The sequence below is a fragment of the Hemiscyllium ocellatum genome, chromosome 23 (genome assembly GCF_020745735.1).
Source record: "Hemiscyllium ocellatum isolate sHemOce1 chromosome 23, sHemOce1.pat.X.cur, whole genome shotgun sequence".
NCBI lineage: Eukaryota > Metazoa > Chordata > Chondrichthyes > Orectolobiformes > Hemiscylliidae > Hemiscyllium > Hemiscyllium ocellatum.
The window spans coordinates 51081117-51153205 of NC_083423.1; the positions used below are offsets into that span (position 1 = coordinate 51081117).

General features: G+C 42.4%; 1 protein-coding gene across 2 annotated transcripts; it reads right to left on the bottom strand.

Annotated features, from left to right (window-relative positions):
• Positions 1-17147: 17147 nt before the first annotated feature.
• On the bottom strand, positions 17148-37763 carry ldhba (lactate dehydrogenase Ba). 2 transcript variants are annotated; one of them, XM_060842981.1, is made up of 8 exons: positions 37572-37763; positions 30555-30692; positions 29249-29366; positions 28079-28252; positions 25126-25299; positions 23497-23614; positions 21087-21210; positions 17148-17490 (listed from the first exon to the last, which is right to left on the bottom strand). In XM_060842981.1, the coding sequence occupies exons 1-8, from the start codon at positions 37680-37682 to the stop codon at positions 17323-17325; spliced, it is 1125 nt and encodes a 374-aa protein (XP_060698964.1). In that variant the 5' UTR covers positions 37683-37763; the 3' UTR covers positions 17148-17322. The 2 variants fall into 2 exon arrangements, with proteins under 2 accessions (XP_060698964.1, XP_060698965.1); XM_060842982.1 differs by lacking the exon at positions 37572-37763 and adding an exon at positions 35997-36120.
• Positions 37764-72089: the final 34326 nt, after the last annotated feature.

Genomic DNA, 72089 nt, shown 5'->3' on the forward strand with positions numbered 1-72089 from the left:
TGTGAGAGAACTGAAATTATTGCAGCCTCAGGCAGAAATTGGCCTTATAGTGGTTATTTATTGACCACACAAAGTCCTCATAGAATCCCAGTGTGGAAGTAGGCCATTCAGCCCATCAAGTCCACATTGACCCTCTGAACAGCATTCCACCCAGACACAAGTTGTGGCAACCCTATATTTCCCATGGCTTAGCCACCTAGTCTGCACATCTCTGTACACTATGGGCAACTTAGCATAGTCAATCCACCTAACCTGCACATCTTTGGAATGTGGAAGGGAACCAGACCACCCAGAGGAAACCCACACAGACATGGGGAGAATGTACAACTCCACGCAGACAGTCACCCGAGGGTGGAATCGAACCTGGGTCCCTGACACTATCTGGTAGCAGTGTTACCCACTGAGCCATCATGCTGCCTTCAATTGCACTAGGATGAGAAAGTGGAGATTGAGCCTTCCTGACCAGAATTGTGGGTGGAGATGGAAAGGTGACAGGACTCCAGGATATCATTAAGTTACCCTCTTGCCTGCATGGAGCAGATATCTGGCCCAGGGGAAGAGAAAACATTAACAGTTGCAATGTGTTCCTCAGTTACCTCTGTTGTGAAAATGAGCAGCTCAGCTCAGATCTCAGCCCTAGTGCATTGTCTAAATGAGACCGTCTTCCAGCCACCACCAGCAGGGAGAAAGATAACCCTCAGAAAAATACCATCAGAAAGTGAACAGGTTTCAAAACAGGAAGAAAACAACCTTTCTGTTCATAGTGTAGCTGCATAGAGAAGTGCTAAATGACAATAATTTACTCTTCTCTTGATTTAATTGTATATATTCCTCAATCTTACTATCTTACTAACAGTGAAATCCTAGAACACAAAGTTTTTAAATGTCCTGTTTATCCATGATGCAGTGCTAAACACTCTACTGATAGGCACAAACATTTATGTAAGCATTTCTGTTATTGATTTCCCAATGATTCAATAGTTTCTTGTTTCAGTTCTTTACTCCTAAGTTTCCAAATCTTTGTTGTAATGTTGCAGGAATAGCTGAACTTGTTTGAGTTTATGAACCTGACATCCAGCTGCACATTGATTTTTGTGTGTGGTTAGTTTTGACTTGGCTAATGCACTTCACAGTCTTCTTTCCAGTCTGTTCTTGCCAGGATATCAGATATAAGAGGGGGAGTTTAATGTGCTTTCTCAAAGAAAGAACTTTCAACAACATTCTGTAACCTCATGTGCAAATTAGATGTAGTTAGATCAGCCTACATTTTGCATCATTGGATGCCTTGTCAGTGATTGAACTTCTCTCTGTGTGAAGAGCACTAAACCCAAAAACAAACAGAAAATCACAAGGAACTGCGGGTTCTAGAAATCTGGAATAACAACAGAAATGCTGAAGAAACATAAGATGTCAGGCAGCATCTATGAAGAGCCCAATGATCTCCCAGTCATCGCACATTTCAATTCCCCCAACCACTCCCTTTCCGAAATGACCATCCTTGGCCTCCTCCCCTGCCAAAACAAACCACAGCTCCTATTGGAGGAATAGCACTTTATCTTCTGCCTGGGCACCCTACAGCCCAGAGGACTCAAAATTGAGTTCCCCAATTTCAAATAGCCTTCCCCTATCCCCCGACTCCCCTCCCAGTCCCTCACCCTCCCTTCCACTGCTCCCTGCCAACAACCAGGTGATACCCTCCCATTGATCAACCAGGTCGTACCCCCTACCTGTCTTCACCTATCCTCACTTCACCACCTTGCCCCTGCCTCCCCCTTTATCTTCAGCGCCCCTGACACCCACCCCTAGTCCTCAAGAAGGGTAACACCCAAAACATTGACTTATGCACCTCCTGATACTGCCTGGCTTGTTGTGTTCTTCCAGCCTCCTCTCTGCCGACAGTGATTTGAAGAGTCAGTTTCTCTCTCCACAGATGCTGCCAGATCTGTTGAATTTCTCCAGAAAATTGCATAAATTGAATTGTTCCTATAGGGGTGAAATGACAGGATAACAAACCTGCAGTTGGACATTTGGATAAAGGGATTGATTATGCAGGGAATTACAGGCTTTTGTGGATGATGTGACAGTGATTAGATTTTTGAATTTTTCAGCTCAGAAACAGGAAGCTAGGCTTTCGCTCCTATTCAGAACAGGCTAAGAACAATTTTAAAAGTTTGCTGCAATTCTTGTTTGGATCAGTGCATCAAGTACAATCCAGTGAAATGGCATTTACTAAACCTGTATAACTCAACAGCACAACAGCCTGGCATTTTATTCACAGAACAATCAGATGATTGCAGATCTACATACATGATGGTTCTAATAGAATAAATGATATCACTATGTGGTTCGAGCCACAATCTCAAGCAGTGGAAGCATATCAGAAAATTACAGTTACATTGTAAGATTAGAATTTAAGAGTCCAGACTACTCAAAAAAGAGGGGCTAGCTCACATGTGGTTCAAAAGTAATTTATTAAGAAACAACCGCTTAAATAAGTCCATAACTAAATAGAGTAAGCATACAACCAGAGTGAATAATATACTATTTCCAGAGGATGAATGATAGGTGGTGTAGAGCAATTGTTGGTCTTCATAGTCAATGTTGGTGACAGCAGCTCCCTACTGCTTAACCCATCTGTAGATAGGTCTTCTTTGGGCTTGTTTTGTCTGACGAAGATTGGTGCTATGTCCCCTTCTTGGCCCAAATTGTCCATGCTAACCAAGTTTCCCAAACGAAACTAGTCCCACTTGCCTGCATTTGACCATATCCTTCTAAACCTTTCCTATTCATGTAATTGTCCAAATTTATTTTAAACTTTGTAACAGTACTTGCTTCTACCACTTCCACATGAACTGCTTTGTGTGACAAAATTGCCCCCCGTTCCCTCTTAAATCTTAACTCTCACATTAAAGTATGCCCTCTAGTTTTGCACTCCCCCACCCCAGGGAAAAGACCTTTGCTATTCACCTTACCCATGCCTCTCATGATTTTATAACCCTCATTCAGGTCACCCTTCAACATCCTATGCCCCATTGAAAAAAGTCCCAGCCTATCCTTATAACTCAAATCCTTTAGTCTTGGCAACATCCTGGTAAATCTTTTCTGAGCCCTCTCCAATTTAATAATATCCTTCTGGAAAGGGTGAAAATAGATAAGTCCCCTGGGCCTGAGGGCATTTATCCTAGGATTCTCTGGGAAGCAAGGGAGGAGATTGCAGAGGCATTGGCCTTGATTTTTATGTCCTCGTTGTCTACAAGAATAGTGCCAGAAGACTGGAGGATAGCAAATGTGGTTCCCTTGTTCAAGAAGGGGAGTAGGGATAACCCTAGTAACTATAGGCCGGTGAGTCTCACTTTTGTTGTGGGCAAAGTCTTAGAGAGAATTGTAAGGGATAGGATTTATGAACATCTGGATAGGAATAATGTGATCAAGGATAGTCAGCATGGTTTTGTGAAGGGCAGGTCGTGCCTCACAAACCTTATTGAATTCTTTGAGAAGGTGACTAAGGAGGTGGACGAGGGTAAAGCGGTAGATGTGGTGTATATGGATTTTAGTAAAGCATTTGATAAGGTTCCCCATGGTAGGCTACTGCAAAAAATACGGAGGTAAGGCATTGAGGGTGCATTAGAGGTTTGGATTAGCAATTGGCTGGCTGGAAGAAGACAGAGAGTAAAGTTTCATCTTGGAGTGCAGTTACGAGCAGTGTTCCGCAAGGATCTGTTTTTGGACCATTGCTGTTTGTCATTTTTATAAATAACCTGGAGGAGGGGCTAGAAGGTTGGGTGAGCAAGTTTGCGGATGATACGAAAGTCGGTGGAGTTGTTGACAGTGAGGAAGGATGTGGCAAGTTATAATGGGATATAGATAAGCTGCAGAGCTGGGCAGAAAGGTGACAAATGGAGTTCAATGTAGGTAAGTGTGAAGTGATTCACTTTGGTAAGAATAACAAGAAGATGGAGTACTGGGCTAATGGTCGGATACTTGGTAGTGTGGATGAGCAGAGGGATCTTGGTGTCCATGTACACAGATCTCTGAAAGTTGCCACCCAGCTCAATAGTGCTGTGAAGAAGGCATATGGTGTACTGGCTTTTATTGGTAGAGGAATTGAGTTCTGGAGTCCTGAGGTCATGTTGCAGTTGTATAAGACTCTGGTGCGGCCGCATCTGGAGTATTGTGTGCCGTTTTGGTCGCCATACTATAGGAAGGATGTGGAGGCACTGGAACGGGTGCAGAGGAGGTTTACCAGGATGTTGCCTGGTATGGTAGGAAGATCGTATGAGGAAAGGCTGAGGCACTTGGGGCTGTTTTCATTGGAGAAAAGAAGGTTTAGGGGTGACTTGATAGAGGCATACAAGATGATTAGGGGTTTAGATAGGGTTGACAATGAGAACCTTTTTCCACGTATGGAGTCAGCTATTACGAGGGGGCATAGCTTTAAATTAAGGGGTGGTAGGTATAGGACAGGTGTTAAGGGTGGATTCTTTACTCAGCAGGTCGTGAGTTCATGGAATGCTCTGCCAGTAACAGTGGTGGACTCTCCCTCTTTATGGGCATTTAAACGGGCATTGGATAGGCATATGGAGGATAGTGGGCTAGTGTAGGTTAGGTGGGCTTGGGTAGGCGCAACATCGAGGGCCAAAGGGCCTGTACTGCGCTGTATTTTTCTATGCATTCTATGTTTCCTATAGCAGGACAACCAGAAGTGTACACTGTATGCCAAAATCCTGTACAACCTCAACATGACATTTCAACTGTTATACTCAACGGTCTGAGAAATGAAGGCATGCATGCTAAATCTCTTCTTAACCACTCTGTCTACCTATGATGCAACTTTCAAAGTACCATGCAACTTTCAGGTACCATGTACCTGAACCCCTGGGTCTCTCTGTTTGGCAACATTCCCCAGGGCCCTACCACCAATTGTACAAGTCCTACCCTTGTTTGTTTTTACCAAAATGCAATACCTCCTATTAATCCAAATTAAATTCCATCTGCCACTACTCAGCTCATTGGTCCAATGGATCAAGATCCAATTGAAATCTTAGATAACCAACTTCACTGTCACCTATGCCACCAGTTTTGGTGTCACCCGCAACTTACTAACCATGCCTCCTAAATTCATCCAAATAATTTGTATAAATTACAAACAAAAGTGGACCCAGCACCAATTCCTGTGGAACACCACTGGTCACAGGCTTCCAGTCTGGAAAACAACCGTCCATCACCACCCTCTGTCTCCCACCGTCAAACCAATTTTGTATCCAACTGGCAAGCTCTCCCTGAATCCCATGTGGTCTAACTTTACTAATTAGTCTACTATGCGGAACCATATCAAAGGCTTCACTTATGTCGGTGTAAGTAACGTCTACCACTCTGGCCTCATCAATCCTTTTGGTTACGTCCTCAAAAAACTCAACTAAGTTTGTGATACACGATTTCCCATGGACAAAGCCATGCTGACTATCCCTGAACAATCCATGCCTTTCCAAATGCATGTCAATCCTATCTCTCAGAATCCCCTCTAACAACTTAGCCACCACTGATCTCAAATTCACAGGTCTATAGTTCCCAGGCTTTTCCTTATGGCCCTTCTTAAATAAAGGCACAACATTAACCATCCTCCAGAACTCTGGCACCTAACCTGTGGCTGTACAATATCTCTCCTGGAGGCCCTGCAATTTCTTCCCAAACTTCCCACAAAGTGCTGACATACAATGGATCAGATCCTGGAGATTTATCCACCTTTTTTAAGATCCTCCAGCATTTCCTCTTCTATAATGAAAACTGTTGTCAATACATCTTCATTTATTTCCTAAGTTCCCTAGCCTTCATTTCTTTCTCCACAGTAAAAACTGACATGAAATATTTGTTCAGTACCTCTCCCATTTCCTGAGGTACCACACACAGATTAACTTGTTGATCTTTCAGGGGCCTTATTCACTCTCAAGTTGCTCTTTTGCTGTTAGTGTACTTTTAAAATCTCTAGAATATCCTGAACCTCATCAGGCAAGGCTATCTCATATCCCATTTTTGCCCTCCAGATTTCCCTCTTAAGAAAGCCCCTACACTCCTTATAATCTTCAAGACATTCACTCAATCCCAGTTTTCTATACCTAATATAACTCCTTATTCTTGACCAGAGCTTCAATATCTTCACTCATCCATTGTTCCCTACTCTTATATTGAACTGTCAATCCAGTCCCTCCTTCAGCCATATTTCTGTATTAGCTACGATGTCCCAGTCCCATGTTCCCATACATGTCCTGAGTCCATTTGCTTTATCTGTAAGACCCCTTGCATTGAAATAAACACAGTTTAATTCATTACAGTAACCTTGTTCTCTGACTTGCTCGTGCCTACCTTTTCTGATTAACTTGCTCTTTTTAAATTCAGACCCATGCTCATTTGTCTTTCTATTCTCAGTACTACTTAGGATTCCCCCAAACCTCCTCCCAACCACCTCCCAGTTTAAAGGCTCCCAAATAGCATTAGCAAATCTCCCTGCCAGGATATTGGTCCCCTTTCACTTCAGGTGAAACCCATCCCTTTTGAACAGGTCTTTTCTGTCCCAGAAGAGATCCCAATGACCTACAAATCTGACCCTTGCCATTATTTCAAGGGACTGGTTGTCTATCCAATGTTAACCATGTTTTCAGTCCCATCTAACCAATTACGTCCCTCTGCCCATCACTCTTCCTTGAGGTCATGTTTCAGCTTATCCCATGCTGGGTATCACTTTTCACTTTCTGCCGGGTACTTGTACAGATAGGAGGATATAGGAGTCCCTTCTAACTAGTTAGGAATACCTACAGTGTCCACATGTTCCCATTTGGAAACATCATTCTCTATAGGTATTATCCTTATTTACCTTAGTCCTTGGTGGCTGAGAACTATTTTCCTGATTTTTACTCAGATAAAGAAAAACACATGACCTTCTGTTGGGTGATGATAGCACTGTACCTATTCATTATATTTGTAAAGATACCATTTATCACAATGCTATGCTTGACATTCATCTGTGAGAAATAGGGGGGCTGTGTGTATTCAAGGACATGTGATGGAACATTTGTCAGGATATGTGCTAGGGCACGTATTCCGACCTCACATATGTGATAAAGTTTTGGACATGTTCCTTCCAATCTGCAAAACCTCTCTCTGACAGATGCCAGCAGGGCTGTGTAAATCAAGTGAACAGCAGCGGAAAAGAGAAGGCTATGTTATTAAACCAGAGAAGGTTCAGAAGAGACTGACCAGAATGCTGCCAGGTATGCAGGGTTTGAGTTATAATGGCTGGATAAGCTGGGGTCTTTCTCACTGGAACATAGGAGGTTGAGAGGTGACCTTATAGAAATTTATAAAATCATGAGAGGTATAGAAATAGTTAATGGCAGGTGTCTTTTCCCTAGGATGGGAATTTCCCAAGACGAGGGGGCACATTTTTAAAGTGAGAGGAGGGAGATTTCAAAAAAGACATGAGGGGTAGATTTTTACGCAGAGGGTGGTTCACATGTGCAATGAACATCCTAAGGAAGTGGTAGATATGGACACAATTATAATGTTTAAAAGACATTTGGGTAAGTCCAAAAATAGGAAACGTTTGGAGGGTTTGGGTCAGGAGCAAGGTTGGTGGGACTAGTTTAGTTTGGGATTATGTTCGGCACAGACTGGTTGGACTGAAGGATCTGTTTCCATGATGATGACTCCATGACTCTATAATCCATAGCCAGAGGAATAACAAGAGCTATTCACGCATCAAGCTTGGTCTGCCATTCAATTAGATTTTGTCAGTTCAATTCCATCAGCTGTCCTTGTCTTCACATCAGTTGAAAGCTTAACTGAGCAAAATATTTTTGTCTTTGCCCTGAACAACTTCAATTAATCATTTAGGATTTAGTTGAAGCAATTTTTTTCACTCTAAGAATTTGAAATTCTCGACCCCAGAAATTTATGGATGCTCAGTTGATCAGTAAATTTAAAACTGATAGCAACCAATGAAGCCATCAAGGATAAGAGGTAGAGTGAGAAAGAGAGGGTGAATATGGAGGTTTAGCCATTACCTTATTGAATCATGAGGCAGTTGTGGGAATTCATATGACCTACTGCTGCACCTATTTCCTCTACTCTAACAGGATCATTATCTTTCAATGGTATGGCAGGATCTGTGTGAATGTGATATTGGAAAGCTATCTGGAACATTTGTTGCCAAGAAACTGCACATGCAATTGATACAAAATATGCCTCAGAGTCAGTGTTCCCTTGTTATGAATTTCCTTTGCTAAAGACTATTCACATAATGTACCTGTGACAGGAAAATTGCAGGCAATTTATATCAGATGCACTATTACTCGGCTTTGTGCTGAGATCCAACATTACACAATAATACCTAATTCTGGACTGTATTACTTAGACTACATAATGATCATGTGATAAAACAGATTCTGCTCCTTGGATTGAAGAACTCTTCATTGTTATTTTGAGTTTTGGAATAACATTTATGGAAAATACCAGCTTTACTTGAGTACTGATGGCAACTTCACATGATAGAACAGTGCCCAACATTAAAGGAAAGGAACTACAGGCAAATATGGTCTCCTATCTTGAACCCACATTTCAGAAAGCGCTTTTGCAGAATATCATTTCTAACTAATGACCAGACAATGCACAGTCTGTAAGGGCTGATCTAAGACGGAAAAAATAATGAGCGCAACAGGAATAGCTGAATAAATCTTACAGAAAAATAGTTTAGACAGTCTGTAGAGAGAAATCAGTGCAATCTGACAAGTGCATTCAACCTGCTTCAACCCTGCTTCAAAATAGTTTAGCTGGTCAATAATGTAACCACTGTTAATGGGACTTTGCTGTTTGCTAATATTTGACTGTGTATTTCTACTAATTTCTACCAACTGTAAACTTCAAAAGTACTCAATTGACTGTGAGACATTTAGGGACATTCGGAGTTTATGAAGGGCAGTGTATTAGAATAATTTATTTTCTTTTCAATGGGATAGTTGCACTCTCATCCTTAAGCTAAAAGATTGTGAGGTCACGTTCTACATCAGGATATGAGCAGAATAGAAACATAGAAAACAGGTGCAGGAGTAGGCCAATTGGGCCTTTAAGTCTGCTTCACCATTCAATATGATCATGGCTGATCATGCAATCTCAGTATCCCATCCTGTTTTCTCCCCATACCCCTTGATCCCTTTAGCTGCAAGGGCCACTTCCAGCTCCCTCTTGAATATGTCTAATGAATTGGCCCCAACAGCTTCTTGTGGGGGTGAATTCCACAGGTTCACAACTCTCTGAGTGAAGAAATTCTTCCTCATCTCAGTCCTGAATAGCTTACCCCTTATTCTTCGGTTCTTCGACTGTGACCCCTAGTTCTGGACTTCCCCAACATTGGAAACATTCTTCCCGCATCTAGCCTGTCAAGTGCCATCAGAATTTTACATGCTTCTACAAGGTGCCCCCTTATTCTTCTAAATTCCAATGAGTACAAGGCCAGTCAGTCCAATCTTTCTTCACATGTCAGTACTGCCATCCTGGGAATCAGTCTTGTGAATCTTTGCTGGATTCCCTCATTAACAAGAATGTCCTTCCACAGACTAAGAGACTAAAACTGCACATGATACTCAAGGTGTGGCCTCACCAAGGGCCTGTATAACTACAGCAAGACATCTCTACTCCTATATTAAAGTCCTCTTGCTATGAAAGCTAACATGCCATTAACCATTAGTCTAACAATCTAGTGCAGTGCAGAGAGGGTGTGGCTTTGTTAGAGGTGCTGTCTTTCACGGAAGACTTTAAACCAAATTTCCCCTCTCGATTGGATGTGAATGACCTTAGTGAATAATTTTGAAGATGACTAGCCAAGTTATATCCAATGTCCTGGTCAATATATATATTCCTCAATTAACATCACAAAAACAGATTGTGATAGAGAGGCATGAGCAAATTAATGGCTGCTTTCCAACAAAATGACCGTTTGACACCATCACTTTCACAAGAGTAACTGAGATGACCAAAACAAATCTTGACCTTGCAGCATTGTGCATATCTGGGAACTGAAAATTAATGCATTTGTTCAATGAAAATGCAGCATAATAGAGTTTATGGTGAAGTTCAGGTATTTCATTAAAATGATCAATATTCTTCTCTACTTTCTTGTTTAGCTGTGTTCAGAAAACATAATGATTTTGTCCTGCTGTCAGATGATCCTCAGTTGAATCAACATGTTTCTATTCTTCAGTACTCAACACTCAAAGAAAGGACTCAGAAAGGGGATTCGAAGGAGGATGTTTAATTATGTTTCCTGAAGGATTAGTCAGCAGCCATGAAGATTAAGATTACAATAATTTAATATTTCACATCATTGGAAGTAAATATTTCCAGATAAGCATCAGAAGTAATTTGACTTCAAATCTTTGTGGTAAAAACAATGACTGCAGATGCTGGAAACCAGATTCTGGATCAATGGTGCTGGAAGAGCACAGCAGTTCAGGCAGCAAGTGCCAATGGCACTCGGCCACTCCGTGTTATCAAATGTATTTTTCACCATAAGTACTCTCAGCTGGCATTGAACTCACTTCCTTCTTGATTGTTACACTGCCAAGTTAACAGAGCTCTTCCCTCCATTTGCAGCTCACCGGCTCCAACTGAATGTCTGCCTTACAACCCGTAATCAACTCCAGCTCAATACATTGCAGTTAGCTAAGCATTTTTCTATCTCTAACATTCCACTCATGCATTTCTTCTGCAGTTTTGCCATCTTTTTGCTACTGTTTCTTCCTCTGCATAAGTCAGGGGTAAATGTAGAGTAATAGGATAGGGGAATCGGTCTGGGTGGGATATTCTTTGAAGGGTCAGTGTTGACTTGTTGGGCCAAATGGTCCATTTCCACACTGTAGGGATTCTATAATAACAGTGAACATTTGTTCAATGCATTGCTTATTTCTATAGAGAACAGAGGAGGTGCCCCTCTTAGAGTCATAGAGTTGTACAATGTGGAAACAGACTATACAGTCCAACTTGTCCATGCCAACCAGACATCCTAAATTAATCTGGTCCCTTTTGTCAGCATTTGGTCCATATCTCTCTAAACCCTTCCTATCATGTACCCATCTAGATGCCTTTCAAATGTTGTACTTGTACCAGCCTCCACCACTTCCTCTGGCAGCATATTCCATACACGTACCACCCTCTGCATGAAAAGGTTGCCCCTTAGATCCCTTTTAAATCTTTCCCTTCTCACCTTAAATCTATGCCCTCTAGTTTTGAACTCCCTTATACTGGGAAAAGGACATTGGCAATTCATCCTATCTATGCCCCTCATAACTTTATAAACCTCTATAAGGTCACCCCTCAAGCTCCAGCGCTTCAGGGAAAATAGCCCTAGCCTAGTCAGCCTGTCCCTAAAGCTCAGACCCTCCAACCATGGCAACATCCCTGTAAGTCCTTTCTGCACCCTTTCAAGTTTAACATCTTTCCAACAACAGGGATACCAGAACTGAATAGAGTATTCCAAAGGTGGCCTAACAAATGTCCTGTACAGCCATAACATGACTTCCCAAAGGAGTTTTGCCTTTTAGCCACAGTTTCCAAATGTTGGAACAGCCCCAGTTTACAACTGCCAATGGCTTTCCTAGTCATGTACTGATTTCCATTGAATTCTCTGACAGTCATTACCATGAGTCAATGAAAGAGCCCTCCATCTTTAAATGACTCTGCCTTCAGATGATCATTGGTCTTTATGGCTTTGACCTATTTTTCTAATCAATCTGTTCAGAGATGTTATTACATACCTCTGGAACAGGTGAGACTTGAACCCGGGTCTGATATTCATGGTGGAGAAAGTGAGGACTGCAGATGCTGGAGATCAGATCTGAAAAATGTGTTGCTGGAAAAGCACAGCAGATCAGGCAGCATCCAAGGAGCTTATGCCCGAAACGTCGATTCTCCTGCTCCTTGGATGCTGCCTGACCTGCTGCGCTTTTCCAGCAACACATTTTTCAGCTCTGATATTCATGGTGCTCATTAAAAATTGTGTTACTAACTTTTGTTTTTGTCCTCTGCTCAGTTGTCCAATAGGTTCACTGGTGCAATCATAGGAAAAGCAAAAACCAAGCCCTAGATTTTCTACTCAAATTATGTTGGCCTCTTGTGTAACTTGAGTGGATGTTGATTCTTCAGAATATGGAAAATCCCCAACATTTTCCACCAGAGGTGATGTTGAATATGTATCTTGTCAAATACAAACTGCCATGTTATAGGTACAGTCTAAATGAGAGAAATGTATTCAAGGATAAATTTTTCCATTATTTTCCCTGGGCAATGCAGGACATAAAGTAAGACTGTTTACCATTGCATGAAGCACTGACAGGAAGGACAGGGGAAAAATTTAAATTTCTTGGCCTGGGTTTTCATTTTCCAATGGAGATGCAAAGTGGATTACCAAATTCCGAACTTTGATTTTGCTCTGGTTGGAAAAGTACGTTATTTCACTGCTTTCCTGACTTTATTATTTTTGTGCTACCTTTTTGTAGGTTGGGAACACATTCCGCACAAAATCCACAAAAACACTTCTTCCATGGTTGAGGTGTCAATGGTGTATCACAGGAAAATTGCATTTCCTCCTGCACACAAAGTGTATGTGCTGGTGTGCGTTCTTGATGACCACCAAGACACCATAAAATACAGGACCAGAATTAGGCTATTCAACCCATTAGAGTCTGTTGTGCCGCGATTGACTTAAGTCTCAACCTCATTTTTCCTGTCTTCTCCCCATGACCCTTGACCCCCTAACTAGTCAAAAAACACTGCGAGGATTCAGGAACATTCTTAAAGGTGAAGTGTAAAATGTTTTGATATCTTTAAATATCATTGTTAGATGATGTTTTTAAGGTAAATGTGTTTTTGATGCGGTGATTCATCACAGGAATGTGTCCTGCAAAGCTAATTTGACCTTGAGATTGACTCCTATTGTCTAAGTGTTGACATACAGTGCAGTGATTTAAAAGGGAGAAAAATTGCATAAGTGCTTTCAAAATGCTTTTTTTCCTAATGTTCTGACAGCCTGTGCTGTCATGTTTGCTAATTTAAATCAACTGATGGCTATGGCTGTTCAGAAAGTCAACTGTTTTTTAAGAGTTGAAAATCCCTGCATCTGCTCCTTGATTGACAGGAATGCTGCTTGGAAATGTATGGTGGATGTCCTGTCAGTTTCAGACAACACAACTGGACGGCTTTTGTAAGACAGCAATGTTTGGCTGAGTTTCAAAAGCTATCAATAGTTTCAGCTCAGCGGCTGGTCTATTAATCAACAAACGCAGACTGATCCATTGATTCTTTTAGGAGGTTGTAATAACAGAATATGAATTTGGTTTATTTTCTTGTTTGGTTAAGTATCTGAGAGCCACCTCATCAGAGGATTAGAGTTTTTTTTCCCTCTCATTGGAATAGGTCTCTTGTCCCTTCACCTCTTCTGGGTTTGAGTTTATATTTTTATTCAATTCTTAAATAGATAATTGTAACCACCCCCCCCCCCCCCCCCCCCCCCAAACACACACACACACAGTGATTTTAAATAATTCCCATTACTAGTCATGCCTCCATAGATTATAACAGAGATACTGGATTAGTGACTATGGTGGGTGAGAGGCATGGGCAAGTGCGTGTGCTGGAGGGGGTGAAGGACAATGTTGGAAAAATGTAAAACTTTACCCTAGGAAATGAGGGAGATCATGCCTTACAAATCAGTTAGAATTCATTGAGGAGGTAACAGGCAAGTTAGATGAAGGAAAGGTAATGGACATGATCTATTTAGATTTTCAGAGGCCTTTGACAAGGTGTCACAGAGGAGGCTGCGGTGTTAGGGGCATGGATAGAGGATTAGAGGATCGGTCGACTGGCAGAAGGCATAGAGTGGAGGGTAAAGGGGTCTTTTTAAGGATGACAGCAGGTGACTAGTGGAGTTCCACAGGGGTCATTTTTGGAATCACAACTATTTTGCTGTATAGCTTAATGATCTGGATGAAGGAACTGGTGGCATTCTTGCTAAGTTTGCAGAAGACACAATGATAGGAAGAGGGGCAGGTAGTGTTGAGGAAGTGGGGAGGCTGCAGGACTTGGACAGGTGAAGTGAGTGAGCAAAGAAGTGTCAGATGGAATACAATGTGGGAAAGTATGAGGTTATGCACTTTGGTAGGGAGATGTAGACTATTTTCTAAACGGGGAAAGATTTTGGAAATCTAAAAGCACAAAGCAATTTGTATGTCTGAGTTCAGGATTCTATTAACGTGCAAGTTCAGTTGGCTGTTAGGAAGACAAACATAACGTTAGCATTCAATTCCTGAGGACTATAAGAGCAGACATGTGCTGCTGAAGCTGTATATTACTCTGGTCAGACTGCAGTTAGAATATGAGGAGGAGTTTTGGGGCCTGTATCTAAGGAAGGATGAGCTGGCATTGGAGGAGCTCCAGAAGAGGTTTACAAGAATGATCCTGGAGCTAAAGGGCTTGGCATGTGAGGATTAGTTGAGGTCTCTCAGTCTGTTTTCAGAGTTTAGAAGGAATCTGATTTAAACTTACAGAATACTGAGAGTACTTGACAGAGTGGAGGTGGAGAAAATGTTTCCACTATTGGCAGAGACTAGGAACTGGGGGCACAGCCTCAGAGTGAAGGACAACTCTTTCGATCTGAGATAAGGAGGAGTTTCTTCAACCAGAGAGTAGTGAATCTGTAGAATTCATTGCCACAGAAGGCTGTGGAGGTCAAATCATTGAATGTCTAAAGGACAGATAGACATGTTTTTGATTAATGAGATTATCAAGGGTACAAAAAGAAGGCATAAGAACGAAGTTGGGAAACATATCACCCATGATCGATTGGTGGAGCAGACCTGAATGAGCTAATTCTGCTCCTCTATCTTATGGAGTCTGAGACAACTGAAGTGTTACACTGCACAAGCGACAACTGTTCACCACCAAAACCTTCAAGGGTCATTAAGGACTGGTATAAATGCTGGTCAAGTATTCTACATATGAATAATTAAATGAAAGGCACTGAAATGCTACAAAAGCATTGAGCACCTTAACGAGTCCTTAAGGATAACTGCACCTAGTTAAAATAAAACACATTCTGCACCTCCTTTGAAAGCAAATATATGTCAGAAGTGCAGAGAAGGCACAAAGCCTGGAAATCTCAAGCCAATAACCTGTTTGAAACCCATTAGCATACACTACCCTGATTGCTTTGCTATAGAAACCTGCCTGGCCCAGGACAGTCTTGCTCCCTCAGCATCCTATCAAATACCCAGGATGGTTAACATGATCATCCTTGCTTCTAAAGACTAACAGGATACATGCAATTCTCCCATTAATTTAAAATAAAATTATACCTTCATTAATTACTGCCACCTGCCTCAGTAACAACTCTTAATGAATGCATCTGCAAAATTACTATCCCTATAAAGGAGGCTAGGGAAGTTACTCCCTTTACTTCATGGTGGTCAGTCACAACTTGGGAGAGGGTGCAGACTTAACACACTACTAATAATGAAAGGCTTGTTACTTTGAAGGACTAGAGAATCGGGGGGGGGGGGGCGGTAAGTGATTTCTAAAAGTTAGGGTAATAAATTTAAGGACAGGTTGAATCCAGGTATTCTAAAATATGAGGGATTACAATAGTGATAAAGAGGCACATCGCAGTGCATGGGAGGGTTGGTGCCAGAAAACACAGATCGGAGAAAACTGGCTGGATTCTCAAACAGAATGAGTTGCAATCAGATATGGACCATTTAAAATTAAGCTGCACTAATTTAAGATTGAAACGAGGAGGAATTACTCCCCTCAGAGGGTTGTCTCTCTTTGGAAGTCCTTGTCCCAGAGGGCTGTGATATCAATGTGTATTTAAGGCTAAGATAGATAGATTCTTGATCGGGGAATGAGGATTATGGGAAAAGGGCAGGGAAGTGGACAAGAGGAGTGTTCCAGATCAGCCAACGTTTGGGGGCCAAATATGCTATGCCTATTTGTTATGATCTTAGCTAAAAGGATCAAAAAAATGTATTCACTTTAATTTTCCAGAACAAAATTGGAGATACTTTAAAAGAATTTTGTCAGGCTATGTGTAAACATAAGGGAATATGACTGGCTTGTTTACAGGGGGCATAGACACAATCAGTAAAACAGCCAGCCTCTATTCTGTATAATTCAATGAGTTAGGTTAATTTGACCACAGCTACAGACAGTTGGTTTTAGGAAGCATTTCTTCATGAAAAATCTATGGTTTGTACCTGGTCCTGATTGCTACCTGGGGTGAGGTGGCAATGTTTGAGTTAGAGATGTACAACATGAAAACAGACCCTTTGGTCTAATCCATGCTGATCAGATATCCTAAATTAATCAAGTCTCATTTGCCAGCATTTGGCTCATGTCCCTTTAAACCCTTCTTATTCATATACTCATTCAGAGGCCTTTTCAACGCTGCAATTGTACCAGTCTCCACTACCTCCTCTGGCAGCTCATTCTACACAAACACCACGATCTGCATGAAAAGTTTCTTCTTTGGTCCCTTTTAAATCTTTCCCATCTCACTTGAAACCTATGTCCTCTAGTCCTGGAATCCCCCAACCCAGAGAAAAGACCTTGTCTTGTCCATTTACCTTATCAATGCTCCTGATGATTTTATAAACCTCTAAGGTCATCCCTCAGCCTCTGATGCTCCAGGGAAAACAGCCCCAGCCGATTCAGCCTTCTTCCTATAGCTCAAATTCTCCAAACCTGGCAACATCCTTGTAAATCTTTTCTGAACTCTTTCAAGTTTCACAACATCCTTCCTCCAGGAGAGAGACCAGAATTGCATACAATATTCCATAAGTGGCCTAACCAATGTCCTGAACAGCCAGAACATGACCTCCCAACTCCTATACTCAATGCTCTGTCCAGTAAAAGAAAGCATACCAAACATCATCTTCACTAGTCCTTTCACAGATGATTAGCCATTGTGACTAGGTAAGTTTTGTGAAATGAAGGATTCGATCACTCTCATGCACGATGAATTGGAATCTTCATGTACCAGTAGAAGCAGAGCTTGTTACAAGTATAAGTACATCAATGTCTTTTCAACAGCTTCAAAAAAAAACTGTGTATTTACATGTTCTTAACTTTATTTTTTAAAATGGTAACCATGTAATTTGGGTCAGTTAAAATTCGAGAATACACCCATTACAAATCATGGATAAGAGTTTACAGAGATACTCTAATCTTGCTGTAATTGGTTTCTTTGCAACTTCGGAGAAAGCAGTACTGCAGTCAGCCTCAAAATTACAGATCCTTCAGTTCCCTCTGAATCTTCCACAACGTCTCAGCACTCTTTCTCAGCTGGGCCACCTCATCATCTTTCAGAGTTTGATTGATGACATCAGTTAGTCCGTCTGCACTCAGTACACATGGCAGGCTCAGGAAGACTTCATCCTCTATGCCATACATACCCTGGGGTTAAAGACACAGTGCACAATCACAAGCCAGTTTCCATATGCACTAACTCTATTAAAATATGTATTACTTTTACCAACTAAAGATACAATTGTGACTGTAGGACTGCTGCGTCACAGGTTCGATTCCATCCTCGGGCAACTGTCTGTGTGGAGTTTGCACAATCTCTCTGTGTCTGCAAGGGTTTCCTCCGGGTGCTCCGGTTTCCTCTCTCAGTCCAAAGATGTACAGGTCAGGTGAATTGGCCATGCTAAATTGCCCATAGTGTTAGTTGCATTAGTCAGAGGGAAAAGGGTCTGGGTAGGTTACTCTTCGGAGGATCTGTGTGGACTGGTTGGGCCGAAGGGCCTGTTTCCGCACTGTAGGGAATCTAATCTAATCTAATCGAAATATCTTTAAAGAGAAAAATCCTGAGCCGAAATGATGGACAAAATCATGAACCCTTTCAAAAGGAACTTAACCCAGCCTTCATAGAATCAAACAGCACAGAAACAGACCCTATGGTCCAACCTGTCCATGCTGAGCATAATCCCAAACTAAACTAGTCCCATCCACCTGCTCTTAGCCTATATCCCTCCAAACCTTTCCTATTAATGTCCTTTCCAAGTATCTTTAAACACTAACTGTACCCACATCCAGCACTTCCTCAAGAAATTCATGCCAGATACAAACCATCCTCTGTGGAGTAAATTTGGCCCTCATGTCTTTTTTTAAATCTCTCTCCTCTCACCTCAACAATGTGCCCCCTAGCCTTGAAATCCCCCATGCTAGGGAAAAGACACCTACCATTAACTCTACCTATATGCCTCATAATTTTAAGTACTTCTGCAAGATCAAGAATAAAGCTACATCAAAGTATATTAAGGAACTCAAAAGCAATTTCTTTGAAGTGGCTGTCACTATCAGAGGTACACAGCACAGAGGGATGGGTATCTGTGCAGCAATACTTAAAAAGAAAATGAGAGCCTTCGTGTAATGTGTGAAGGACCTGGTGAATGAAACTGCAGGCAATGATACAGAACTGTTTGCAGGCATGTTCAAAGTCTGCACTCTCAATTTTCATCAAGAATGCCAAACAACTACAAAACCTTCTGGTTGAAGGTTGAAATATTGGACAACATAAGCCTATTGTTCACCTTACTGATTTAACAGAATGTGGCAGCTCACATTTATTGACATTAATTAGTTACTGCAATATATACTCGAGTGATAGTCAATCTCATGTAAAAGTCCACCCCCTATTTATGGTCAAATAACCTGGAATTTTCCATACATCTCATGTAAAAGTCACCCCTAGTTCTTCACAGATCAAAGGTTATGAGTCAGCGAGCTGGTTGTCACTTCCCACTCCAGCTTTCCAGTCTGCCACACTGCTCCCAGTCTTCCAGTCCGCTGGCTCTGCTCCGGGTTTTCAGAATTACCGTAATTTGTTTCTTTTCTCCTTTATTCATTCAGAGAGCAACTAGATTCCCTCCAATATGAAAACAAGTCCTTCAGCCCAACAAGTACACACCGACCCTCTGAAAAGTAACCTACCCAGACCCATTCTCCTACCCTATATTTACCCCAGACGAATGCACCTAACACTGCGGACAATTCAGCATGGACAATTTACCTGACCTATCTTTGGATTGTGAGACGAAACTGGAGCACCCAAAGGAAACCCACGCAGACACAGGGAGAATGTGCAAACTCCACATAGACAGTTGCCCGAGGCAATTGGGCTTCTGCTAAATGATACAGTATAAATTTTGATGGGCATGAATTTCAATCCCTCAAAAAGTAGTATCCCTATAATAGTCGACCCTATAAATTTAACCTTAAGAAGTAATTTTTTAAAAATTCAACTACTACTCGACTATTTACGTTGATCTGACATCAGTTAATAGCAAATGATACGGAAACCTGTAAAATGTGTACTTTTAATAAAACTATTGGACAGGAGGAAAAATTCTTACCAAGGTTAATGAAATGTTAATGCAAGGAGGTTGGAATACAAAAGTATAGATGTTACATTGCAACTACAGGGTTTCCCCTGCTGTCTGAAATAACAGTGCTTCTATGAAACCTTTTGTAAGCCAAAACTGGCATAAATCAAAGAAAGCAGTTGAACAGTATTTTCACGTTTCGCCATTTCTTGTAAAAAGTGAAAATCCTTTTTGGATTTCTTTCCGTTCGTGAAAACAGGTATTAATGTAGGTCTTTCGTAAAAGCCAAGTGGCGTAAAGTGAACTTTTGAAAAGTGGGGGACACTTGTACCTAAAACTGCGGTTAGACCTTATTTAGAGTACTGCATTCCATTCAGAGTCATAGCTCAGGAAGAACGCATAAGTATTGGAACAGGGGCTGCATGGATTCAACAAATTGGGGCTAAACAATGTAAATCATGAGGACAGGATGCATATTCATTTAAGTATAGAAGGTTCAGACGTAACTAATTATCAAAGAACTGCATCCTCAAGTTAAAAGTTCTGCAATTAAATTAAACCTGGATTGACTCTCTGCTATCTAATCATTTTTAAAAAAAATCATATTTATCATTAACATCTCAAGTGACACTGTCCATGTGTTTAGTTCTCTGCTGCTGGCAATCCAACTAAGCCAATTATAGTAATTCAATAATAACCTTAATACCACCCAATGAAATGTGTATGAAGAAACAGCAGTTGCTGATTTAAATTACCCATTATGGTTTCAGGTTTTGTTGAGATAGTTCTCCTGTAAGTGAACATTCCCTTCCTTTGAAGCACAATGCAACTGTACGTGCACAATATCTCATAGTTCCAGTAAAGTCTACATGGCAAGACTGAAAACAGATGTGGCATTTGTATGACCTGTCTCTGATGGAGGGAGGGGAGGGGGAAGAGAGAGAGACAGAGACACAGACACAGAGACAGAGAGAGAGACAGAGAGAGATATACTAATAATCCTCCTTTTCTGCATTCATTTGATTTGTAACTAACCCAGGACAATTCTGACATCTAGCCCTTTAAATTTACTCTCGCTATCAGTTTACCAACATTGAAAAGTTCATGTTCATCAAGTTAAAATTGATTAAATGCAATACATAATTTATTGAGTTTAGTTGATTCAGCAGCTAACCACAGGATGGAAACAAAACAATCACAGAACTCCTATTGTGGGAAAGGAGGAGTGCATCAGGGAATCGTTTATGACTAGGAAGAAAACATTCACCGAAAGCTGCAATTGTTATAGGCTACAGTGGCAAAGGAACAGAACATGTTCTAGTTGCTGAAATGCAAGCAGGAAGTGTTGGGAGAAAACATCTTTGGAGAGAGAAAGTAACACCAATCCCCATGACCTCTTCACCCCATTCTGAAGAGAAATCATGGGACTCAAATCATGAACTTGGTTTCTCTTCCCCCCCAACAGATGTCGCCAAATCTGATGAATCTTCCAGCACTTTAATGCTTTTTAAACATCTAGCATCTTCAGCATTTTATTTCAGTAGTCCAGCAGCTATTAGGTGCAGATGTTAGTGCTGAAATCCCAACATTAACTATTACGTATTTGTAAGAATCCCTAATTTGCAGTAAACCAGAATATATCTTTAATACGGTAACATCTCATACCTTTACCATGGTGGATACTGGGTGAATCCGCCTCAGATTCTTCACAATGGATTCCGTCAGTTCAGCAACACTGAGGCCAATGGCCCAGTTGGTATATCCTTTCAGTTTAATCACTTCATAAGCACTAGCAAAACAAAAATAGTATTAATTCCGGCATTTGTACATCAGGTTAGCGCCACAACTTTAAGCGTGAAAAATATTGAGCACAAAGTGCTCTTAACAACAGAAACAAGAAAAATTGATGCTTTACACCACCATTCTATATAAAACATTGCACAGCCTGCCTGTTTCGCTTGCCCACTTCCCATTGAATATTTATCTATTGAAGCTAAACTTAGAGGACACAATTTCTTAAATTTGCCAATTTTAATTAGATTAGATTACTTACAGTGTGGAAACAGGCCCTTCGGCCCAACACACCGACCCGCCGAAGCGCAACCCACCCATACCCCTACATTTACCCCTTACCTAACACTACGGGCAATTTAGCATGGCCAATTCACCTGACCCGCACATCTTTGGATTGTGGGAGGAAACCGGAGCACCCGGAGGAAACCTCAGCAGACACGGGGAGAACGTGCAAACTCCACACAGTCAGTCGCCTGAGTCGGGAATTGAACCCGGGTCTCAGGCGCTGCGAGACAGCAGTGCTAACCACTGTGCCACCGTGCCGCCCACATTCACACCAACTCTGTTGTTACCAGGATCTTGTTAAGACTATATTTGTAACATGATGCTCCAATTGGCAATTTCCTGCACTGTCAGCATCTAATGAAGCCATCATACCAAGTTTAAAATCAAACTTTTTAAGTATCATTTTATTTCTATGTGAGTAGTAACAAGCATAAAATGTGTAACTCCTGTTAATTTAGGCCCCTCACCCAGCCCCCAGCAACAGCTTTACCAATTTTACAAACTTGGCAGTAGAGTTTTGTAAGCAGATTGTTAACCAAAAGCCTAATTTTTCGCTGGGATTGTTATGTTCCTACCTCGTCTGCTGTAGTGTGGGAAAATCAGGAGATGTGATAGTATAGTAGTAACATCAGTGAACTAGGAATCCAAAGATCTAGGCAATTGCTGTGGGAACATGGATTCAAATCCCATCATGATGAATTCAATGAAATGGAAAAGCTAATGGTGACAATGTAATGAATGTCATAAATGTCCATCTAGTTCACCTTTAGAGAAGGAAATGTGCTCCTCTTACCAGGCAGTACAGTGGAGTACTGTATTCAGTTCTAGCTGTCCTGTTACAGGAAGAATATTATTAAACTGGAGAGGGTTCAGAAAAGATTTACCAAGAGGCTGCTGGAAATGAAGGGTTTGACTTACAAAATGTAGACTGGAAAGACAGACCTTTTTCATTGGATGTTGAGCAGTGACCTAATGAGGTTTATATAGATAAGGTGAATGACAAGAGTCTTTTCCCTAGGGTGGAGGAGTTTAAAACTAGGGGGCATATTCTTAAGGTGACAGGAGAAAGATTCACACAGAGGTGGTTTGTGCGTGGAATGAACTGCCAGAGGAAGTGGTGGATGCAGATTCAGTTATAACATTTAAAATACATTTGAATAAGTTCATGAATAGGAAAGGTTTGAAAGGATATGGGCCAAGCGCAGGCAGGTGAGATTATTAGTTTGGGAACATAGTCAGCATTGTCTAGTTAGACTGCAGAGTCTGTTTCCATGCTGTTTGATTCTATGGCATGTCACTCCAGATTCTCAGCAATACGGTTGATTCTTAACTATCCTCTGTTCGAGAGATTGTCAGTAAATACTACCTTACCAGCAACACGAAAATTTCATTGCTGTATTAAAACAAGCATGAATCAAGGCTTAAAATTAGTGCTAGGGAAACTGAGGAAACACTTCTTCACATAAGTTAGCTGAAACCTTCTCCCTCGATAACTATTGATTTTTGTTCAGCATGGATATCAAGAAATGTTCAATGTCTCGACCAGCCCAACTGTTGGAACTGAACTGAGGGGCTGAATGGCCTACTCCTGTTCTTTCGTTTTCCATAATACAATATAAACTATATTTCAAAAATACTTTAATGAGATGTGATGAGCTTGGGAGCACCTGAAGGTCATAAAATAGTTGTTTTATAAATACGAACTTGCCCACTTCATCTGCAACAGTAATAAATCTGTTAATGTTATAAAGCACCTAATCATCTTTTAATTGAACTATTATAGCCTACTCTTACTTCTTAAGAGAACAGGCTACTAGTTGAGATGCATTTAAAAACTTGGCACTTTAAACACTTACCTTCTCCATCTCTATCGTTTCCTGACTCATTTCTGGAAAAGCCTCATAATGGCTTTGATGAGAATCGGAACTCAGACATTGACCTCTACATTTTAAACTTTGTCTAATGTTGATCATTGCATAAAGACTTTGTTGTATACCTATCCACCACCATTTTGTGGACATCTTTCCAGTTCTCCTTGTCCTGAGCAGTTCCAATATCAGGGCTCAGCTGCTGCAGTCCAACTCCTGCCACGTTGACACCACTCCAAACGGGGACTGCAAATGCAAAGGAGCAGAATGTGGACAGTTCTATAAATATCTTTATAATATTGCTATAAATATCTATTGGCAAACTGCAACTTAACTATAGCATCTGGCATATATTAAAAGTGTAATGATATAATATTCACGTCACATTCAACAGCACAACTTCATTTGATTTTAACACTATTCACGTTGCCTCTAACTCGTTCTCCAAATATTTCTGATAATCAAGATGAAGATAGGTTAGTAACAATGAAGAAGTAATCCCTAAGCAGCAAGCCTTCCGCAAAACAAAATATTCAAATGAAAAAAGTTTTCAATCTGACGGGTTAATTGAGTCTAGCTCCACAGATGCTCTCCAGACCAGAGTATTTCTACCATTATGATTTTATTTCAGATTTCCAGCACCTATAGTCTTCTGCTGCTGAACAAATTAACTGTTAACAGCAATGCCAAATGCACTTATAACGTCCTTAAAAATTATGTTACATTACATTAAAGCCACATAATTTGATCGCTTGTGTTACGGGTGGGCAGAGCAGGGGAAAAGTGCAGTTCATTGACTTTAACTGGTCCACGTGTTTAAAAAACTCCCAGCTTTCACTTACATGCTCTTGGTCAATTCCCCAATCAAAAGGGGCTAAAATGCAAGCAGAGGAACAGAGGAGTAAGGAGCAGGAATAGGCTATTCAGCCTGCTACCACATAAGATCAGAGGTGATCTGGGCTCGGGTCTCAGATTCAATTTCCTGTTTGCCTCCGTAATTCCCACGTCCAAAAATATCTAACTAATTCAGCCTTGAATATATTTAAATGGCTCCACTAACTCTTCAGGGAAAGAATTCTATACTAAATGACCCTTAAAAAAAAACTCTCCTCATCTCTTAAGAACGTCCCCAAGCTTTTGTCTCCCAATAAGAAGAAATGTCCTTCCGGTACCCATTCTATCCAGACCTCTCAAAGTCACCTCTCATGCTTCTAAACTCCAATAAGTATAAGGATAGCCTGTCCAACCTTCCTTCATCAGATAAACTCTTCATCTCAGGAATGAGTCAAAGTGAACCCTGAGTGAAGTCTACCAAAGTCATTATATCTCTTTTTCCAAATAACAAGTCCAAAACTGTATCCCACATTCCAGAAGTGGTCTCACCAACATCAAGTATTGGCAGCTGGAATCTACCAATTGGTACTGAAAGAATGGCTTACTAGCAAATTAATGATGGGATAACAATGGAGGCAGGGTTGAGGTTAAAAGCAGATCATCTGTGATCATAGTTGAATGGCAGAGCGGGCTCAAAAGGCAGAGTGATCCACCTTTGGCCCTTGTTTGTTGTAGTATGGAAGTTTTCACAAGAGAAAGACTTGGGGAAGTCAAGAGTTGGGCAAACCCAACTGGAAAGAGGTTAACCTGCTTGGTCTTCACTGCCCTTCCAATCAGTTGGAAAAAATCTGACCTTATTTGATAGAAACTAAAAAGTATGAGATTTATATGATGTATCACAAAACGTAACCATGCAGCCTTACCACTGGAATCTCCGTGTTCACCAAGCACCCAACCATGGCAACTGGATGGATGGAGTCCAAGTTTCTCAGCCATCAGGTAACGGAATCGAGCAGAATCCAAATTACAGCCGCTGCCAATCACACGGTTCTTTGGAAATCCACTCATCTTCCATGTTACGTATGTTAGAATATCAACTAGAACCCAGGAAAAACAACACATGAGCACTTCAAAATTCAAACTGATTCTAATTAGAGCAAACACAGCATTATGGCTTGAGGCTCCAAAGGAATTTCATCACAAGTGGATATGATTATATATGCTGGCTGTTCTAACAGGCTATTCCCTTTCGCTAGAAAGAAAGATAGGCACTTATATAACTTCTCATCAGCACCAGATGTGGTGGTGCTTCATAGCCAAAGAAATGCTTTTGAAGTCAGGTTGCTGTTGTAATATTTATGGAGTAGAAACGCAATTGGGGATATTGGTAGGAGGCAGAATTTCCAAATATTTCTTCTGATGTTCTCCCCCTGGGGAAGATCCAGGACCCATTCAGTCTTAAACCCTACGGTTAACAAAGTTTAATATTGTGGCTGCTGAGGTTGTGAATGTGTGGGTTGTAGTTTTTTTAGAATTTCTCGGTTTGGAAAGGTGCCAGACATTTGGAAAACACAAATGTACAGCCGTATTCAAGAAATGAAGGAGGTAAAAAGCTAAAAACTATAGTCCAGTTAGTCCAACGTCCGTCATTGGGAAAATGCTGGTATCCATTACTAACAAAGGCTAGTAGCAGCATATTTAGAAAACTGACAGAAGCAACATGGTTTTGTGATAAGATGTCTCATAAATTTTATTGCACAAGATAAGAGCTGATGGTGTTGGGGTAGTACATTAGCATGGATAGTGTATCACTCAACTAGCAGGAAAGAGATTCAAGACAAATGGGTCATCTTCAACTTGGCAAACTAATGGGGTATCACAGATTCCATTCTGGCAGCTCAACTATTTAAGACTTGTATTCATGACCTGAATTAAGGGACTGAGCATAATGTAACTGAATTCATCGACAATACAAAAATAGGAAGCAGAGGCTTGTGAGGAGTAACGGAGTCTGTAGAGGGATATAAAGCAGAAGGAAAGAGAAAGTTTATCCACTTAGCAGAACGTGCAGAAAAGCAGAATATTATTTAAATGGAAAGAGTTCGGAATACTGCAAATAAAGGTATATGGGTGTCTCGTATACATAAGCAATCAGCATTCAGATACAGCAAGTATTTTGTAAGGGAAATGGAATATTGAACTTTATTGCAAAGAGACTGGCGCATAAAAGTAAAAAAATCTTGCTACAACTGTACAGGACATCGCACTCTAATTGTGCTCTCATCACAGTATAATTTTGGTCACGTTTCTATACTTGGAATGGAAGCAGCTCAGAGAATGTTCACTAGGATGACATCTGGGATGATAAGCTTGGCTTATGAGGAAAACTTGGGCAAGATGAACTCTCACTCACTGGAGTTTAGAAGATTGATCTTATTGAAACATACAAGATTCTGAGGAACGTGACAGGGTATTTCACAAGAGAATATTTTGCTTGGCGGAGAAATCTAGAATTAAGGAGCATCGTTGAAAAATAAAGGAATCCCTCACTTACAATAAGGAGGATTCCTCAGAATGGTTAGATCTTTGGAATTCTCTTCCACAGAGAGCAGTGGAAGTTGGATCATTGAATAAGCTGAAGGCTAAACAAGGAGACAGTGAGAACTGCAGATGCTGGAGTCAGAGTAGATAGAGTGTGGCGCTGGAAATGGCACAGAAGGTCAGGCAGCACCTGAGGAGCAGGAGAGTTGATGTTTCAGGCAGGATCTTTCAGCAGGACCAGGCTCATGGAAAATATGTGTCGAGGGACTGGATGTCCACGGTGAAGATGAGGTGTTGGGGGCTGGGGAAATCGAAAGACATGGAGGAAGTGGAAGGCGTGGATGGTCCCTTGAATATATGTGGATAGTTCTGGAACAAGAAGGAACAGAACGGAGTTAAGATAAGCAGAGATGAGTTCAATGGAGCAGGAATAAGCGGACAGAATTGGTCGATGGGGCAGTAAGGTTTGTGGATGTTGGGTAGATAGATAGATCCGGGTGGTACGGGGTTGGGAAACTATGAGGTTGGAGGCTGTCGATGGGAGATCCCCTGAGTTCATGGGGGATATAGATTTAGAGGGACTGGATGTCCATTCACGGGGGATTTTTGGAGGGACTGGAGGGCCCTGCCCAAAATACTCGACTCTCCTGCTCCTCAGATGCTGCCTGATCCACTGTGCTTTTTCCATATTTAAGGCTAAATGAGACAGATCATTCATCAACAAGGAATTCACACGGTTATTGTAGTGGGAAGGACGGCAGGAATGTGAATTAAATACATTATCAGATTAGTCATGATCTAATTAAGTGGCATATTAATTAAAATTAAATTTTATTAAATATTAAAAACCAAAACAAATGAATGATTCCTGTTCCTATTTCTCCCAGTTTTAATTTGCCAATGCCAGTCTTGGCTCAGGAATACAATTGCCCTTTTAAGTGTAAGTTCAAATCCCACTGCACATAGGAGATCATAAAATGCTTACATTTCAGGGCACAAAGGAAATGATGCAATATCTTGGGATGCCTCCTTCAGGAGGTACACTACAGCAATGCCATGTACCTCCCCTCACCCTTCCTCAAGTGAATGTAAAAGTTCCCACAGCACAATTCTGAAGAACTGTGGAGCTGCTCCCAGTGCCCTCAATGATTAGATTAGCTGGCTACTAATTGCATTGCTGTTTATGCAATCTAGTGGCATACAAATTGACTGCTGCATTTTTCTCTGCACTGCAACCATGACCGTGTGTTTTATTGGCTATGCAGCCCTTCACATGAAAGATATTGTAGTTCCCAGACTTGGAAATAGATTTATCCTTAAAAATTCAATATTTACCTGGATTGGATACCACAATGAGTGTGCAGTTGGGGCTGTATTTTACAATCTGAGGTATGATGAATTTAAAGATGTTGACATTTCTCTGGACCAGATTCAGTCGGCTCTCACCCTCTTGTTGACGCGCTCCAGCAGTAACAACCACGACTCGAGAATTAGCAGTTATTGCATAATCTAAACGAGTGGAAAATAAGACAGGTCAATTATAAAACCAGCAGGTAGAAAATAAAACAAGGTTATAAGTCTCTCATTCTACACACTTGACTTTCAAACCTTTTGTTTGCTGAGTTGGAACTTAAGCAAACAAAACCAAATTTTGTAAGTGTTAAGTGGGACCTCGATCAGATTGGCCGAGGAGTGCCAGATGGAGTTTAATTTAGATAAATGTGAGGTATTGCATTGTTGAAAGGCAAATCAGGACAGGACTGATATGCACTTAACAGCAGGATACTGGGGGTGTGTTGCCAAACAAAGAGTACTTGGGGTGCAGGTTCCTTGAGGACGGAGTTGCAGGTTAACAGGGTAGTGAAGGCAGCATTTGGTACACCTGCCTTCATTGGTCAGTACATTGAATATAGGAGTTGGGATGTCATATTGCAGCTGTACAGGACATTGGTTAGGCCACTTTTGCATTCAAGTCTGGTCTCCCTGCTATAGGAAAGCTGTTGTGAAATTTGAAAGGGTACAGAAAAGATTTCCATGGATGTTGCCAGAATGGGAGAGTTTGAGCTGTAGGGAGACGTTGAATAGGCTGGGGCTTTTTTTCCCCGGAGAACTGGAAACTGAGGAGATGACCTTATAGAGGCTTATAAAATCATGAGGGGCATGGTGGGGTGAACAGCCAACATCTTTTTCCCAGGGTAGGGGAGTCCAAAACGAGATGCTATTGGTTTGAGGCGAGAGGGAAAAGACTTAAATGGGACCTAAAGGGCAACCTTTTCATGCAGAGGATGGTGCGTGTATGGAATGAACTGTCAGAGGAAATGGTGGAGGCTGGTACAATTACAACATTTAAAAGGCTTTCAGATGACTATATGAACAGCAAGTGCTTACAGGAATATGGGCCAAAGGCTGGCAAGTGGGACTAGATTAATTGAGAACATCTGGTTGGCATGGACGAGTTAGACAAAAGGGTCTGTTTTCGTGCCCTACGTTAAAAATCCAAATTACCTTTATCAGCCAAAATCTTTGGAGTTTTGAGAAACAGGCTGCCATGAAGAAGATCCATCATTTCTCCCTTCAGTTTGTCTTCCAGAACATCAACCAAGGCCATCTCATCGGTTAGTTCCTGAGAAAGGAAGGTGACGTCTTGTTAAAATGGATGATTTTACATCCCAACTGCATTCAAAATAAACTTCTAAGTTGTGCAAGAGAAACAAAAGCAGTCTGAGATACTGCCAGTTTCTGAGAAAGTGAAGTTTTCCAGGAAGCTTTTACTTAAAAAGATCACCGATGTTACAGCAAAGTAAGTGCTAGTGAAATTATTGAACAACCTATGTTCCCTGGAGAGACTAGAGGAGCTGGGCTTCTTCTCCTTACAGCAGAGGAGGGAATAAATTGAAGAATTGCTGCAGCACTAAATAGGTCATTCCATTATATCAACCTCAGATCTCTAACGTACACTTAAACTTTGTGTGGTTGTCCTGCTATAATCCTGCACATGGGTTATTTGAAAAGGAACATCCAACTCCCTTCCTGAATGCCTCAACTGAATCCTGAAGCTGGTTTTAATTATTAATGATTTGCAAGGTCCACGAGAAGCTGTTTGAATAGCATCCAGAGAATTAAATTTAAGATAACATGCTAAAGAACCCGAGTGAAGATGAGATTTTTTTTATTCAGTTCAATGTTCTTGCGTTCTGGCAAGCTCTGTTGTCAATTTGCAAGATTCCAGCCTTGGGTGACTCCACACAGAGATTTTCCGTGCCTGCGTGGGTTTCCTCCGAGTGCACCGATTTCCTCCCACAATCCAAAGGTGTGCAGGTTAGATGAATTGACCATGCTAAATTGATAAAACGTGTTCAGGGATGTGTAGGTTAGGTGCATTACTTAGGGGTAAATATAGAGTAATAGGTTCGGGAAAAGGGTCTGGGTGGGTTACTCTTCAGTGGGTCGGTTTGTTGGGCTGAAGGGCCTGTTTCTACACTGCAGAGATTCTTAAAAGAAATGCAAGGTCACGAGGAAAGAACAAAGCTGTGGCACTAAATAGAGAGGTATGTTAATGAGCTGGTACACGCAGGATGAATTAAGTGGCCTCATCCTGTTTTGTATGACCTTACAACTTGGTATACTGAGACTTGAATGTTTACACCTGGAGAAAGTCTGATTATTATACATTTATCAGCATTAGTTTGCAGTTCCAAACTAGATGTTCTCAGATCAAATGCAGATGTCTGTCTTTGATCATTGCTGTGAAAATCGTTGACTCTATAAAAGAAATTGTACAAGTCAAAGAGGCATGAGGGATCAAACTTACCCTTAAAAGAATGCTAACAGCACACGCCATCCCAACCTGGCCTACACCTACAACGGTGACCTTATTTCTTGAGGCTTCAGATCCATCTCGAGAAACTGGAGTGATAAGTTTCTCCAGCACTGTCGCCATGTTGTCTTCCTAAGTTAAAAACAAGAGGTTTTTTTCTTGAAACTATGAAAATATAACACTCACAATCATATTAATAAAGATACAGAAAGAACTGGGATGGAGAATATGAGCTATAAGGAGAGTTTACAAAATCACAAGCAGTAGATGGTAACCTGGAAGAACAAGTAATTCAATATCTCCTTTAATAAAAGCAAATTACTGCAGATGCTGGAATCTGAAACCAAAAGAGAAAATGCTGGAAAATCTCAGTAGTCTGGCAGCATCTGTAAGGAGAGAAAAAGAGCTGATGTTTCGAATCAAACTTACAAAGGGTCAGTTAGACTCAATGTCAGCTCTTTTCGCTCCTTACAGATGCTTCTAGACCTGCTGAGATTTTCCAGCATTCTCTCTTTTGGTTTCAATATCTCTTTTGCAGTTTATAAATCACTCACTAGTTCTCCAATGGAGTACCATGAAGGATTTCTGGGCATTATATCACCAGGAAGATGACAAGGCATGAGAGAAGGTAGAAAAGAGGTTTAATGCAATGTTACAGCAATGAGGAGTTTCAGTTATGAGGGAACACTTGCCTTAATTGGTCAGTGCATTGAGTATAGGAGTTGGGAGGTCATGTTCAGGCTGTATAGAATGTTGGTTAGGCCACTTTTGGAATATTGCAATCAATTTTGGTCTGCCTGCTAAAGGAAGGATGTTGTGAAACTTGGAAAAGTTCAGAAAAAATTTACAAGGATGTTGCCAGGGTTGGAGGGTTTGCGCTACAGGGAGAGGCTCTTTTCCCTGTTGTGTTGGAGGCTGAGGGGTGACCTTATAGAGGTTTATAAAATCATGAGGGGGGCATGGATGGGATAAATAGACAAGGTCTTTTCCCTGGGGTGGTGCATGTCCAGAGTTTCGGGTGAGAGAGGGGAAAGATATAAAAGGGACCTAAGGGGGAACTTTTTCACACAGAAGGTGGTGTTTGTATGGAATGAGCTGCCAGAGGAAGTGGTGGAAGCTGGTGCAATTGCAATATTTAAAACACATCTGGATGGGTATATGAATAGGAAGGGTTTGGAAGGATATGGGCTAAATGCTGGCAAATGGGATCGAAGGGTCTGTTTCTGTGCTGTACATATCTATGACTAACATGACCACATCCAACAGCAAGGAAAGATTTGGAGGGAAATGGGCCAGGAGCAGGCAGGTGGGACTAGTTTAGTTTGGGATTATGTTCAGTATGGACTGGTTGGGGTGAAGGTCTGTTTCCATGCTGCATGACTATGACGACACAATTAAGTCCATAAAAGGGTTGACTAAAATGCCTTTGCTTTTAGTTTCCAAATCAAGCTGTTATTACACATCTCTGGAGTACACAGGACTAGAACCCAGATCTCCTGTTCTAAGGGCAGGGATATTACCCCTGCATTGCGTTTGTTAGCTGTGCTAATAATCTTCCCCAGCTTTAGAAGAAAACACTTTTATTGAGACCAGAATAAACCACATGAATAGTTCCTCTGCAAGAAAATTGCCTGGAGCACAATAAATCTTTACTGTATAAAGGATGTTTGCAACAGAGCCTAAACCACGAATTAACAGGCCACTTCAACATCATTATAAAATAAGGAAGTTTGTTTTTTTTTGAAACCAATTTTGCTCACCAAAAGGTTATATGATGGTGTGTGGTGATTCCTTCCATTTCAGGCAGTGTCACCAAACATTCCCTCATAAAAGGAAAGATGTATCACAGTTAGGCCTCTACTTTACTACAGTGGCTACGTTTTGAAAGTAGCTGTACAGCATCTTGGGGCAAGAATAAGCTCATGAAAAGTGTTAGGAAAAGTGCAAGTCTTTATCTGTTTAACAGAAAATTGCATAAGTGTAATATTAGGGACTGGGGAAAAGTAACAAAATCTTTTAATGTTTTACTTTCTCCTCAGGACAGGGAGCACTGAAAACTGTACTAAGACGTGCTTTTGCACGTGTTTGTGAGAACGTGGGTTTATGCCATTTGCCAAATATTGCTGTGATTAGGTTACACCAGGGCTTCTGAAGCAGCAAGTAAAGTGACCCCCACCCCAGCTCCCCTATGGGGTAACTAGGTCGAATTTCGGGGCGGCAATCTCCATTACAGCCAATGACTGTGGGTGGAGCTTGAACCGAGCACAGACAACTGAGAATCTCCTGAGTTCCTTTTCCTCCTAATACAGGGGTGTGGCCTAACAGGCAGATCTCAGAGGCTTGGTTACTGCTGCCTGAAGGCTGTGAAAAGATTGGTCTGTGTTTTTAAAATCCTGTGGTTTAAACACTTCCCACCAAATTCAAATACCCCCCCAAACCCTGATGAACAACGCTCACATCCTAATGAGTTTTACCTCTGGTTACGTGAAGCCTGTGGCTTTAAAATGGGGCCACACTGGGGTAAAGTGCTTGAGAATCACTGGGCTGGGCTGATGTTGGAAAAGTTGCCTGTTAATGCAGAAGCAACTTTTAAGAGTAGATCTACCGCACCCCCGGCTTGTAAAATGCTCACTAGAACAGTATGTCTTGTTTACCAAACCATCTGTGAGATAAGTGTGTGTATTGGATTAGCAACAGAATTGACAATGTCCCAACTGTTTAAACGCAGGATCCTCCCTAACAGTCTGCAGAGCAGTGATTCATATCCTATTGGTTTGACCTGGAACTGAACACCCCAGTCCACGCGGTGAACTGCTTCATTTTCCCTACAAATTTGTTTATCAAAGAACCTTTTCACAAGTGTGGACTCGTTTTCATTGTGCCCGCACACTAATTTTGACAGAAACACTGGATACTTGTTCATTTTTGGAATGGAAACTTAGCTCCATTCAAATGACCTTGAAGGAAAGTCAGTCTCTCAGTACAAACCCACAACAAAAAAAACTGCAAACGTGTTAAAGACAATGACAACTTCTCGAAGACAGATGAGGTACTGAGCTGTTGATTGACATGAATCTGAAAAATTATACAGGATTCAAAATATTAACTGTTTTGCCCTTGCCAGACACTTTCATTGGCACTTTCTATTTTCATTTCAGTTTTTTTAAAAAAGTATAATCCCTACAGTGTGGAAGCAGGCCATTTGACCCTTTGAGTTTACACAGACCCTCCCCTATCCCTGTAACCCTGCATTTCTCATGGCTAATCCACCTAGCCTACACTTCCCTGGACACTATGGACGATTTAGCATAGCTAATCCATCTAACCTGCCCATCTTTGGACTATGGGAGGAAACTTGAGCACCTGGAAAAAACCCACACAGACACAGGGAGCATGTGCAACTCCACAGAGACAGCTATCCAAGGCTGGAATTGCACCGGGGTTCCTGGCAGCAGTGCTAACTATTGAACTTCTACGCCAAGCAGCCACAGCATTTCGCTTTTTTTCATGGGAGTGAAATCTGCCTCCCAATACCTGTTTGTTACCTTCTTGACTGTTGAGTCCAACGTTCTGAACCTCTATCTTGGAGGGATTTGAACGCAGGGATGAGACTTTTAAAATCAATGCTTTTTGGACAGCAGTTTATGTTGGGTATCATCCTCACCTTCCAAATCATAGCTGCCCAGCCCTAATTCTCAGATAGGTAAAAACAAGGACTGCAGATGCTGGAAAAGCACAGTTCAGGCAGCATCCGAGGAGCAGGAAAATTGACGTTTTGGGCAAAAGCCCTTCATCAGGAATAGAGAAGGGCTTTTGCCTGAAACGTCGATTTTCCTGCTCCTCGGACGCTGCCTGACCTGCTGTGCTTTTCTAGCACCGCTCTAATCTAGACGTAAGTCTCAAATAGTTCTATTCTGTGCTCTTATTGTGCCACTAGGAATCAATTTTAAATGTCGCAGCCTTGTGCTCAAATTTGCTCATATTCACCTTTCCCGATCTGTGCTCTATGGTCCAACAACCCGTTGATAATTCCACATTCTAAATGTGGCCTCTTGTACAATTCCACCATTCTTTGCTCCTTCAGCTATGTAGGTCTTCAGAGCCCTAGGTCTCAAATTCTGGAATCCCTCTCAAAGGTAAACCTCATTGCCCCCCCCCCCTTCCCTTTTAAAGATGCTACTTTAAAACCCTACCCATCAATTTCTTATATTTAAGGTGGGTCAATGCTATTTGTTTTTATTTATCTGATTATGCCGTAGTGTCTTGGGACTTTTACTGCACTAAAAACTAGGCGCTATCCCAGTGAAAGTTGGGAGAGAATGAACATTTTGAAAACCAGATCTCTTGTCAAATGCCTGAATAAAACAGACTTCGGAACCTAAATGCAGTTGAGAGTTGGTCTTTGCATTTTCCAAACTTAGGTCAGAATCTTTGGACAATTTGGTGAAAACTGACGGGTCATCAGCAATTCCCTGGGTATGGTGTCGCCCTCATAAAACGGTAATGAGGCTCAGTGAAAGAGCAAACCGCCCATGTGTCCCGGACAAGGTGACATTCAGCGTTGTTTAATGTGTGACTTGTTATTAGTGGGCTGGCGGTCAGCCAGCATTTGCACCGCTACATTCCCACATTAACTTTTAATGGCCTAGCTAAAGCACCCTTGGTGTTGGAAACGCATTTTGAGAAGTCAACCCAGCGCATTCCACATTTCTCGCACAAAGAAACCACAAAATGGCCTGCAGTGCAAGACGAAAAGAATGCATGATTCCTGTCAATGAAACTCACTGATGAGCAGGAATCAACGGTTCTTTTTGTTTTAAAAAGAAAAGATTTTCAAGTGAAAAGCTAATGCTGAGTTCATTACTATTAAACTCGTTTTTAAAGACTATCTTAACAATTATTTCTAACTCATATTGCCTCTGCATTTTCCTCCCTCTCGATGATTTATTTCGAAGAAACAATCCGCCTATAATTGAGTTTTTCCTTGTCACTTGTTCCAAGATCGGGATTAATCACTCGAAGTAGTTTAAGAGTAAATGATAAACACAGCCCAGCACAGGAACGAACCATCCATCTCGCCAACTCAACTTACTGCACCACTGAGTACATGCCTGAATTTCTGGTTATTCTTTCCCGGCTGAAGTTTCAGATTCCCCCATCTCCTAAAAACAGGCGTCTGACTCGGAAGTATCTCCTGCATGCAAAGACTTGCAATTGAAACCGTGCTGTTTTCCCCCCGGACTAATGGGATACAAACGTTGCCACGTTACCCAGAGTGGAAGAACTAACTTTATTGAATACACTCCACTCCAAATCGACAGGATCAAAGTCAACACAAAAGCCGAGGGATGGAATGTACACATTCTAAAATCAAAACTATGTTTCTAACGAGTTAAAATGACAAAATAGTTGCAATATTTGAGGAGAAACACGTACCAGAAGTTTGCAATGTGGCACCTCCTCCTTTCCAGCGCTCGCTCTGACTCTCTCTCTTTCTCTCTGTCTGTCTATTGTTACATGTTGTAAAGCAGCAACTTTTGGCAGCTCTGAGTTACATGTGACTGGCCGAGCACGTCACACACTGGAAAGGAAGTCGGATTAAAACCTTCTGCAGAAATTTGCAAATGTCTTCAACTGGGACTGGTTATAAAAGAATACTCCTTTTGGCATCAATCGCCTCTGCCTTAATTTTTTTTAACCTGAAGTAAACTTTTATCATTATGTCGGCCCAAAGATTTTAATTTTAATTTGCTGAATACATGTACTAGAATTTTGTGACCACATCCTACCGGACGTGATAAGATTATTTCTGTGCTGTTCACTCATACAAATCAGGCGCCTCTTCACTGCAATGTGCTTACTTTAGCGCAGCATATTTCAGGCCTAACAAAAACAGAAATTGCTGGAAAAGCTGAACATCTGTGGAGAGAAATTAGGGTCAAGTGACCCTTCCTCAGGACACCCACACCCATCAATCCCACCGCCCTGGATCCTGAACACTTTAACCACACTACCCATTCAGGTGCTAGGCCACCTCCATCACCGCTTCCTTTCCACCTGACACCTAAAGGAATAATACCTCATATTCTACCTTGGGACCCTCCAACCCCATGGCATCAATGTGGATTTCACCAGTTTCCTCATTTCCCCTCCCCCCAGCTCAGCACCATCTTTATGACCAGCCCCATTTGTCCATCTTCCTTCCCACCTATCCACTCCACCCTCCCCTCTGACCTATCAACTTCCCCCCCCACCTCCATCCACCTATTGCACTCTCAGCTACCTTCCCCTCCAGCCCCACCCCGTCCCATTTATCTCTCCACCCTCCCTCTGAGGCTCCCAGCCTCATTCCAGATGAAGGGCTTTTGCCTGAAACATTGATTTTCCTGCTCCTCGGATCTTCTCTGACTTGCTGTGCTTTTCCAAGCACCAGACTCTAATGTCTAGCATCTGCAGTATGCACTTTCGCCTTCCTCGCAACAAGTAAATCATGAAAGCGTTAACTTAGATAATACACCCTTAAGATAGGGTCAATTCCTGAAATTCCTCCTCCCTTCCCTTACTGACTTCTGAAGCTCGTGATAAATGTAGGTTTTTACTTGCCCGATACTCTGTGCTATTAATACAAAACACTGGGAAAGTTTGGTTTTCAAAATGCCTTGACCTCTAACATTGCCTCCAATTTCTTCCCTTCTGGTTTTGGATTAGCACAGGGTTGGTGCTCCTGGGTTTTTGAATCAAGGCACGATTACATTTTTCCTGGCATGATTTTCTCTTCTCGGGGTTGGTGAAAATAATGGACAGCTGGAAAACTAAATTAGGCAAGGATCCAAAAGCCAGATGCTTGCAGCAGAGAACTCTCAGAGTTATATCCTCCTTTCATAGACAGTGAGATCAAATGCTCGCCACTAGGTGGTCAGAAACATCTCATTCATTACACAATTCACCCGATCCACCTCCCCTTCCTGATTAACCTCTCCCCAGGCCAAACACCAAAAGCTGAGTGGGTACCGTTAGAGTTGGTTCCTCGGTGTCAAGTCCAGGTGAGTTTGTATCTGTGTCAGCCGTCTTCCTTCTCTTTACTCTGCTTGGAAATGCTTCAACTGCATCTTGTGCCTCCATGGTCAATGCTAAAGGTCTCCCTGCGACTCTCCAATGGCACAGCAATGTATCAGTGTCAGGTTGTTTGTTATCAATCAGGCTTGGGCATCACTTGTTGGATGGGCGGTAATGTCGGCGGACACAGCCAGCCAGGTGGCTCCTGGGTTATAGCTGTTTCTTTCTTACAGGCAGGAAGCTCTCGGTTTAGAGATTGTGGTTTACTGCAGAGGGAGGAACAGGAAGCTCGTGGCTTTGGCAAACAGTGAAGAGCATGTGTAGAAGTTCTAAAGGGGATGGACATGTTGCTGCACGGCATGGTGCTGAGTCAACGTCAGAGCTGCAGCATGTGCCAGCAGTTTAGGCAGCAAACACACACTGCCTGTACTCGATCAGAACAGTGAAACTTATGGATGGCTTCTGTCAGAGGCTACCACCAGTCAGTCCAGGGGCTTGAGTCAAACAGTGTGGCACTGGAAAAGCACAGCAATCAGGCAGCATTCGAGGAGAAGGAGACTCCACATTTCTGATGAAGGGCTTATGCTTGAAATGTCAACTATCCTGCTCCTTGAATGCTGCCTGACCTGCTGTGCATTTCCAGTGCCATTTTGCACTCTGATCTCCAGCAGTCCTCACTTTCTCCTAGTCCAGAGACTTGGCCATTTCCAGTCCACAGTCAGCCAAGTGGTTTCTTCAGTGCAAGTCTGGGGAGTTAGGGTTATGTTTACTCTTGGAAATTAAGTACAAGTAGTCAAGGTCTTTCTTGTTGATCCATTGGGATGACGTTACAAAATCAATGCAGTGGTAGGGGGTGAGGGGTGCAGTGCAGTCAGTCAGAGGGAGTGGTCCTATGTAATCTGTGGGCTCTTCAAGGGCCAGTAAATTTAAATCTGGGGACAGGACTCATTGCATTGTATCTTGAAGGATATGGTCACAGTGACAGTGGGCAGTTGCAGATAGTAAGGTGGGATGTAGTGGTTTATTGGAGGGGGCTGTGCAATCTCAAAGAGGATGTTCAAGATATGTCATGGTCACACCAGTCTCAATATGGGGTGGGTCACATCCAGTAAGGACTTTAGACCCTCAGGTTCATAGCCCCCAGGGGTAAAGGTGGTGTATTCATTGTAAGGTAGAGGGAAATGTGGGTATGTGAAAGGTTATTGGTGTGAAAGGGGTGCTAAGGGAGAAGGGGACATGGAAGAATGGGTCCACCTGCAAATCACTCATTAAGATGCAAGGAACCTAATCATCATAATCATTGGTGTTCTCTTGCAGACAAGGATGACTCTCTCCCACTCCTAGGGTGAGTCTGTAGGTGGCTGTACAGACTGATGCTCTGCTACCCATGGGGCAGGGGGTGGTCATGGGAAGGGGTAGATGGTACGTTGGTGTGGCAGCGTGCTCCTTCTGCCGTTTTCTCCTGGCTTCTACCTTTTCCCAATGGTAAGTCTCAAGTTGCTCAAAGCCTTCCCGGAAGCTCCTCCTGGACTTTGGATGGTCTTGGCCCAGTAATTCCCAGGTGGCTGTGGGAATGCTGCACTTCTCCAGTGAGGACTTAAGGGAATCCCTGAAATGTTTCCTCTGTCCACCTGGGGCTCACCTGCCGTTTAGAAACTGGGAGTAGAGCACCTGCTTGGGGAAGTTCTGTGGATGACATGCCCGGCCTGTCCCAGCCAATCAAGGGTGGTCAGTGACTCGACGCTGAGAATGTTGACCTGATTGAGGACACTGTGAGTGGACAATGTGAAAATCAACTGCACAATAAGGTCTGGAACTGGAATGAAGAACTTGCATGGTGATGGAGTGAGTATTGTTTCTTTGAAAGAGGGCAGAGTTTAGCACTGAAATGGGAGCTAAGAGACCACTGTGCTCATCATTATTCCGGAAAATAAATAATGCGAGCCATCTGCCTTCAATTTACATCAAGCGGTCAACATTCTTCTTTGACATATGTTAACATCACTTGTGTCACAAGGTTAGTGCTCCTATCTCTGGCACAGAAAGTCTAGCTTCAAGTCTCACCTCTTCTGGAATTGCATTTTAAATGTTTGAGCAGGTTGATTTAAAAAGATTCTTTCACATCTCATGGTGCAGTGGTAATGTCCTTATCTAGAAGGTCTGGGTTCAAGGGCCACCTCAGAATGTATTACCATGGAGATGTGTCATTACATAACCATACAGGTTGATTTAATATTTTTTTCACGTAATCCAATCAGTTTTGCACTCTTGAAGGAATCATTTGGATTGCATTGTGCCCACTGATTGTCACCTTGTGATCTCCAAGCTCAATAATACTCAATGTAGTAATGTACTTGCCATCAGGAGCTCAACTTCACAATTGGCCAAGGCAGACAGTCTGAAAGATTTGAAGCTTCTGTGCTGCAGCTGCCTTATCTCAGCAAACAACACTAAGGCTGCCATGACTTTACTATTGAGATGGACTGGGGATGAGTGGAGTATTTATGGGGGTGACAGTTGTTTTCTGACAGCTGCCTTATGTTAGGGAAAAACGGGAAAATTGTTGGGCAATTTTGCATGAGTAAAGGATAAAATTCATTATCCGTATTTTTATAGCACAACGCTGGGCTCTGAGGGCATAACCTGCATAACAAAGGAAGTCAAGGCTTGGGCAGCACGGTGGCACAGTGGTTAGCACTGCTGCCTCACAGCACCAGAGACCTGGGTTCACTTCCTGCCTCAGGCAAATGTATGTGTGGAGTTTGCACATTCTCCCTGTATGTGCGTGGGTTTCCTCCGAGTGCTCCAGTTTCCACCCACAATCCAAAAATGTGCAGGTCAGGTGAATTGGCCATGCTAAATTGCCCGTAGTGTTAGGCGAATGGGCAAATGTAGGTGAATGGGTCTGGGTGGGTTGCTCTTCGGAGGGTCGGTGTGGACTTGTTGGGCCGAAGGGCCTGTTTCCAAACTGTAAGTAATCTAATCATACCTTGACCTACCTGGCTGAGGCTAATGCAACTGGAGAAGCAAATTACAGCAAATGCTAGAATCTGTCCCGAAAACAGCAAATGCTGGAAATCACATTGGTTCAAGCAGTATCTGTGGAGAGAGAGCAAGCTAATGTTTTGAGTGTAGGTGACTCTCCATCAGAACTAATGTGAATGGTGGGGGGTGGGGATGAATTTCTGCTATCGAGTTAGGGTCGAAAGTGTGCTGATAGTGCAGACTAAGTGATCGGAATATGGGAATGACAGAACAATGGTGTGTCTAACTGCTGGACTGGAAAGGACTGACAGTTCCATTGGAGTGGAGGGAGAGGAGAGAGGACATGGTGACTGAGAGTGTAACAAGTGAAGCTGAAAGAAAGGGAAGGAGTGGGAGTGGGTCCACAATCTGAAGGTATTGAACTCAATATTAAGTCCAGAAGGCTGTAACGTACCCAGTCTGAAGATCAAGTAGTGTTCCTCCAGTTTGCACTGTGATTCGCTGGAACACTTCAGCATGACAAATACAAATACATGGGGCTGTGAGCAGGACACTGTGTTAAAATGAATAGCTACAGGAAGGTCAGGAGGTGCGCACTGACTGGAGGTGTTCTGCAAAGCAGTCACCCAGTCTGCATTTGACTTCTCCAATGGAGAGTGGGCCACATTAGGTGCAACGAGTGCAAAAGACCAGATTGGAGGAGGTACAGGTGAAATGTTGCTTTACCTGGAAGAACTGTTTAGGCCCTTGGATGGTGAGCAGGGAGGAGGTGGAGGGGCAGATGTTGCACCCTCTGTGGTCAGATGGGGAGGTGCTATGGGAATGGGGATGGATTTGGTGATCATCAAGGAATGGACTATGGCATCCCAGAGTGAACGGTCTCTGTGAAATGCAAACAGGGAGAGTGAGGGAAGATGTCTTTGATGGTGCTGTTCTGCTGGAGTTGTCTGAAGTGGCAGAGAGTGATCCTTGGAATGCGGAGCTTGGTGAAGTGAAAAGTGATGATAAGGGAGAGGCGATCATGCTGCTGTGAGTGGGAGGAAGGGGTAAGGGTGGAAGCACCGAGGTCAGATGCAGTTCAGGGCCCTGTCAACTAGAGAGGGTGGGAAACCATGTCAGCAGCACTGTTTTGGTTGGTGGTACTATCTGAACAGAAAAGACATAAGGTGAAGGAACTGGGAGAATGGGATGGTGTCCTTGCAGGGTGTGGGGTGCGATCAGCTTTAGTGAAGGTAGCTATGGGAGTCAGTGGTTTTATAGTGGATGGTAGTGTACAGTTTATTCCCTGAAATGGGAATGGAGGGGTCAAAAAAAGGAAGAGAAGTGTAGGAGATGGACCATGTGAAAGTTATAGAGGGGTGGAAATTGGAGACAAAGTGAATACATTTTTGAAGGTCTTGGTAGTAAGGGTGGTTTGATGAAGTGAGAGACAGAATGAAATTGAGAGAAAAGGTTGTGCTGGCTCAGGGTGTAAAGCAGCATGAATAGCTGACCTTAGCCTCAAGAGGGAGAAGGGACTGGGCATCATCCACCAGGAGGTGCAGAGCTCTGGTGCATATCAATACCTATAGACTTCACTGGAGCCATCTGCAACTAACTAAAAACCAATGCTGAAAGATATTAAGGGTGTCCTAGCCAATATGTCACATTTACTGCTGGACAAGGACTTGCACTGACACAGTCTGGGCAGCAAGCTCATCCCAGTAGTCTCAAGGATTTATTTGCTTGTGACTCATTTGATACAGGAGTTATGGGAACTCTGTGGCACCTCACAGGCTTTCACTTACAAGTGCCTACAGAATGTAATTAATACAATGTTTGTAGGAGCCCACCCCTTCATTTCATTCCCTCTTGATGTGGTCAGTCAAACAGCGAAGACATCAGAATCCCCAACTATCACTCCCATCCCACAGAGGTAGTCATGAATTGGAGGTGCCAGTGTTGGACTAGGGTGGAAAAAGTTAAAAATCACACAACACTAGGTTATAGTCCAACAGGTTTATTTGGAAACACTAGCTTTTGAAGCTTTGCTTCATCAGGTGGTTGTGGAGCTGAATCATAAGACCCAACTTGATAGCAACAGGATTGCAGTGCCATGGAATGTAACATTAAATAAATTTAGCTTAAGTCTTTCATCTTTTAGAATGACTATTTTAGTTCTGGTTCCTTCATATGTAAATCCCAGAACATTTTTTTAAAGTAACATTCTCAAGGTAGCTTTTAACAATAGGTGTCATCTCAACTCAGATAATGTGTTGAAGATGTGAAGTTAGTTTAGGTCAGAGTGATTCTATTTCTAAAATGGGATTTACAGAATCTTACATGGATTTACGCAGTTTTTGAGCAAAATAAAATGTAATTCTGCAAGTACAAATTCATCCCACAAACTTATGTATGTGCGTGTGTGCACGCGCACACGTAGAGCAGACCGAGTGAGTGTGTGCACGTTGGTGTGTGTGAGGGTGTGAGTGTGTGTTTGTGTATGTGTAATTAGGTATAGGTCTGTGAGAGGGTACGTGTGCGGGGATGTATGTGTGAGCACATGACAGAGGGTCTCCGTGAGTTTGTAGGAGAGTGTGCGTGTGTGTGAGAGAATGTATAATGCAGTGAGGTCACCTGTAGTGACGTGAACCCAAAGTCCCGGTTGAGGCCATCCCCATGGATGCCAAAGTTGACTATCAGCCTCTGCTCGTCCACTTTGTATTGTTGTCTGTCCTGAAGTTCGTCTTGTAGGATGGTCACCCGAAGGTCCGAGGTCAAATGTCCCAAACTGCTGAAGTGTTCCTTGATGTACACTTCTGGCTGGTGTCCATTGTTGTGTGGTGTCCATTCATCCGTTGCCATAGCTTCTGCTTGGTCTCACCAATGTACCATGCCTCAGGGCATCCTTGCTTGCAGCATATGTGATGGAGAATGTCGGTCCAAATAAACCTGTTGGTCTATAACCTGGTGTTGTGTGATTATTAACTTTATTCCACAGAGGCAGAGTGTTTTTGATAATACCCGCAAAGCTTTGAGAGCACTCTCACCAACCAATAGTATTCGTTAACAAAATAAGATTTTGCTCTCTTCATGTTAAAGATGTGATTTGTTGCCACAGTAGCAACATTTTGTTGCTCTGCATTAAATATTCAGGGAAATCCCTGATTTGGCTGAAGGCTCATACATGGATGTTGCTGAAGGACAAAGAATACCCTTTGCAAACCTTGCTCATTTCACCCCTAAGAAAATCCTCAAATTGACACAGGGCAGATGCAGGACTGCCTTTAACCACATGGCATCAACATTGATTTCACTGGTTTCCACATCTCCCCAATCTCATCTCATCTCAGACCCAACCCTCCAGCACGGCACCACCCTCTTGACCTGTCCTAGCTGTCCATCTTCCTTCCCACCTATCTGTTCTACTCTACCCAGCGACTTATCACAATCAACCCCCACTTGCATCCCCCTAACGCCTTCCCACCTACCTTGCCTCCAGCCCCACCACTCATCCCTCTTCCTCCTCCACATTTCTGATGAAGGGCTTTGACCAAAGCATCAACTCGCTTGCTCCACGGATGCTGCTTGACCTGCTGTGCTTTTCCAGTGCTACACATTTTGACACAGGACAGATGCACAAAGGCAACAGTGAAACAAACCATAGATGTGCTGCAAGTAAGGTTTCAATGCTGGGACCACTCACATGAAGCCATGCAGTATGGACCATTCAGGGTAAAAAAGTGTGGTGCTGGGAAAGCACAGCAGGTGAGGAGCAGGAGAGTTGACGTTCTGGGCATAAGACCTTCATCAGGAATCTGCAGTCCTCTCTTTCTCCTCAGGCCAGTCAGGGTACCCTGCATCATTGTATTGTGCGGTGCTCTCTGTAATTTTAATTGAATAAGTGTTGATTTGACTTGATTTATTGTCTCGTGTATTTATTACAAATAGAGTGAAAAGTGTCGTTTAGTATCGCCACTTTCTGGCAACATCTTAAAATGCAGAAAATAAACCAAAATACGGAATATAAAGCCAGAAAAATAAAGCAGTAAAGTTCATCTTATAGACTTACCTCAATAAAATGAGGTGGTCTTTGGAAAAACTCCCGCTTCTAGTGCAGAGACAAAGAAACCAGCAGATGCTGGAATCCAAGGTAGACAAACAGGAAGCTGGAAGAACACAGCAAGCCAGGCAGCATCAGGAGGGAGACTAAAGTTAAAAATCACACAACACTAGGTTATAATCCAACAGGTTTATTTGGAAGCAGTAGCTTTGGGAGTGCTGCTCCTTCCTCAGAGGTTGTTCAGTATAAGATCGTAAGACACAGAATTTACAGTGTTACGCTACTGAAATTATATATTGAAAAATACCTGGATTGTTTGTTAAGTCTCTCATCTTTTAGAATGACCATGTTGGTTTCAGTTTTTTCATATGTAAATCCCAGAATGTTTTTTTAAAGTTCAGCTCAGCCATGGGCCTGGACCTGGGCTCCTCCACCCTGGTGTCTCGAGTCTCTGCTGCTAAACTGACTACATTTCTGCAGCCACATTTCACCGCACCACTGTCACCGCTGGAAGAAAGAGTCACCACTCTCTGGTGGTGGTTAATGTGCTGGTTAAGGAGGAAATAAAGGTGAGATAGGAATCCTCTGAGGATCAAGGTGACACTGAGCATCTTGTTATGGTCCATGTGGATTGTCAATGAGAGGAAAACCGGGTACTGGTTCAGCAAGCCTGAGAGGACACAAGCAACCAAATAGTTAGGCCATTCCTAGATTACGGAAATGACTACTTAAGGACCCACAACTTCCAGGTAACTGGGATGTCCATGTTGAGGCTGTCAGTAAGCTGAGATATTCACTGAAGCTTGCCAATCAGCTCAGTCTCCTCGGTGGTGAGTTAGTCAATACTGACCATGCTCACTCCCACACTTAGTCTCAAAAAAGTGTTAATTAGGTCTTAAGCTTCCCAACTTAGCAAACCTGTCTCTATATAAATGATTCCCACACACATTAGATTAGTTCCTAGGAGGTGAGTGGGGATGGTTTAGTCATGCCTGTTTACCAAAGCAGTTTGGAGCTGGTCTCTGGGATGTGCAAGTGTCCAAGCAAGCTCGTTCGGAGACCCACGTTGGAATTCTGGGACTTTATCCCAGAATTGTATTAAAGGCTCTCAGGCCTTATAACCCTCACATTCCTTACTCCCACCCACTCCTGGTAACCTTTCAAGGTCCCTTTGATCTCGTCATAATTTCTCATACAACCTGTAACCCCTGTTCCCTCCGTAACTCATTGACCCCTTGAATCTCCAATACCCTCAATCTATCCATACCCCTTGTACCTCTCATCACTCTTTCATGCTCCTTCAGATCCTCATTCTCGATGCACCCCCTCTTAATATCTCTCCTAGCACCACTGCAGTATGTGTTAGAGCCAGTATACCAGTTTAATTATAACAGGAAACTTGCAACAAATCATTCATGGAATGTGAACTATGCTGGCTAGACCAGTAGTTATAGCCAATCCAAAGGTCAGTAGATAATGGTGAGCTACCTCCTTGAACTGCGGCAGTACAGTGTAGATATACTTACAGCGCAGTGAGGAAAGGAATTCCAGGATGTTGATCCAACAATTCATCATTTACATAAACGATTTGGATGTGAACATAGGAAATATGGTTAGTAAGTTTCCAGGTGATGCCAAAATTGGAGGTGGAGTGGACAGTGAAGAAGGTTACCTCAGAGCACAAAGGGATTTTGATCAGATGGGCCAATGGGCTGAGGAGTGGCAGGAGGAGTTTAATTTAGATGAATGAGAGGTGCTGCATTTTGGAAAAGCAAGAGGCTGAATAGGTTGGGACATTTTCCCTGGAGCATCAGAGGCTGAGGGATGACCATGGAGAAGTTTGTAAAATCATGAGGGGCATGGATAACATAAATGGACAAAGTCTTTTCCCTGGTGTTGGGGAGGCCAGAACTAGAGGGCATAGGTTTAGTGTGAGAGGGCAAAGATATAAAAGGGTCCTAAGGGGCAATGTTTTCGTGCAGAGGATGGTACGTGTATGGAATGAACTGCCAGAGGAATTGGTGGAGGCTGGTACAATCGCAGCATGTAAAAAGGCATCTGTATGGGTATATGAACAGGAAGGGTTTAGAAGGATATGGGCCAAATGCTGGCAAATGGGACTAGATTAGGTTAGAATATCTGGTCGGCATGGGCGAGTTGGGCAAAGGGTCTGTTTCCGTGGTGTACATCGCAATGACTCTATGACTCTATAATAGTTCTGAGAAAGGACCCAAAATGTTAACTTTGAATACTTTTAACAGATGCTGCCAGACCTGCTGAGCTTTTCTAGCAACTTCTGTTTTTGTTTCTGACTTTCAGTATCTGCTGTTCTTTCGGGGTTTTTTTTGTCCCACCTGCCTGCGCTTAGCCAATATCTCTCCAAACCTCTCCTATTCATGAACTAGTCCACATTGTCTTTTAAACATTGTAACTGTACCCAAATCCACCACATTTTTTTTAGCTGTTCATTCCACACAGGAACTACTCACTGTGTAAAAATGTTGACCCTTATGTATTTTTGAATCTTTCTTCTCTCACCTTAAAATAAATCCCCCAGTTTTGAACTGTCCTGCTCTAGGGAAAAGACTCTTGTCATTCACCTTACCTGTACTCCTCGTGATTTTATAATCTTCAATAAGGTCACCTCTCAACCTCTTCTGCTCCAATGAAAAAAGTCCCAACCTTTCCAATTCTTTCTTTATCTCATACCCTCCATCCTGATAAACTTTTCTGAACCCACTTCAATTTAATAATATCCTTCCTGTAACTGGGCGACCAGAACTGCACACTGTATCCCTAGAGGAGGCCTCACCAATGTACAACCTCAACATGACGTCTCAACTGCTTTACTCAAACATCTGAGCAATGAAGACAAGCATGCCAAACACCTTCTTAACCCCCCTGTCTACTGTGATGCAAATATCAAAGAATTATTTACCTGGATCCCTCGGTCTCTCTGTTCTACGACACTACCTAGAGCCCTCCCATTAATTGTATAAATCCTACCCTTGTTTGTTCAACCCAAATGCAATACCTCACATTTATCCAAATTAAACTCAATCTGCCACTCCTTTTGATCAACCCAATTGATCAAAATATCTTTGTAATCTTAGATGACTTTCTTCAATGACCACTATACCACCAATCTTGGTGTCATGTGCAAAGTTGCTAACCATGTCTCCTATGTTCTTATCCAAATTATTTATATAAATGACAAATAAAACTGGACCTAATACTTATCCCTGAGAAACACTGCTGGTTACAGGCCTTGAGTCCAAAAAAACAACTCACCATTACTGCCCTCTGTCTCCAATCATATAGCCACATTTTGTATCCAATTATCAAGCTCACCCAGTGGTAATCCCCAAGATTTTGATAGTAGGGGCCTCAGTGATTTTGTTTTTATTTGTTTATGGATCAGTGGATATCACTGGCCAGGCCAGCATTCACCCAATGCCTAATTGCCCTTGAGAAGGTGATAGTAAGATACCTTCTTGAAATACTGCAGTCCATTTTGTCTAAGTACACGCAAAATGCCATGAGGATGAAAATTCTCCAATTTTGACCCATCAACAATGAAAGAATGGTAATATATTTCCAAGATATATTTTATTTTATATTATTAGCTACCTTACCCTCATATTTCATCTTCTACCACCACCCCCACCCCACCACCACCACCTACTCCCACCCTTTGCTTTTTTAGTGATCCTCTGCTGGCTTTGAAAGGTTTCCCAATCCTTTGATTTCCCACTAATCATCAGCACATTGGAAGCTTTTTTTTTGCTTTCATTCTGTCCCTAATGTCCCTTGACAGCCACAGTTGCCTCATGGTTGCCTTAATATATTCCTTCTTCCTCAGGGTGAAATTCTGCTGTGCCTCCCTGCCATCGCATCTCCACCATTTTCTCTGCAAGGCTCTCCAACCAATCAAGTCTGGCCAGCTCTTCCCTCATGTCTTTGTAATTACCTTTACTCAATTGTAATACAACTTCTCCTCAAACTGCAGGGTGAATTCTATCACATTATGGTCACTGCCCCCTAGGGGTTCCTTTGCCTGAAGCTCCCTAATCAAGTCTGCCTCATTACACATCACCAGTTCCAAAACTGCCTGTTCCCTATTGGGCTCTACCACAAACTGCTCCAAAAAAAACCCATCTCGTACACATTCTGTCCTTCTTGTTGGCAGTAGTCATGGGTCTGGAAGATACTATCTAAGAGCCTTGGTGAAATTCTACAATGCATTTCAGCTGGTGCACATTGTGCTAATGGTCATCGGTGGTGGAGAGAGTGAATATTTGTGGATATGGTGCTTTGTTTGGATGTTGTCAAGCTTCTTGAGTGTTGTTGCAGCTCCATCCATCCAGGCAAGTCAAGAATATTTCATCACACTCCTGGCTTGTACATTGTCACTGGTGGACAGGTTTTGGGGAGTGAGGAGTTGAGATACCCACTGTAGGATTCCTTGTCTCTGACCTGCTCTTGAAACCACTATATTTATATGGCTAGTCCATTATGTTTCTGGTCAACAGTAATCCCCAAGATGTTGATAGTGGGGGATTCAGCAATGGTAATGCCATTAAATGATGAGGGGTGATGGACAAATTCTCTCTTGTTGGAGATAGTGATTGCCTTGCTTTTGTGTCGTGCCAATGCTACTTGCCATCCGTCAGCCCAATGCTGTATATTATCTGGGAAAAGGTAAAGGCACCATCGTCCCACTCTCTAATTTGAGTGACATTACTGGTGGTAAGTCTAACCTAGGGGCCACCACATCTCAAATGAGGTTGAGAAGGCAGCACCTTCATGTTGACCTCAGCAAATGCAGGAATTGAACCTATGCTGTAAGCATCATTCTACATTACAAACCAGCTATCCAGCTTTTGCTCAGTGAATGCTTCCATTAAAACCAGAAATTGATGAGCTGCAGGCAGTTAAGAGCCTGGATTTTAGCACTCAGTCTCCCCTCTAACCTAAACCTTACCAAGTATTGGAGTGAACTTACCCGCATTGTGTCTCAAATGAGATATTAATAGCTTCTGAGGCAGAAATGATAACTGTTGTGACAGTATTGTGAGTTCTTTTGATGTCCTAGCCAAAATTCCATTCTTAACCAAAAAAGGTTACTGTTTAAAAGTCAGATTAACTGTTCAGTGATCTCATTTGAAACTTGGAATGCAAGTGACTAGTTATCTGACAAAATCAATGTTGATAGTAATATGGAGGGAATGAGAGTGGAATTAAATTTTGTATCTCATTTGGAGAGATTCTAGCCCAGAACTGATGGAGCAAAAGGTCTGATTGTGTGTTGCTTTAACATAGTGTTGTGTGTGGTGGATGAATAACTGAATGCATTGGGTCTTATGTTTGCTTCCATAACAATAGCAACTGCACTTCAGGCTGGAATCCTTGGCTTCTGAACTATTTCAGAATTTGATAACGTACTTTAAATAGAACGTGCTATTACAGACATTTCAATGCTGATATCATAACATGTATATAGGAGCAGTTACTTTCCTATTTAGTGCCATGGCATAGAGGATTGGGTGACAGTTCCTAGAGGCATGGGATTAGTCCCTTCCATTTTCATCTAAACAATCCTTTAGTCTTTCCCACATTATTTTCCAAGGTGACCCTATTTTAACATATGGAATATAATGTAATCCAGACACGAACAAACACAAAACAGCACAGTGATAATGGTGCCTGAAATGACGGGACAGTCACTGGTTCATTTAGTTTTTATTAACTTGTGGGATGTGCCTGTGTCATCATCTATTGCTCATTTCTAGTTGTCATTGTGGAGGTATGGTGAGCCATCTTCTTGAACTACTGCAGTCCACATGCTGTGGGTACACTCACAATGCTGTCAGGGCAGGAATTCCTAGATTTTGACCCCACTAAAGAAATGATGATATATTGCTAAATCAGAATGGTGAATGGCTTTTTAGATTAGATTACCTACAGTGTGGAAACAGGCCCTTCGGCCCAACAAGTCCACACCGACACGCCGAAGCGCAACCCACCCATACCCCTTCATTTACCCCTTCACCTAACACTACGGGCAATTTAACATGGCCAATTCACCTGACCTGCACATCTTTGGACTGTGGGAGGAAACCGGAGCACCCGGAGGAAACCCACGCAGACACAGGGAGAACGTGCAAACTCCACACAGTCAGTCGCCTGAGTCAGGAATTGAACCCGGGTCTCTGGCGCTGCAAGGCAGCAGTGCTAACCACTGTGCCACCGTGCTGCTTGGAGGGGAAGTTTCAAGTGGCTGTGCTTCTATGTATTGGTTGCCTTTGCTTGTCATGATGTGGAGGTGCTGGTGTTGGGCGGGGATGAACAAAACTAAAAATCTTTGTGTGTGTGTGCTGTTGGACGGTGCTGCCCAAGGATCTTTGGTGAATTTCTGCAGTGCATCTTGTAGATGGCATACACTACTGCTAATGAGCGCTGGTGGTAGGAGGAGTGAATGTTTGTGGGAGTGGTGTTTAGCTCAGAGTGGTGCTGGAAAAGCACAGCAGGTCAGGCAGCATCCGAGGAGCAGGAAAATCGATGTTTCAGGCAAAAGCCCTTCATCAGGAATAGAAGCAGGGATGGGGGGGAGGGGGGGGTGGGTGGTGGGGGGGAGAAGGTAGCAAACAATACAATAGGTGAATGGGGTCGGATATGGAGGTGATAGGTCAGTGAGGTGGGTGGAGAGGATAGTTGGGAAGGGAGATTGGCAGGTAGGACAGGTCATGAGGAAGGTTGAAACTGGGGAGGGGAAATGAAGAAACTGGTGAAGTCCACATTGATGCCCTGGGGTTGAAGTGTTCCATGGCGGAAGATGAGGCTTTCTTCCTCCATGCGTCAGGTGGTGAGGGAGCAGCATTGGAGGAGACCCAGGACCTGCATGTCCTGGCAGAGTGGGAGGGGGAGTTGAAATGTTGGGCCACAGGGCGGTGTGGTTGATTGGTGCAGGTGTCCTGGAGATGTTCCCTAAAGCGCTCTGCTAGGTGGCATCCAGTCTCCCTAATGTAGAGGAGACCACATCAAGAGCAACAGATACAATAAATGACATTGGTGGATGTGCAGGTGAAACTTTGATGGATGTGGAAGGCTTCTTTAGGGCCTTGGATGGATGTGAGGGAGGAGGTGTGGACTCAGGCTTTGCAATTCCTGCGGTGACAGGGGAAAGTGCCTGGACAGGAGGGTGGGTTGTTGGGTGTGTGGTAATCATGGAGGGAACAGTTTTTGCAGAAAGCGGAAAGTGTGGAGAGGGAAATATATCTCTGGTGGTGGGATCCGTTTGGAGGTGGTGGAAATGTCGGCGGATGATTTGGTTTATGCGAAGATTGGTAGGGTGGAAGGTGAGGACCAGGGGGCTTCTGTCCTTGTTATGGTTGGAGGGGTGGGGTCTGAGGGCGGAGGTGCGGGATGTGGACGAGATGCGTTGGAGGGCATCTTTAACCACGTGGGAAGGGAAATTGTGGTCTCTAAAGAAGGAGGCCATCTGGTGTGATCTGTGGTGGAACTGGTCCTCCTGGGAGCAGATACGGTGGAGGTGGAGGAATTGGGAATACAGGATGGCATTTTTGCAGGAGATAGGGTGGGATGAGGTGTAATCCAGGTAGCTGTGGGAGTGGTGGGTTTGTAAAAAATGTTGGTGTCAAGTCAGTCGTCATTAATGAAGATGGAGAGATCCAGGAAGAGGAGAGAGGTGTCAGAGATGGTCCAGGTGAATTTAAGGTCGGGATGGAATTTGTCTCTCCACCCTGGAGGCTCCCTGCTTCTATTCCTGATGAAGGGCTTTTGCCCGAGATGTCGATTTTCCTGCTCCTCAGATACTGCCTGACCTGCTATGCTGCACCACTCTGATCTAAACATAGGTGTTTTATTGACCCAATAGAGGTTTGGGAAGTTTGGAAAAAAATATGTTGTAAATGTACATCTTGTGAAAAGCCATGGAATATGAAGCACTTCACACCATAAATTAGACCCCTTCCTCACCCAAGGGAATTTCTCACCAGTATTCTGGCCTGTGACAAGACCACTGTCGGCACAACTAAAATTTAGCACAACATTTCAGGTCTGTGGCTTGTTAATCAAATATTAATGTGGTGATATTTACTTACGTTTGTATGCATTTAGTCACCTTAACGAGTTGCTATTTACATAAAGTGCTTTATAGTCAACTGTAACACTGAGTTTAGATCTAATTCACCACTCTCATTATATGTTGGATATTCAGAACCATTTACATCTTTTCTGACCATCGTTATTGCACCAATATCTCTGTTGTCATTTATCACTCCTGCCCTCCACTCCATCAAAGACCCCTCCAGTTTATTCCTTCTCTGACTCAGTATTACGCTCTCCTCCACTCCCATGTCCACTGCGGCCTTTTCCTTTGGCTCTTGTATCTGCTCAAAATACATTGAAGGTCATCCCAGTCTGACCGAAGCTCATGAACTCAAAAGCTTTACTCTGATTGTCTCTCCACGAATGCTACCTGATTTGTTGAGTGTTTCCGGTATATATGTTTTCATCCCAAAATGCAGCATCTGGAGTGTTTTGATTTTTGGTCAGAGTTGATGTATCAATGTATTGAAGAAAACTCTCAGGCTCGGACCTTGTGAACTGATTAGTTTATTACACAATATGTCATGGGGAATTCACCGTCCTAACAGTGGTTCAGTGTTATTTCAAAGTACATCAGGATACTACAGGATTGTATAGAGAAAACAGCTAGGAGTTGACCGTTAAAATCACAGTTTGGCATGCATATAAGTTGGTACTAAATTAGAGGTTAGTCATTAAGTTCAAAGCTAAAGCACTATTAGGCATTCCATGAGTGGACAGATCAAGTCGTATCTGCTCTAGTTACACAGATTGCTAATACTAAACAGAGATATCCCTAATTGGCTGAATGACTGTGAAAAGGCAATAACTAGAGGAGGAAGGGGGACTAATTGGAAAGTCTATGTCAACTTGACTGGTTCTACAGCCTGCGCTGATCATTCAGCAAAGAGAGGAGACACTATCTTGAGAAGGAAGATCAGGATAACCTTTCACATTACCTCACAGGAAGGAATGCATAGCCAGTAAATTCTGGCTGGGGACACAAAATGGAACTCTCAGCCGAATCAGGAAAATGGCTTCCAGGCAGCCATTTGTTAACTTTTCCCCAACACAATGAATCATCACCCTTTTGTCCTGTAGTACAAATCGTTGCGATTGTAATTTGGCATTCTTGCATTTATCTGGATGATCTGCTTTAGCAGTATATTCTGATTTTGCTTTTTGCTTGTCTCCTGTCTCCAGTGTCCCATATTGAGATAAAATTAGTAAGGGAAGAGCAACAGCTTCTTCCAAGATATATAAACAATTTCAAATGTTAACGTTAACATCTTTGAAATTAGCACTTGCCCAAATGGCCAATGGCTTTTAATTTATGCGAATGGCTGCCCAATTCAGATGAATATATTTTAAACAGCACAAACTGTTTCTTCACACCAGCCAATGTCCTGCTGCATCTGCACATTACCCTCTATTCATCCACATCTTATAACGATGTCAAAGCCAAAAACAGCCCATTCCATCCAATTATGCTGATGCTGCATGTATCACTGACCTGTCTTGCCATTCACACAAGATAGTGGTATAGTGGACAGTGAAGAAGATGGTCTAAGAGTATTAAAGGATTTTGATCAACTGGGCCAGTGGGTTGAGGGATAGCAGATGGAGTTTAATTTAGATAAATGTGAAATGTTGCATTTTGGTCAGACAAGCTAGGGCAGGACTTACATAGTTAATGGTAGGGCCTTGAGGAATGTTGTTGAACAGAGGGACTTAGGGGTGCAGGTACATAGTTCCTTGAAAGTGTACCTCAACAGGCAGACAGGATGGTGAAGAAGGTGTTTGGCACACTTGCCTTCATTAGTCAGAGCACCGAGTGCAGGAGTTTGGACATCATGTTACGGACATAAAACACATTGTCGAAAACTGTGGTGCTGGAAAAGCACAGCAGATCAGGCAGTACCCGAGGAGCAGGACAGTTGACGTTCTAGGCACTAAACCTTCATCAGGAATGTGGAGTGGGAAGGGGAATGAGGAGTGGGGAGGGGCTGGGGGGGTGAGGTAGCTGGTAAAGCGATAGATAGGTGCAGGTGGGAGGCAATATTGATAGGTCAGTGGGAAGGGTGGAGTGGCTAGGTGGGAAGGAAGATGGACAGGTAGGACAGATCAAGAGGGTGGTGTCGAGTTTGAGGGTTGGATCTGGGACAAGGTTGGAGGAGGAGAAATTTGGAAACTGGTGAAGTCGATGTTGATCACATGTGGTTGAAAGGTCCCAAGTCGGAAGATGAGCATTCTTCCTCCAGTTGTTGGGTGACCTGGATTTGGCCATGGAGGAAGCCTATAACTTGTATGTCCTTGGGGGAGTTGAAGTGGTACACCATAGCACAGTGGGGCTGATTGTTGCGTGTGTCCCAGAGATGAAACGCTCCGTGAGTTGGCGTCTTATCTACCGAATGTAGAGGGGAGCACATCGAGAGCAATGGACACAGTGGATGTGCAGAAAAATCTCTATGGGATGTGGGAGGATACTTTGGGGCCTTCGCTAGTTTTACACCTCTTACAGTGGCAAGGGAGGGTGCCCGGAGTGAAAGGTGGGTTGGTGGGGGGGAGCACGGACTTAACAAGGGAGTTGCGGAGGGAATGGTCTCTTTGGAATGCAGATAAGGGTGAGGTGGGGAGGGAAAAATCTATCTCTGGTGTCAGGGTCTGATTGTGGGTGGTGGAAATGGTAGAGGATAATCCGCTGTATCTGGAGATTAATGGGGTGGATGCACTCTCCTCCCTCCAAAAGATCTCAATGTCCTCCTCCTGTACAAGATATAGGTACAGTTACATTTGGCGTATTGCACACAATTCTGTTCACCCTGCTTTGGGAAGGATATTATTAAACTGGGAAAGGTGCAAAAAGATTGTAAGGATATTCCAAGACTGTAAGGTTTGAGTTATAAGGAGAGGTTCGATAGGGTTGGATGTTTTTCTCAAGAGCATAGGAGGCTAAGGGATGTCATGGAATCATACAACATGGAAACAGACCCTTCAGTCCAACCAGTCCGTGCTGAGCATAATCTCAAATTAAACTGGTCTCGCTTGCCTGCTCCTGGCTCATATCGCTCCAAACCTTTTCTATTCATGTAACTATCCAAATGTCTTTTAATCTTGGAATTGTACCCACATCCACCACTTTCTCAGGAAGTTTATTCCGCACGCGAGCCACGCTCTTTGTAAAATAATTTGCTTGAATGATAGAATCCCTACAGTGTGGAAACAGGCGTCTTGGCTCAACAAGTCCACACCAATCCTCCGAAGAGTAACCCATTCAGGCCCACTCCCCTATCCTATTACTCTACATTTCCCCTGACCAATGCACCCAACCTACACATCCCTGAACACTATGGACAATTTAGCATGGCCAATTCACCTAACCTGCACATCTTTGGACCGTGGGGGGAAACCCACACAGACACTGGGAGAATGTGCAAACTCCACCCAAAACAGAAGTCGAACCTAAGACCCTGGCACTGTGAGGCAGCAGTGCTAATCACTGAGCCACCATGCTGCTTTTTAAAATCTCTCTCCCCTCATCTTAAAAATGTGCCCCCTACTCTTGACATCCCCCATCCTAGGGAAAAGACAACTACCCTTCATTATTTTATAAACTTCTGTCAGATCGTCTCTCAACCTCCTACACTCTAGTGAAAAAGATTCCCAGCCAATCCAGTCTTTCTTTATAACTCAAACCTTCCATACCTGGCAACATCCTGGTAAACTTCATCTGAACCTTCTCCAGCTTGATAATATCCTCCTTATAACTTAGCTACCAGATCCGGACACAGAATTCCAGAAGAGGCCTCAACAGTGTCCTGTACACCCTCAATATGCCGTTCCAAGTCCTGCACTCAAAGGATTGAGCAATGAAGGCAAACATACTAAATGCCTTTTTAGCCAACCAGTCTAATGTGATGGAAATTTCAAAGATTTATGTACTTGCAGACCTAGATCTCTCTGTTCTACAACATTACACAGGCCTTACCATTAGTTGTATAAGCCCTTCCTTCTTTGCTGTACCAAAATGCAATACTTCAATTTATCCAAATTGAACTCCATCTGCCATTTTTCAGCCCATTGACCCATTTGATCAAAATCCCTTTATAATCTTAGAAAACCTTCTTCACTGTCTACAATGCCACCAATTTTGGTGTCACCTGCAAGTTTACTAACCATGCCTTCCATATTCTCTTCTAAATCATTGATATAAATGACAAAGATGTTATAGATGCTTATAAAATCATGATGGGCTTGGATAGGGTGAATAGCAATGGTCTTTTCCCCAGGATAAGAGAGTCCAAAACTGGAGGGCATAGGTTTTAGTTGAAAGGGGAAAGAATTAATAAGGGATTTAAAGGATGAAGAGAGTGGTATGTGTATGGAACGAACAGCCAGAGGAATTGGAAGAGGTGTGTACCCTTAAAACATGTAAGTTTTGGACAGTTACATGGATAGGAAAGGTTTAGAGGGATATGGACCAAATGCAGTCAAACAGGACTTGTCTAGTTTAGGAAACCTGGTCAGCATGGACAGATTGGACTGAAGGGTCTGTTTGTGTGTTGCATGACTCTGACTCTATAAAGCTTCCAGCCAACACTGGAAAAATCTCTGGAAATGCCTCTTCAGCCATTGCAGACAATGCACAATAATATGATCACTGATAATGTGAATTATTGTTAACTTTCACTTACCTTTTTTCAATTAGAGATGTCCTCAACTTTGAGGAACTCATCTAGTTTCATTTCAAAGGACTGTCTGCTATTTCAGTGTAGGCGTTATTCTATTTATTCCAATTGGGGTATAAGTAATGGATAGAAGACCATTTGTACATTAAAAGCACCAATAACAGTTAGCAGGCATTTCTAGGTCATTCTGTGATGCACGCAAATACATTTGTACACCTGTACCTGCACGTGTTAGTGTTGCGTGTTCACTTAAAATAAATTTCAACAATTTAAAGGGCTAGAAAAATAAAACACAAATTAGTTTAATTCTGTTAAAAAATGACTTTTGTTTGCAGACTTTGAGAATGTTCTGTTCCTTAGCTATATATTAATACATAAAAGTTGACATTGTACTTCCTTTGTGAAACTTTTGACTTTATTTCAGTAATCATGTGCACAAAATATTCAAATAAAGAACAGGAATTTGACTTTAACGAAGGGAATCTGACGTGGGAACTACTTTTGGGGGCTGATGCTGCATTAGTAGGAGATCTCATCACTGCCAGTTAATGTGGCCAACTTCAGCTGCTTGTTGACTGGAGAGTAGGGTGACAGACAATTAGCAATGGCGGGTTTGTGGGATGGAGGAGGAAGTTGTAAAGCATTATGGGCCTGATTTATGTGCAAGGTGCAACCAATACTGCAGTGGCCATTTTGATCTCCCATGGAAACCCATGAGCTCATCTGAAGAAGAGAGAGAAGAATAAGCAGGCTGTACAGTCCTTCTCCCTCCTTCTTGAAGGTCTGAGGTGCCACCGGGGGCTGTGGGCAATAAATGCTGACGCAGTCAGTGACCCCCCCCCATTTTCCATGGATAAATGAAAAGTTTAAAAAATCCAGCTAGTGACTTGGCTCTTGTGATATAGTAATTAGATTAGATTAGATTCCCTACAGTGTGGAAACAGGCCCTTCGGCCCAACGAGTCCACACCGACCCTCTGGTGTTTCCCAGATGATTGCCCTGACGAAGGGCTTTTGCTCGAAACGTCAACTTTCCTGCTCCTCCATTAGTGCTTGGCCTGCTGTGCTTTTCCAGCAACACACATAAGAGAATGACACCCAACCAAAAAAAAAGCAAGCCAATTTTTAAAATGTATTATTTAACCTGTTATTTTGACTCAACCTGTTCTAGATATTATTATACACCTCTGGAGAAGGTGGAACTTGAATCCGGCGCTCCTGGTCCAGGGATAGGGATGGTGGCTCAGTGGTTAACACTGCTGCCTCACAGCACCAGGGTCCCAGGCTTGATTCCAGCTACAGGTGACTGGAGTTTGCACATTCTCCCCGTGTCTGCGTGGGTTTCCTCCGGGTGCTCCCGTTTCCTCACACAGTCCATAGATGTGCAGGTTGGGTGAATTGGCCATGATAAATTGCTCATAGTGTTAGGTGCATTAGTCAGGGGGAAATGGGTCTGGGTGGTTTACTCTTCGGAGGGTCGGTGTGGACTTGTTGGGCTGAAGGGCCTGTTTGCACACTGTAGGGAATCTAATCTAATCTAATAACTACATTACAAGAGCCAAGTCACTAGCTGGATTTTTAAAAATTCTCATTTATCCGTGGAAGGTCACTGACTGGGTCAGCATTTATTGCCCACCCCAGATGCCCTTGAAAAGGGGGTGGAGGAGGAGAAGGTGAGGACTGCAGCTGCTGGAGAGCTGTCGTCAGAGGGTGTCGTGTTACACTCACCTTATCATATCACAGAAGGTCAATAGAATTCTTACAGTCTGCACCCAGCTCCTGCAAATCTACTGTCGTTGGGTCGATGTCATGGAAATCTCTCCATAACGACATCACGTTACACCAAATGGACTGTAGCGGTTCGAGAAGGCAGATCACCACCACTTTCTCAAAAGTGTGGCACTGGAAAAGCCAAGCAGGTCCAGTAGCATCCGAAGAGCAGGAGAGTCGACGTTTTGAGCTTATGCTGTTGCACACCCCAGGAACCTATGTCCGAAACGTCGACTCTCTTGCTCTTTGGATGCTACTGGACCTGCTTGGCTTTTACAGCACCACACTTTTGACTTGAGAAGTTGGTGGTGAGTTGCAATCTCGAACTGCTACAGTCCATTTGGTGTAATGCGATGGTTGTTTGGGAGGGATTTCCATGATTTTGACCCAGTGACAGTGGGTTTGCAGGAGCTGTGAGCCAAGTGCAGTGTGCAGGAACTGGGTGCAGGCTGTAAGAATTCTATTGACCTTCTGCAATGTGGCAAGGTGAGTGTAACATGACACCCTCTGATGACAGCTCTCCGTCTCTGCAGCCATAAACCAGCTGAGCAGCCTTGGGTGGGCGGGGGCAGGTCTGGGTGACCTTCCTGAATGCAGATCCTGAGTGTTCTTGAGGACCTGACTTAAATGTTAGTTTACTTTTAAAAAAAGCCAATGATATGAGTGAGAAAGATGAGCATTACAATTGCCTCCCTCTTTTGGCTTTGCAGGAGAAGAGAGAACAGGATTTGTAGGAGAGGGCTCACGCACCAGGAACCCCATCTTCTCACCTTCATTGCCATGGATGAGGCTGCATTGGACAAGGCTGGGGATGTGCTTCATGTCCATGTAGATGACGGGGAGAGGAAATGATGCAGTGATGTAGTCCCTACCTCTGAGCCAGGAGACCTGGGTTCAAGTCCCACTTGCTCCAGAGGTGTGCAATAGCATCTCTGAACAGGTCATAGAGTCATGGAGTTGTACAGCACAGAAACAGACCCTTCCATCCAACTCGTCCATGCCAACCAGATATCCTAACCTAATCTCGTCCTATTTGCCAACCATGGCAACATCCCTGTAAAATCTTTTCTGAACCCTTTCACGTTTCACAATATAATTCAGATAGGAGAGAGACCAGAACTGCATGCAATATTCCAAAAGTGGCCTAACCAATGTCCTGTGCAGCCGCAGCATGACCTCCCAACTCCTGTACTCAATACACTGCCCAATAAAGGAAAGCATACCAAATGCCTTCTTCACTATTCTGTCTTTCTGCAACTCATTTTCAAGGAACTATGAATCTGCACTCCAAAGTCTCTTTGTTCAGCATCACTCCCCAGGACCTGACAATTAAGTGTATAAGTCCTGCTCTGATTTGCCTTTCCAAAATGCACCCCTCACATTTATCTAAATTATACTCTAAGTGCAGCCTAATCAAAGTCTGATAAAGCTGCAACATGACATCCTGACTCTTGTACTCAATACCCCGACCAATAAAGCCACACTTGTTACACCCTCTGCACAGACTCCTACCACTGTATTTGAGCTGTTTGTGTGAAAGGATCAACAAAGACAAGCATGTCAAACGGCTTCTTTCCCATCCTGTCTACTTGTGTGGCCACTTCTTGGATTTGAATTCCAAGATCCCTCTGTACATTAATGCTGATCAGGGTCCTGCCATTAACTATACATGTTTCCTTAACATTTGATCTCCCAAAGTACAGCACGTCACACTTGATCAGATTAAACATTATTTGCCATTTCTCCGCCCATATCTGCAACTGATCTATAACCCGCCGTATCTTTGGACAACCTTCCATAGTATCCACAACTCCACCAACCTTTGTGTCTTCTGCAAATTTATTATTTTCATCCAAGTCGTTTGTAAATATCACAAATAGCCGAAGTCCCAGTACAGACCACTGCGGAACTTCACTGGTCATGCATCTCCAGGCAGAAGAACACCTTCCACCAATACCAGTCTACACATCGTAAATACAGAGACTACTGCCATAACATAAATATCTTGCACTTGCCCGGCAGCAATGCTGTCTAACCTTTCCTTTGATCTTTGACAATTAAATCACTGAGAATGCACGTCGCACAAATCATGGAACAGGTTATATAATCACCTTCACTTAACCCAAATTTAAAGTTACAATTCCAACAATCTATATATAACTTCATAATTGTAGCATATGGTATAGCTATACAAAACCCTGATTCAAGCATAACTGTAGAACTGAGAGCAAATCTGGGCACCATATGTACCGGTCTTGTGTGAGTGTAATTTGGATTTACCAGTGTTTTAGTTGGACTTTAAGAATCCACATTTTTCTTTGTTAATTCACCACATGAGGGCATTGGTGGCCAGGCTAGCATTTATTGCCCATCCCTAATTGCCCAGAGGGCAGTTGAGAGTCAGCCACATTGCTGTGGGTCTGGAGTCACATGTAGGTGAGAATGGTGGATTTCCTTCTCTAAAAGAGGGCATTAGCAACAATGGTGTCATGGTCATCATTTGACTCTTAATTGCAGATTTTTTATTGAATTCAAGCGCCCCTATCTGCTATGGTGGGATTTGAACTCAGGATCCCAGAATATCCTGAGTTCAATTTGTGGGCGACATGGTGGCACAGTGGTTAGCACTGCTGCTTCACAGCGCCTGAGACCCGGGTTCAATTCTCGCCTCAGGCGACTGACTGTGTGGAGTTTGCACATTCTCCCCGTGTCTGCGTGGGTTTCCTCCGGGTACTCCGGTTTCCTCCCACAGTCCAAAGATGTGCGGGTCAGGTGAATTGGCCAGGCTAAATTGCCCGTAGTGTTAGGTAAGGGGTAAATGTAGGGGTATGGGTGGGTTGCGCTTCGGCGGGTCGGTGTGAACTTGTTGGGCCGAAGGGCCTGTTTCCACACTGTAAGTAATCTAATCTAAAAAAGTAATCTAAAAAAAAATCAGCAGGGTCTCTGCATGAATAGTTCAGTGATGCTTTATGAAAAGAGATTAAATAAACCAGGGTTTTATTATCTGAATCTTAAAAAATTATGGGATGATTCGATTAAGGTTTTCAAGATATTAAGGGGAACAGGTATAGTGAATGACGTGAAAGTATTTGTGCTGGTTAGGTTGTTGAAGACAAGGAATCAGTCTAAAAATTAGAGCTAGACTTTCAGCAGTGAAATTAAGAAACACTCTCAGATGCAAAGGATGAGAAAATATTTGGAACTCCCTTCTACAAATAGCAACTGAATGTTTGACCAATTGTTAATTTTAAAACTGAGATTGATCATTTTGTTGTCTAAAAGTATTCAAAGATCTGGAACAAAGGACTTAGTGGATGGAGTAAGGTTGTGGAACACATATGATCTCATTGAATATCAGAACAGATTCTCAGGGTGACAAATCACTGCACTCCCCATAAATTCCCGGGCCATTCACTAAATCTTTGTTGCTTTGATAAGACTCTGAAAGCTTCCATCAACACCCAATTTTATGTCCACTTTGCTGATTCCGTAAGTACTGTAGATTCACCTCAAAATATATCCTGAACACTGATACAGGTTAGTTTTGATTGCTTATTGATGAGTATTAAACATTGGATTTTGAGATTGCTTAAATTATTAAATCAATCATTAGCTTTGTTCTACAGGTCGTTCTGCTATAATGCGACAGTTGTGTCCTCTGCAACCTCGCACTACAAACATCCTGTTGTAGAAAATCGCTAATAGAAAATTGCTATACCCGTTCAGTAGAAATTCACATTATCCAATCAATGTCCACAATTTGTCAATCGTGCTATAGCCAATTCGTGCTAACAAAATGCGTGTTATAGCAGAACGACGTGTAATTGTTTACATGTGTAAACCTTTCACAGCTAAATCCTTGAATTAAGACCTGTTTTACTTTTCTTTCTTTTGCTGTTTACAGTATTTTTAAAAAAATCAAATAATGCCTTTAATATGAATACAATTCTTAGAAAGTAGTGCGAGAGAGCTAAGTTACTTTTACTATATCCACATACTGTACTGGCTGTAACACTAAATGTGCATTTCATTTCTACTCAGTGTATTAATTTAGCTGATGGCACAATACCTCAATTAACAATCTCGGAGAGGAAGTATATTTAAAAAAACAGAGTGGTCTCTGTTATAATGTATAGAGGAATGGGACAAAGCTTCTCAACCTAGATACCCTTTCCAGTGTGATGACAATAGCTTGGGAGTAGTTCACTTACCCCACATTGTAAACCTGGAGGGATTTGTCAGAAGAGAAAACTAGGACAAAAGCACACCTGTCAACATCTGTATGATAATACAGCTCTGTCATCTGTCAGGCTCAGTAGCTCCTCCAAATCATCTAGCAAAGTCATTGTAGGAGTGATCCAAATGGGAATAAATTTCAGGAGACAGCACAATTTTGGGCACGTGGCAGCTTATTCAAGCGAGCACCAGTATCACGCAGGGAAAGGCACTTGAGACACTCCATTTAGGGCTGCATCAAATGCACTGTGCCCTAATACAAGTAGATTCTCTTTTTTTTTACATTTTCCTGTCCTTTTCTGACACTACAGCATACATCCCCTCCCCCTGCATCTTTAGCCATGCCAGCTGCACTGTGTTTCGTTGCCAATGAATTAGATCAGGAACTTTTAAAATTTTCCCACCACAGGAATTATAAAACAATTTTGATTTTTTCATCGGTTCCTCAAGGCCATGTGGTTACACTGACATGAGAATTCTTTAACTAATGAGTTGCGTCTCAATGTATTCATTCAGCCTACATTCCAACACCTGACAGGCCCTGTCCTCCGTGTAACAATACGGGGACCCAGTACTTGAAACTATTTTGAATTTTTTCCTCTAATGATTTTGATGATTTTCGATTTATAAATAGATATATTGTTACTTTGGAGTCAAATTCTTTGATTTTCTGAAGGATCTTACTAAAACCTATTCTTAATATTGATTAACAGTTTGATTAAATGATTCAAGAAAAACAACTAATTTGTGTGAAATGTTCTTATCCACATGAGCAATTGTAGCTGCACATTTTATCTCATTTATTACAGAACTGCTATGGTTCTACTTGCTAAGACTACATTAAGTATGCATTTTCCCGCATTCTAATTACTGTCTGCCATATTCTGCAGAACTTGTCAGGGCAGTCATGAGCCATTTTGTGTCACTTGAGCAGCCCTAACAGTCATCAGTACACATTTTAAACAAAAACATATTCTCTACAAAAAGACTTCAATAAATTATAATTCTTTCTGGATGATTGAAAATACATTTTACTCGGTGAGCTGATCTAATCTCGGAAGTAGATATGACGGAAATGAGAACTAAATAAATACTTGAAAATGAAAACCTGCAGGATTATGAAGGACAAGCAGGGGAGTGGGCTCATTCAAAGCAGTAGAACAAGCTTGATCGCTGATGGAATTTAATTCTATAGTATCATTCGATGAAGTCAAAGTAAAAATAACATCAATGTTAATTGTCTTACATTCAGCTCGATTTTGTATGGTTGGCAGATTGATTTACTGTTTTTACCTTGTTATTTCATGTATTTGTGATGGGGGAGTATTGTGAATGTAAAATCTGAGACACCATTTATCAAATTCCCTAACCTTTCATATGCTGTTTAGTCAAACAAAGACATCGAATCAAATCAGAATTTCAGTTACTGGGTTTCAGAAACTGCAATTGCTTTCCTTATAGTGGAGAAGATTAGGAGGAGATTTAATAGAGGTGCTTAAATGAAAGAATGGTTTTGGTACTGTAAGCAGTGAGAAAAAATATCAGTGACAGGAGAATCAGTAACTAGAGAACCAATTTGGTTGGCAAAATATCCAGAGGAACATAAAGGACACAAAAGTACACAGTGAAGTGTTGTGATCTGGAACGATGATCTGAAAGATTAGTAGAAGGTAACTTTCTAAAGGAAACTGAAGAGCAAAAATTAAGCTACAGAAAGAAGGCAGGCAAGTGGGACCAACTGGCCTTTTAAAGAATCAGTACCGGCACAACGGACCAAATAGCCTCTCTCCAGCGTTGCATGATTTTTAATTCTACCGAGTAACTACTGTGGCAGTAAAACTGATGATGATGTAGTGGCACTGAAACATGTATACCTGGCTTAGCAGGATAGGGTTACGAAACAGAAAGACTCTGTCAATTTACAAGTGTTCAGTTTCATTGCAAGCAATCAGATAGATCAATAAACAATGCAAGTAAGCTCCTGACTTAAGATAAGTGGAACAAAAGTTATCGTTTATTTGAAAAAAAAATCATAGAACATAGAACATAGAACATAGAAGGATACAGCGCAGTACAGACCCTTCGGCCCTCGATGTTGCGCCGACCGAGTCCTACCTAACCTATACTAGCCCAATAACTTCCAAATGCCTATCCAATGCCCGCTTAAATGAACATAAAGAAGGAGAGTTCACCACTGCTCCTGGCAGGGCATTCCATGAACTCACAACCCGCTGTGTGAAGAATCTACCCCTAACATCTGTCCTATACCTACCACCCCTTAATTTAAAGCTATGTCCCCTAGTAACACCTGACTCCATTAGCGGTAAAAGGTTCTTAGTATCTACCCTATCTAAACCCCTAATCATCTTATACACTTCTATCAGATCTCCCCTAAACCTTCTCTTCTCCAATGAGAACAGCCCCAAGTGCCTCAGCCTTTCCTCATAAGATTTTCCTACCATTCCAGGCAACATCCTGGTAAACCTCCTCTGCACTCGTTCTAAAGCTTCCACGTCCTTCCTATAGTATGGCGACCAAAACTGCACACAATACTCCAGATGAGGCCTCACCAGAGTCTTATACAACTGCAACATGACCTCAGGACTCCGGAACTCAATTCCTCTGCCAATAAAGCCCAGTACACCATATGCCTTCCTCACAGCACTATTTACCTGGGTGGCAACTTTCAGAGATCTGTGTACATAGACACCAAGATCCCTCTGCTCATCCACACTACCAAGTAGCCTACCATTAGCCCAGTAATCCATCATCTTGTTATTCCTACCAAAGTGAACGACTTCGCACTTAGCTACATTGAATTCCATTTGCCACATTTCCGCCCAGCTCTGCAACTTATCTATATCCCGCTGTAACCTACCACTTCCTTCCTCACTATCCACAACTCCACCGACTTTCGTGTCATCCGCAAACTTGCTTACCCAGCTTTCAAGTCCTTCCTCTAGATCATTTATAAAGATAACAAAAAGCAATGGTCCCAAAACAGATCCTTGTGGTACACCGCTAGTAACTGCGCTCCAAGATGAACATAATCCATCAACTACTACCCTCTGTCTCCTTCCAGCCAGCCAATTCCTAATCCAAACCTCTAATGTATCCTCAATGCCATACCTCCGAAGTTTTAGCATTAGCCTACCATGGGGAACCTTATCGAACGCCTTACTAAAATCCATATACACAACATCTACTGCTTTACCCTCATCCACTTCCATAGTCACCTTCTCAAAGAACTCAATAAGGTTTGTGAGGCACGACCTGCCCTTCACAAAACCATGCTGGCTATCCCTGATCACGTTATTCCTACCCAGATGTTCATAAATCTTATCCCTTACCATTCTCTCTAAGACTTTGCCCACCACTGAAGTCAGACTCACTGGCCTATAGTTACTAGGGCTATCCCTACTCCCTTTCTTGAACAATGGGACCACATTCGCTATCCTCCAGTCCTCTGGTACTATTCCCGTTGACAATGACGACATAAAAATCCAGGCCAATGGCTCTGCTATCTCCTCCCTAGCTTCCCATAGGATCCTGGGGTAAATGCCATCAGGCCCAGGAGACTTATCTATATTCATCCTCTCCAATATTCCCAAAACCTCTTCCCTGCATATTTCCAGGGCATCCATTCTAATTATTTGTGATTCCATATTCACATCAGCAGTGTCCTGTTCCTGAGTGAATACTGATGAAAAGTACTGATTTAATGTCTCTCCAATCTCCTCCGCCTCCACACACAACTTCCCACTACTATCCTTGACTGGACCGATACCTACCCTAGTCATCCTTTTATTCTTGACATACCTATAGAAAGCCTTTGGGTTTTCCCTAATCCTACCAGCTAAAGACTTTTCATGTCCCCTTCTCGCTTTTCTTAGCTCCCTCTTTAGCTCCTTCCTGGCTACCTTGTAACTCTCAATCGCCCCTACTGAACCTTCACGCCTCATCTTTACATATGCCGCCTTCTTCCCTTTCACAAGGGACTCCAATTCCTTACTAAACCACGGCTGCCTCACAAGGCCCTTTACACCATGCCTGACTGGTACAAATGAAGGAGAACAAACTCTAGAAATCAGAGCAATAACTTATACCACAGAATAGGACCATTCCTGACATTTTCAAACAGCAGTCATATTAGTCCCACATTCCTGCTGTTTGTCCATAGCCCTCTAAATTTAAGGGAGGGTAGTAGAGGCAGAAACCCTCATAACATTTAAGTATCTTGATATGCACTTGTGATGTCAAGGCAGGCAAGGCTATGCGCCACCTGCTGGAAATGACAGTAGGATGGTTGGGTATTTGTTGCTTAGAGTCTGGGAGTCTAGAGTTTATGTAACTGTCCAAATGTTGATCTAAGACTATTGATTCAGCTTTCACTACCCTAACAAATGGAGCATTCCAGGTTTGGACAACTAAGTGAGAATGATTTTCTTGATGTCCCCTCTGGATCTTTAACCAATAATTTTAAATCTATGCTCTTATGTTTATGTTCTCAAGATGAATCATTTTTGCAACAATCCAGTCCGTCAACCCATACATCATGATATACTGGACTTGGTAGGATGCTGTAATGCTTCAAGAACACATTTGGCACATTTACCTCTTGCAGCTTCATCCTAAGCCTGCCTTTGTAAAAGATGACTTACTTGCATAGAATGTGTAACTTTTCAGTCTAACTTATATTTTTGTATTTCATGCATGAAAGGCAGAGGTTGAGGAAAAGATATGGTTTTCAAGTTTCATTTGTACAGTTGATTTGTGAGTGGTGTCAAAGTTGAGGCCTTGTTGTTTATATGCATTTTAATGAGGTTTTACCACTCGAAGTGCAGATGAGGATTTACAGTTCAATGCATTTAGAAGATAGAAATAAAACCTGCCAAGGAGCAGGTGTCCAGACACAGGCATACAGAATAATTCATAAAGTCTGCCAGTCTAACTGTTTGTGCCCCAGGGAGTGAGGGACTGCCGAAACCTGAGTTTAGGGAACTCATAGGTTTGCTCTGAAGTTAAAGTTACAGTGTGTTGAGCTGACAGTTTTTTTGTGTGTCTTGAGGAGAGTGATTAGCTGGTGAGAAAAATCATCTCGTGGCTGCACAGAAATTTGTTGAAAGGAAAGAGATTGCAGCTGTTGCATCCTGAGTCTGAGTAAGGAACCTTAGCATGGAAATGGTGGTAACTCTTTACTTGAAGTTTTGGGTGTTTTTTAAGAACTTTGCTGGGGTATAAAGGATAAAATGACTTTGAATCCTTTTCTGACACTTGTAATGAAGTCTTTCCAAATTTTTTTGTCTAGTTTTTGATTTCTTTTTAAAGTACACTTGCAACGTCTTGTGGGTCTGTTCTTTTGATTTTAAAAAATTTAGGATTGAATAAACCAGATTTCAATATGGGAGGTGACTTGCCCAGTATTAACACCAGCTGGAATCATCACAGACAACAATAAATTACTTAGAACTCACAACATGAAAACAGGCCATTTGGTCCACCTTAGCTATGCTGTTGCTTATATGTCACACAAGTCTTTTCCCAAACAAATGTTTTCTTTCCACTGTGATATAAATTTTGTCTTATCTATATTTTTAATGTATACATAAATTTTGGTTTTGAATTTGGTGTTAATAACAAAAAAAGATTCTTTGTGCCTGAATATTAGTAATTATTTTGTAGCCATAGTGACTTCCCTTAAAACAGTTTGAGAGAGGATTTAGTCAGCCTAATGTGTTCTTGTTTACCTTATCATTTTAACATTTTGTTAGGTTAACCATTGTGCTTTAAGGACTTATAGGATTTTCTGTATTTTTTCAAGCTTGGTGAAATACATATAGCTTAGAGAGAGAAATGTTTGTCCAGTTTTACTTTGTGGCAGTTCTGTGAAGTTGTTGCATGGAAACATACATATAAAGCAGTTCACTCAAGAGGAGAAGTATATAATGAAACTAGATTACATCAGAGTAAAGAAGTTCATGATGGTCCCAGACCAGAAGTGTTGGAAAGGGATAGGTATATAACAAGGGCAAAAGTTATTACTGGGGGAAAGGCAATTATGATGTGATTAGGCAAGATTTAGGATGCATAGGATGGGAAGGAAACTCAATGGAATGGGCACAATTGGGCTCAATTAAAGAGATAGGATTTATAATTATCTAGAGAGGAATAAGTTGATTAGGGATCATCAACATGGTTTAATGAAGGGTAAGTCGTGCCTCACAAATCTTGAGTTCTTTGAGAAGGTGACCAAATAGGTGGGTGATGGTAAAGAGGTTGATGTGGTGCATATGGATTTCAGCAAGGCATTTGATAAGGTCCTTGCTGTAGGCTATTGCAGAAAATATGGAGGCATGGGATTGTGGGTGATTTTGCGGTTTGTATCAGAAATTGGCTAACTAAAAGAAGACAGAGGGTGGTGGTTGATGGGAAATGTTCATCCTGCAGTTCAGTTACTAGTAGTATACTGCAAGGATCTATTTTGGGGCCACTGCTGTTTGTCAATTTTATAAATGATCTAGATGAGGGCATAGAAGAATGGATTAGTAAATCTGCTAATGACACTAAAGGTCAGTGGAGTTGTGGATAGTGCTGAAGGATGTTGCAGGTTACAGAGGGACATAGATAAGCTGCAGAGCTGGGCTGAGAGGTGGCAAATGGAGTTTAATGTGGAAAGTGAGGTAATTCACTTTGGAAGGAGCAACAGGAATAAAGGATACTGGGCTAATGGTAAGATTCTTGGTCATGTAGATGAGCAGGGAGATCTCAGTGTCCACATATATAGATCTCTGTACGTTGCCACCCAGGTTGATAGGGTTGTTAAGAAGGCATACGGTGTGTTAGCTTTTATTGGTAGAGGTGAAAATGTGTTGCTGGTTAAAGCACAGCAGGTTAGGCAGCATCCAAGGAACAGGAAATTCGATGTTTCGGGCCAGAGCCCTTCATCAGGAATGAGGAGAATGTGCCAGGCAGGCTAAGATAAAAGGTAGGGAGGAGGGACATGGGGGAGGGGCGATGGAGATGTGATAGGTGAAAGGAGGTCAAGGTGAGGGTGATAGGCTGGAGTGGGGTATCACCCTCACCTTGACCTCCTTCCACCTATCACATCTCCATCGCCCCTCCCCCAAGTCCCTCCTCCCTACCTTTTATCTTAGCCTGCTGGACACACTTTCCTCATTCCTGATGAAGGGCTCTGGCCCGAATCGTCGAATTTCCTGTTCCTTGGATGCTGCCTAACCTGCTGTGCTTTAACCAGCAACACATTTTCAGCTCTGATCTCCAGCATCTGCAGACCTCACTTTTTACTCGAAGATTTATTGGTAGAGGGACTGAGTTTCGGAACCATGAGTTGTACAAAACTCTGGTGTGGTCACACTTGAAGTATTGCATACAGTTCTGGTCACTGCATTATAGGAAGGATGTGGAAGCTTTGGAAAGGGTTCAGAGGAGATGTACTAGGATGCTATCTGGAATGGAGGGAAGATCTTATGAGGAAAGGCTGAGGGACTTGAGGCTGTTTTTGTTAGAAAGAGAAGGTTGAGAGGTGACTTAATTGAGACATATAAGATAATCAGAGGGTTAGATAGGGTGGGCAGTGAGAGCTTTTTTCTTTAGGTGCTGATGGCTAGCAAGAGGGGACATAACTCTAACTTGAGGGGTGATAGATATAGGAATGATAAGAGAGGTAGTTTCTTTACTTAGAGTCATAGGAGTGTGGAATGCACTGCCTGCAACAGTAGTAGACCCACCAACTTTAAGGGCATTTATATGGTCATTGGATAAACATATTGATGAAAATGAAATAGTGTAGGGTAGATGGGCTTCAGATTGGTTCCACAGGTCGTTGTGACATCGAGGGCCAAAGGGCCTGTACTGCGTTGTAATGTTCTATGTTCTATAATTCCTGAAATCAGCTACTTTTGCCCGAAACATCGATTTTCCTGCTCCTCAGATTTGCCTGATCTGCTGTGCTTTTCCAGTACCACTCTGATCTAAACTATTAGGAGTTCCAGTCTAGGAGCTGAAGTCACGGTTACCTAAATCTATCGAAGTGTTAGGAAAAAGGAATACGAGTGCATGTATTGTACAAGGAGTTGCTGTTGAGTACTTAATAAGGGATTTTTTTTAAGCCTTGTCATTTTTGGAATGAATAGGATTATACTTTTACTGTGTTTAAAACTTTTGAATTTGTGTTACAAGTACCGTAATTGGATTGGTTTATTTTACGTTAACTTCCTTTCATTTGTTTAACAAATTTCCGTTTTATTGTTAAAACAAAATCTGCAACAATGCCTGCTTTTAGAGTCATAGAGTCATTGAGATGTACAGCATGGAAACAGACCCTTCGATTAAAACCACAAAATGATCTGTCAAGCCCATGCCTCCCTGCCTTTGAATGTTACCTGTTTCAACCACTCTATGGCAACAGATTTCAAGTTCAAAGTTTGGGAGAAGATTTGTAGCTCGGGTGCTCGTTGTTGTGATTCTGTTCGCCGAGCTGGGAATTTGTGTTGCAAACGTTTCATCTCCTGTCTAGGTGACATCCTCAGTGCTTGGGAGCCTCCTGTGAAGCGCTTCTGTGATGATTCCTCTGGCATTTATAGTGGTTTGTCTCTGCCGCTTCCGGTTGTCAGTTCCAGCTCTC

What these genes read in the sequence shown, in the direction of transcription:
- ldhba (XM_060842981.1), bottom strand. Translation starts at nt 37,682, where the DNA reads ATGGAGGCACAAGATGCAGTTGAAGCATTTCCAAGCAGAGTAAAGAGA. An exon ending in CTGTTAGCATTCTTTTAAGG is followed by an intron (nt 29,367 to 30,554) that starts GTAAGTTTGATC and finishes TTCCTTTCTCAG; the next exon opens with GAACTAACCGATGAGATGGC. An exon ending in AAAGATTTTGGCTGATAAAG is followed by an intron (nt 28,253 to 29,248) that starts GTAATTTGGATT and finishes CCACTCGTTTAG; the next exon opens with ATTATGCAATAACTGCTAAT.